General features: G+C 47.5%; 1 protein-coding gene across 4 annotated transcripts; it reads left to right on the top strand.

Annotated features, from left to right (window-relative positions):
- The first annotated feature begins 12699 nt into the window (after window positions 1–12699).
- Window positions 12700–44943, top strand: LOC120933617 (dnaJ homolog subfamily C member 3-like). 4 transcript variants are annotated; one of them, XM_040346921.1, is made up of 13 exons: window positions 12700–13015; window positions 17302–17424; window positions 21529–21642; window positions 24295–24419; window positions 24818–24892; window positions 26728–26871; window positions 31556–31737; window positions 33233–33352; window positions 37875–37980; window positions 38072–38192; window positions 40667–40799; window positions 40892–41040; window positions 44329–44943. In XM_040346921.1, exons 2-13 carry the CDS (start codon window positions 17343–17345, stop codon window positions 44466–44468), a joined length of 1491 nt encoding a protein of 496 aa, XP_040202855.1. In that variant the 5' UTR covers window positions 12700–13015; window positions 17302–17342; the 3' UTR covers window positions 44469–44943. The 4 variants fall into 4 exon arrangements, with proteins under 4 accessions (XP_040202855.1, XP_040202854.1, XP_040202853.1 ...); XM_040346920.1 differs by having other exon boundaries at window positions 17299–17424; XM_040346919.1 differs by lacking the exon at window positions 12700–13015 and adding an exon at window positions 13087–13141 and having other exon boundaries at window positions 21532–21642.
- The last annotated feature ends 27146 nt before the right edge of the window (window positions 44944–72089 follow it).

Raw genomic sequence — 72089 nt, 5'->3', positions numbered from 1 at the left:
CAACATAAATGTATTTTATTGGGATTTTATGTGATAGGCCAACACAAAGCGCCACATAATTGTGAAGTAGAAGGAAAATAACATGTTATTTTAATGTAAAAACTTTTAGGGTTTAGTAACACTTAAGGTTACTAAAAAAAATCTATTGACAAAAAAATTTATTACATTTTTTTTTTTTAAATAAAACAAAAATAGTTTATCTATGTGATGAATCTTTCTTGTGTTTTTCAAAAAGAAACAGGTTAGGTAGATAAGTATTCTAAATTGTAGCATGAAGGTTCCACAACTGACGACAGAGCTGACACGGAGGCACGGGTGAAGGCTGGGGTTGCATTTTGTGGAACTGTGGAGGTTCAAAAAAGTAAAAAAAAAAGTAAAAAAAAAATTAAAATCAGAGGGCAAAAAAAATGGTCACCAGTAGGCATGAAGGTTAGGATGCAACCTGCTGGAAACTGTCACATGGTAGCATGCACTGCGGCAAGATTATTTCAAGATGGCCGCCGCCTTCACGTGGAGACACAGTGCAGAACAAGACATGGTAACACAGTAATGGTATAGTGATCATCTGCAGGGAGACCACATGCAATACTAGTGACTAGCGACGAGCTAAGGCTTCGGACTGAACTCGTAGGAAACTGACACAAAGCAGTGCGCCAGCCCAGTCAGGGAATTCGCCACCCGAATCTGCAAGTAAGGTTCGTGGATGCTGGTGACATCATTGAGCTAATATAGCCACATCCATATTTGGACATATAAGGGGCGGGGATGCTGGTGACATCATTGAGCTATTACGGCCACATCCATATTTGGACATATAATGGGCGGGGATGCTGGTGACATCATTAACCACTTAAGGACCGGAACAATATGCTGCTAAATGACCCAAGGGGTTTTTACAATTCGGCACTGCGTCGCTTTAACAGACAATTGCGCGGTCGTGCGACGTGGCTCCCAAACAAAATTGGCGTCCTTTTTTTCCCACAAATACAGCTTTCTTTTGGTGGTATTTGATCACCTCTGCGGTTTTTATTTTTTGCGCTATAAACAAAAATAGAGCGACAATTTTGAAAAAAATGCAATATTTTTTACTTTTTGCTATAATAAATATCCCCCAAAAACATATATAAAAAAAAAAATTTCCTGAGTTTAGGCCGATACGTATTCTTCTACCTATTTTTGGTAAAAAAAATCGCAATACGCGTTTATCGATTGGTTTGCGCAAAATGTATAGCGTTTACAAAATAGGGGATAGTTTTATTTATTTTTTTTTTTTTTTTACTACTATTGGTGGCGATCAGTGATTTTTTTCGTGACTGCGGCATTATGGCGGACACTTTGGACAATTTTGACACATTTTTGGGATCATTGTCATTTTCACAGCAAAAAATGCATTTATTTTTTTTTTTTTTTTAACAATAGATTTTTATTGAAAGTATTAACTTAACAGTACAGATTAAAATTGTCACATTAATCCTAAGTAACCAACCGAGTTACCTTGGTTCATAAGATTGTTCTTATAACAATACATTATTTGGTAGCCTGTACCAGCCTACCCCTATTGGGTTCAATCTGTAGGCATGGCTAGGCTCCCAATTGTGTTAACTATTTGTATATAGAAAATCATAAAGAAACAGCTAATGTATGCACATACATACACACACACACATATACATACATACACACATACATACACACACATATATATATATATATATATATATATATACATACACATACACATATATATATATATACATACGTACATACATACACATATACATACATACAAACACATACATACATACACACATACAGAAATTAAATGAACTTAACAAAACTTGCTACACAGATCAATAAAGTAGGTCCAGGATAATACATTACAGCTGGGGCAAGCATATATCTGACTTTGACGTAATTCAAACTTGACAATAGATTAAATATTACACTCTTTTAAGTATTTGGATGCTCTAGGATGGGTGATCCAAGCTAACCATTTCTTTCTGAACGTAGTAATGGAATAGTTTTTATAAGCCAGCATTAATTCGTATTGGGCCTGTATATTGATTCTAGCTATAACTGTCGATAGGTTGGGCGCGTCTTTGGATTTCCACAGGCTGGTTATAGTGAGTCTTGCTGCTACTAGTGTGTGGAATACAATTGTTCTATATTCTTTAGGATAGATATCCAGATTGATACCTAGTAAAGCTGTGGCAGGGTCTAGTTTATTTAGGATGCCTGTGAGATCTGCTATAAAGGAAGTAATTGAATTCCAGAAGCTATGTAGATTTTTACAGCTCCATAATATGTGTAAAAGGTTTCCTATCTGATCGTTGCATCTCCAGCACTCATTAGACGTTGAGGGATATATTTTCGCTAACTTATATGGGGTCAGGTACCATCTATTTATTATCTTTTGTGCATTGTCCCAGTGTTCAATACATGCTGATGACTTGCTAGCTATATAGAATGCTTTTTTCCATTGGTCCCAGGTAAATTCTTGCTTTAAATCTTTCTCCCATTTAATCATGTGTGCGTTTTTGTTGTCAAATGGGTGGGTAGATAGTAGATCGTAAAAGAGAGAGATTCCTTTTATCATTTGTTGATTTTGTCGGGTAAAAAATTGCCATATAATTAAGGGGATTTCTACAGGGTCAGTCGGATTGAACTCTTTTAGTCTGATGTGTTTCCTCAGTTTGGTTAGTGTGATCTCTTTATATTGTAAGGGTAGATTTGCGTAAAGATGAAAACCTTCCTTAACCCATTCATCTACAATTAGACGTATTCTACAATAGTTGAGTGCACCTGTCGGTATCATCAATTTTATTTTATTTTGGATATTTTTAGTTTTTGAAAGTATATGTTTCCAAGCTATTAATGTGGATCTGATACTAAGTAAGTTGGGAATGTTAATCTTTGGAAGTATAGCGTAAGCTATTGCTAGGGCATACAGGTCATGTCTTTTTGTGACTTGTTTTTCTATGTTTAACCATAGTTTATCTTCCCTATTGATGAACCAATATCTCATCTGGTCTAATAGGGTTGCATAGTAGTAGTTTTTGATGTCAGGTAGGTTCATTCCTCCTAAAGATTTTCTGGTGGTTAAAATGGAGAATGCCACTCTGGGTTTTTTCCCATTCCATATGCATTTTTTAAGTTTTGTATTTAGTTGCATGAAAAATTTGGCAGGGATTGGGATGGGTAAGCATCTAAAATAGTATAATATTTTAGGGAGAGTTTGCATTTTAAATGCGGCTATTTTCCCTACCCATGAAAGTTGTGTTTTTTGAATATTTTGTAGGTCTTTGTTGACTACTTCTAAAAGGTTGGGAAAATTAACTTCGTAAATTTTGGTTGGTGGGTAGGAGAGTTGTATTCCCAGATAGCTTATTGTGGAGTTGTCCCAGTTGAAATTATTTTCTTTGCGTAAAGTATTAATTAGCGTCATAGGGATGTTCATAGGAAGAGCGTAACATTTGTTTTGATTTATTTTGTAATATGACACCTCACCAAATCTTTCTAATAATTTGTGAGCTTCTGGCAGGGAAGAAGTAGGATTAGATAATGTAAGTATAATATCATCTGCGAATAGTCCTACTTTATGTTCATATCGTCCTATAGTTATACCTTTGATGTCGGGAGTTGATCTTATATATTCCGCAAGTGGTTCTATGGCTAGTGAGAAAATTAATGGGGATAATGGGCAGCCTTGTCTGGTTCCGTTAGTAAGGGAGAAGGTTTTAGAGATTATACCCGATGTGAATACCTTGGCCGTAGGTTGAGAGTATAGTGCCATAATTGCCGAATGGATAAATCCACGAAATCCGAATTTGGCTAGAGTTTTGGAGATGTAGGTCCAATGCATTCTGTCGAATGCTTTTTCAGCATCTAATGCTAAAAGTACGGAGGGAGTTCGGTCAGTGTGAATTTGGTCAATTAAGTTAAGGATTCTTCTAGTGCTGTCTGGTGCTTGCCTCCCCTTAGTAAATCCTACTTGGTCTGGTCCTATTAGGTAGGGGGTAATGTTTATTAATCTATTGGCCAGGATTTTTGCATAAATTTTTAGGTCAGAATTTAATAATGAAATTGGTCTATAATTGAGAGGGGATGAGGGGTCTTTGCCCTGTTTCGGAATTGTTATTATTATTGCTTCCAATAGTTCTTTGGGAAAAGATTTAGAGATAGCTAGATGGTTAAACATGTTAGTTAGATATGGAACTAGAGTTTCTTTAAAGGCTATGTAATATTCCGCTGATAGGCCGTCAGCTCCTGGTGTTTTGTTTTTAGGCAATTCTTTGATTACTTTAAGGGTTTCTTCAGGTGATATTGGTTTATTCAATTGTTCTAAGTCTATAGGGTCAATATTGGGTAGTTTTATATTATCTAGGAATTTTGCTATATTTACTAGGTTAGGTTGAGGAGTATTGCTTTCCTCTTTTAGATTGTATAGTGACTCATAATATTGTGCAAATGTATCTGCTATTTCTTGAGGGTTGATTACTACTTTACCGGAGGTGTGGTGTGCTAGTTTATGGATTTTATTCTTTATTTGGCGTTGGCGGAGTTGGGAGGCTAGTAGTTTCCCTGCTTTATTGTTCTGGGAGTAGTAATTCATTTTCATTCTTTTTAAAATTTTGTCTTGATCTGATATCAGAATGGCTCTCAAATCAGATCTTAGTTGAGTAAGTCGGCGATCTAGATTAATATCTTGGGGTTGTTTTTTTATGCAATTCTTCTAATTTGGTTATTTCTTTTAAGATATTATTTATCGTATTGGTTTTCTTTTTTTTTTCCCTTGTTGCTGCTTGTATAAGGAGGCCTCTAACATAGGCTTTATGTGTACACCATAGGGTAGTGCTGTTTATCGGTTCTTTATCATTAATTGCAAAAAATTCTTCCAAGTTTTTTTTCAGAGCCAACAAGTGATTCTCCTGCGAAAGAATATAGGTGTTATTCCTCCATATGTAGCTATTAGAGCAAGATAGCCCTTGGTTGATTTCAAGTGTGATTGGTGCGTGATCGGACCAGGTTATATTGTGGATGTCAGCTTTGACAATCTTTGGCAGGAGAAGCTTGTCGACAATGAAGTGGTCTAATCTAGAATAGGATTTGTGAACCTGTGAAAAAAAAGTGAAGTCCCTTTCTGTCGTGTGCAGGCATCTCCAGGTGTCATACATGTCTTCTGAGGAAAAGATGGGAGATAAACCTTTCCTGGAGATAGTTCCTTCCTTGGAGGTGTCCATAACGGGATCCATGGGTGCATTGAAATCACCGCAGAGTATAAGAGTTCCTTCTTGTATTTTCCTTGTTTTCTTGAGAATTTTCCGGATGAATTGGTGAGGATTTCTATTGGGAGCATAGATGTTAACAATTGTGTAGATTACATTGTCTATTGAGGCCACCAAAATTATGTATCTGCCTTGATTGTCGGTTATTAGGTTGATCTGCTTGAAAGAGATAGTGTCCTTGATTGCTGTTATCACTCCTTTTTTCTTCTTTTTGCAGCTGGATATGAAGATATGAGGAAATTTATGATGGTTGAACTTGGGAGTTTTGTTTAATGCGAAATGGGTCTCCTGGATGCACATGATGTCACAGTCATATTTTAGGGCATCCGTCCACAGAGCTCTTCTTTTGTAAGGACTGTTAAGTCCTTTCACATTCAGCGAAAAGAGTTTAAGATTCATTATAGTTACTTGTGTACTTGCTATAGGTAGTCAAATATTTTTTATACAGATAGTTTGTAAAGGTAATGGTTTTGATGTAGATATATTTTCCTGCCATTAGATGGCGGTGTTGGACCGAGTATTCAATATAAGTGATTTTAAAGAAACGAAAAAATAAAACATAGTCTTGTAACGCAAACATAACAATAGAAAAATAAAAGAGTTGCAGGGCAACTCTAGTGTACATTGAACGTGTACCAATTTCCAGGGGGTACAGGGAAATAATACTGGGTAAATCAGGTATATGGATCCCTGATCTTCAAGGAGAAAAGCCTTGGATATTTAACTTTTGAGTAGTTTTCAGCTCCAGAAACTGCAGCATGTGACTATATACAGGGCATATTATTATCTTACCATGTATAGAGGAGTCATTTGTGACTTTTTTGCCAGTCTTGAGACACTTTTCCAGGTGTGGATTTATCCGGTATGTTGTGTTCCTTTGGTAAAATGCCCCATGAGCGTAAGATTTTCAGACCTTGCTCCAAGTTGTTGATCGAGTATGAGGTACCTTTATGGTCAACGAGTATTTTCGTAGGGAATCCCCATTTGTAAATCATGTTGTGATTCCGTAGGATCTTGGTAATCGAGTTGAGATTTTTTCGTGCTAGTATTGTTGCTTGTGAGAGATCTGCATACAAGATGATACCTGTGTATGGGTCCGGTAGCGGGGAATTTCGTCTTGCGAATTGCATTAGTTGATCTTTCACTTCATAGAAGTGTATTCTGGCTATGACGTCTCTTGGTAATTTTTCTGAGATGTGAGACGGTTTGGGCAATCTGTGAGCTCTGTCTATTTCAAGTTGCTGTTGTGGGATTGTTGGAAGTAATTTTTTAATCATATCCTTTATGAAGCGTTTCAGTTCCGGTGGTTTAACATTTTCGGGGACGCCTCTGAATTTTACGTTGTTGCGTCTGGCGCGGTCTTCTAAATCTGCCATTTTCATTCTGAGATGTTTAACTTCATCTTCTAATTCAAAGTGAGAGTCGACCATTTCATTGTGTGCAGATGTGAATTCACACATTTTATTTTCTACATAGTCTACTCTTTCTCCTAGCGCGTCCATTTCCAATTTGGATTTCTGCATGAAGTTCATCATATCATATTGTAATGCGCCTCTCAGGGAAATGATCATGTCTTTTATGGTAGAATCCAATATGGGTTGTCCTGCTGTGGGAATAGCATTTAGCTTCTCATCATACGGATTTATATGTGGTATGTGATTATTTTCCAATGAGGGGTTATTGCCTTCCTCAGAAGAAATCCTTCTTTTTTGTCTGAGAGGGCTTGCCAGTTCATTTTGTGTATCAGGGGTGCTATACCATTTTTGTCCACTAGATGTCTCCTCTTCCCCATCTGAGTCAGCAATGTTATGCTCTGAGCTCTGCTCTGCTCTATGCTCTGAGCTGTGATGAGGGAGGGAGGAGTCAGCGCCATCTTTATTCCCCTGTGTCCTAAACGGACCAACAAACTCAGCCAATTTTCGGGGTCCCTCCTTGTTCTTACGTTTGGCCGACATGTTCCTCTTGTTCCCACTGCTGTCCGGATTCAGAGGTATGTTTCCAAGGCTTTCTAGTTGCGCTGTGAGTCGCTCAGGGATGTCAGTAATGACGGAGCTCCCTTATAATGCAGCCAGCTTGTTCCTCGGCTAGCCACGCCCCTGCAAAAAATGCATTTAAATTGCATTGTTTGTTGTGAAAATGACAGTTGCAGTTTGGGAGTTAAACACAGGGGGCGCTGTAGGAGTTAAGGATCACTGTGTGTGTGTTTACAACTGTAGGGGGGTGTGGCTGTAGGTCTGACGTCATCGATCGAGTCTCCCTATAAAAGGGATCACTCGATCGATGCAGCGCCACAGTGAAGCACGGGGAAGCCGTGTTTACATACGGCTCTCCCCGTTCTTCAGCTCCGGGGAGCGATCGCGACGGAGCGGCTATTAACGAATAGCCGCGCCCTCATCCCGGATCGCTCCTCGCGGGAATCCGACCGCCGCATGTAGCGGGGGGGGTCCCGATCGGGCCCCCGACCCACATCTAAGCAGGGACGTACAGGTACGCGCATGTGCCTGTACGTGCCATTCTGCCGACGTATATCTACATGCGGCGGTCGGGAAGTGGTTAAGCTAATATAGCCACATCCATATTTGGACATATAATGGGCGGGGATACTGGTGACGTCATTGAGCTAATAGGGCCACATCCATATTTGGACATATAATGGGCGGGGATGCTGGTGACATCATTGAGCTAATAGGGCCACATCCATATTTGGACATATAATGGGCGGGGATGCTGGTGACATCATTGAGCTAATAGGGCCACATCCATATTTGGACATATAATGGGCGGGGCTGCTGGTGACATCATTGAACTAATAGGGCCACATCCATATTTGGACATATAATGGGCGGGGCTGCTGGTGACATCATTGAGCTAATAGGGTCACATCAATATTTGGACATATAATGGGCGGGGCTGCTGGTGACATCATTGAGCTAATAGGGTCACATCAATATTTGGACATATAAGGGGCGGGGATACTGGTGACATCATTGAGCTAATAGGACCACATCCATATTTGGACATATAAGGGGCGGGAATACTGGTGACATCATTGAGCTAATAGGACCACATTCATATTTGGCCATATAATGGGCGGGGATACTGGTGATATCATTGAGCTAATAGGGCCACATCCATATTTGGACATATAATGGGCGGGGATACTGGTGATATCATTGAACTAATAGGGCCACATCCATATTTGGACATATAATGGGCGGGGATACTGGTGATATCATTGAGCTAATAGGGCCACATCCATATTTGGACATATAATGGGCGGGGATACTGGTGATATCATTGAGCTACAAGGACCACATCCATATTTGGACATATAATGGGCGGGGATACTGGTGATATCATTGAGCTAATAGGGCCACATCCATATTTGGACATATAATGGGCGGGGATGCTGGTGACATCATTGAGCTAATAGGGCCACATCCATATTTGGACATATAATGGGCGGGGCTGCTGGTGACATCATTGAGCTACAAGGACCACATCCATATTTGGACATATAATGGGCGGGGATACTGGTGACATCATTGAGCTAATAGGACCACATTCATATTTGGACATATAAGGGGCGGGGATACTGGTGACATCATTGAGCTAATAGGACCACATTCATATTTTGACATATAATGGCCAAAAATACTGGTGACATCATCGAGCTAATAGGGCCACATCCATATTTGGACATATAATGGTGACATCATTGAGCTAATAGAGCCACATCCATATCCATTCAAACCGTCTATGGTCGGCCTTAGCGTCATCTGTAAGTGAAGTGTTTTCTTTGGTCTTGTGAAGTTTCCTCTGGCGTAAATCTTCCTTGTTGTTATCCCATTATGGAGCCCTACTGTCAGCTTATGTTGCTGACCTTTTGCTTGGGAAGTTTGGGTAGACAATCCCACATGGATGTATCCTTTCTCACCATTTAGTTTGTAAAGGCCAACATTTCCCAACTCAACCTCCAGATGGCACTGGTGTATCATATGTAGCGTAAATCGACCGGCGTAAGCCCGCCTAATTCAAATTTGGATCAGGGGGCGTGTTTTATGTAAATCTACTGTGACCCGACGTGATTGACGTTTTCCCGAACGGCGCATGCGCCGTCCGTGGAATTTCTCAGTGTGCATTGCTCCAAAGTACCCCGCAAGGACGTCATTGGTTTCGACATGAACGACATCCAGCCCCATTCACGGACGACTTACGCAAACGACGTAACTTTTTCAAATTTCGACGCGGGAACGACGGGCATACTTAACATTGTTACGCCGCACTTATGCCTCATATAGCAGGGGCAACTATACGCCGGGAAAAGCCTAACGTAAACGTAACTTTACTGCGTCGGCCGCGCGTACGTTCGTGGAATTTGCGTATCTAGCTAATTTGCATACTCAACGCGGAATTCGACGGAAGCGCCACCTAGCGGTCAACTAAAAAAAATGCAGTTAAGATCCGACGGCGTAAGAGACTTACGCCTGTCGGATCTAATGGATATCTATGCGTAACTGATTCTAAGAATCAGGCGCATAGATACGACGGGTCGGATTAGGACTTACGACGGCGTACATGGCGTTGCGCCGTCGTAAGTCCTTTCAGAATCTGGCCCCATGTGCGTGTAAAGGCAGGCGTCCCAGTACTTTTGGCAATATAGTGTGTGTGGAATTACACCCGAAAACACATTCTGCTGCTTTCCCTGAGTATGGGGATACCACATGTGTGAGACTTTATGGAGGCTAATCTGCATATGGAGGCCCAAAATCCAATGACCACCTTCAGGCTTCCAAAGGGTGTAACTTCCTTGTTACACTTCCTGACCACCTATCACAGCTTTGGAGGCTCTAAAATGCCAGCACAGCACAAACACCCCACAAATGACCCAATTTTTTGGAAAGTAGACAGTCCAAGTATTTTGAAGATCTCATTTTTTTGTCATATGGTTTTGAAAAAATAAATACCCAATGGTGTCCATACACACTTCACTACAGGATCGACTTCTTTTCTGATCGATCTCTTCTGATAATCTGGTATCATTGATTAATGGCCGACAAATCTTGTTCTGTCGACAACCAGGGATCCCCTTTACATTGCCAATGGGGACACCTGATTTTATGAAGATTTATTTTTACTTCCTGTTGTGTCACCAGGAGAGGAAACAAAGGGACATCTTCAAATGGGAACAGGTGTTTCCGGTGACAACTGGGGAAGGATTACCCATCACTTTGTAGAGATTTCCTGTTCTGTCACCAGCGCAGGAAATGAAGGGAAATCTGCCAATGAGGACACCGGGTCTGTCTTACCTGATTTTATGAAGATTTATTTTTTACTTCCCGTTGTGCCACCAGGACAGGAAATGAGGGGAAATCTGGCAATAGAGACACCGGTTCTGGCTACTCTAATGCCCGAAGATTTATTTTTACTTCCTGTTGTGTCACCAGGACAGGAAATGAGGGGAAATCTGGCAATAGAGACACCGGTTCTGGCTACCCTAATGCCCGAAGATTTATTTTTACTTCCTGTTGTGTCACCAGCGCAGGAAATGAGGGGAAATCTGCCAATGAGGACACCGGGTCTGTCTTACCTGATTTTATGAAGATTTATTTTTTACTTCCCGTTGTGCCACCAGGACAGGAAATGAGGGTAAATCTGGCAATGGAGACACCGGTTCTGGCTACCCTATTGCCCGAAGATTTATTTTTACTTCCTGTTGTGTCACCAGCGCAGGAAATGAGGGGGAAAATTCCAATGGGGACACCGAGTCTGTCTTACCTGATTTTCTGAAGATTTATTTTTACTTCCTGTTGTGTCACCAGGATAGGAAACAAAGGGACATCTTCAAATGGCAACAGGTGTTTCCGGTGACAACTGGGGAAGGATTACCCATCACTTTGTAGAGATTTCCTCTCACTTCTGCCAATGGGGACACCGGTCCTGCCTACCCTAAATTGCTGAAGATTTCTTTTTACTTCCTATTTGTGTCACCAGGACAGGAAACAGGGTGAAATCTGCCAATGGGGACACCGGGTCTGTATAACCTGATTTCCTTTTACTTCCTGTTCTGTCACCAGCGCAGGAAATGAGGGGAAATCTGCCAATGGGGACACTGGGTCTGTCTTACCTGATTTTATGAAGATTTATTTTTTACTTCCCGTTGTGTCACCGGGACAGGAAATGAGGGGAAATCTGGCAATGGAGACACCAGTTCTGGCTACCCTATTGCCCGAAGATATATTTTTACTTTCTGTTGTGTCACCAGTGCAGGAAATGAGGGGGGGAAATTCCAATGGGGACACCGAGTCTGTCTTACCTGATTTTATGAAGATTTATTTTTACTTCCTGTTGTGTCACCAGGACAGGAAACAAAGGGACATCTTCAAATGGGAACAGGTGTTTCCGGTGACAACTGGGGAAGGATTACCCATCACTTTGTAGAGATTTCCTCTCACTTCTGCCAATGGGGACACCGGTCCTGCCTACCCTAAATTGCTGAAGATTTCCTTTTTACTTCCTGTTGTGTCATTAGGACAGGAAACAAAGGAAAATTTGCCAATGGGGACACCGGGTCTGTCTAACCTGATTTGCTGAAGATTTATTTTTACTTCCTATTGTGTCACCAGGACAGGAAACACAGGAAAATCTGCCAATGGGGACACTGAGTCTGTCTAACCTGATTAGCTGAACATTTCCTTTTTACTTCCTAATGTTCCGGTGACCACTGGGGAAGGATTACACTTCACTTTGTACAGATTTCCTCTCACTTCTGCCACTGGGGACACCGGTTCTGTCTCCCCTGATTTTCTGAATATCTATTTTACTTCCTGTTGTGTCACTGGGACAGGAAATGAGTGAAAATCTGGCAATAGCGACACTGGGGATGAGGTGGCAACCCTACTAATGGTTGAAGATTTATTTTTACTTCCTGCTGTGTCACCAGTGCAGGAAATGAAGGGGAATATACCAATGGAGACACTGGGTCTGTCTACCCTCGTTTTCTGAAGATTTATTTTACTTCCTGTTGTGTCACCGGGACAGGAAATTAGTGGAAATCTGTAGTACTTCAGTCTGTGCTCTAGGGGGCGCCCTCATCCCTTCCCACACAGGAGTGCAGGAATGTATGCCACTCCCTGTCCAGCCAATCACAGCCACAAACAGAAAGACTTCTACGCGCAGCAGCCAATAAGCGCGAGGGGAAGGCGGGACTTTCTCTAATGCTAGAGGTGGGCGCGCCGTAGCTAATGAGAAAGAGTCTCGATGAACCGTGGAAAGGCTGGACGTGGCCCAGCTTAGTGATTGGCAGCCGGAGGACTCGCAGCCAATGAGAGACCACGAGGTGACGAGAATCTGCTGTGTGAGTGACAGCAACACATTGCGAGCCGCTCAACAGCCAATAAGAACCGGGCAGGTGTCGCGCCTGCCAACCAATGAAAAGTGAAGAAGAAGGGTTGGTTTGGCCAATAAGAAGCCTCCCACAGCGTCGCTAGGATACCTGGATGAAGATATTGAGAAGTGAAAGGAGGGTGTGACTCCATGTTTACATGGGTTTTCTGACACCTGGCCAATCAGGACAGCCCACGATGTGGTAGCCTGACTTCTGATTGGCCAGGGGGTCCGGAAGCCTGGAGCTGGTTGGCGGGGTGTGTAAAATTGACATCCGGAAGCGGAAGTGGTGCGGGAACTGTAGGTACAGAGGATGTACAGTGCAGAGTGACAGAGGAGAGAAGGTAATGTGTGTCCCCTCCCCTAATACCCCTCTGTCTGTGGTCATGTGACTGTATGGCTGTCTAGGTGTACCTGAGTACAGGTCACCATGGGGATAGAATGGAGAATAGTCCTCAGTATGGAAGGAGGTGTATTGGGTGCTACTTCATTAGGTGCTCCACACAGGGGGAGGTCTGTGGTCAGTGACTCTATGAACCCCGTCATTCAGTTTTGTTGACCAGTGCCCCCCGTCATTCAGTTTGGTTGGCCCTGTACGCGCCGTCGTTTAGTTTTGGTGGCCCCGTGCCCTCGTCATTTAGTTTTGGTGGCCCCGTGCCCCTGTCATTTAGTTTTGGTGGCCCCGTGCCCCTGTCATTTAGTTTTGGTGGCCCCCTGCCCCCGTCATTTAGTATTGGTGGCCCCGTTCCCCCCCCCCCCCCCGTCATTTAGTTTTGGTGGCCCCGTGCCCCGTCATTTAGTTTTGGTGGCATCGTGCCCTCCATCATTCAGTTTTGGTGGTCCCTTGTGCCTCCGTCATTCAGTTTTGGTGGCCCCGTGCCCTCCATCATTCAGTTTTGGTGGCCCCCTGTGCCTCCGTCATTCAGTTTTGGTGGCCCCGTGCCCTCCATCATTCAGTTTTGGTGGCCCCGTGCCCTCCATCATTCAGTTTTGGTGGCCCCGTGCCCTCCATCATTCAGTTTTGGTGGCCCCGTGCCCTCCATCATTCAGTTTTAGTGGTCCCCTGTGCCCTTGTCATTTAGTTTTGGTGGCCCCTTACCCTTGTCCACTTTTGGTGGCCTTGAGCCCCTTGTCAATTAAGTTTTGGTGGACCCGTGTCCCCGTCATTCAGTTTTGTTGGTCCCCTGTCATTTAGCTTTGGTGGCCCCTTTCCCTTCTCCACTTTTGGTGGCCCTTTGCCCTCCGTCACTCCGTTTTGGTGACACTCTGCCCCTAATCTTCCAGTCTTGGTGATCCCGTGTGCTCGGTCTCCTAGTTTTTGGGACCCTGTGATCCTCTGTCCTGGTCAAAGACATCCATGATAATGCCCAGTTGTGGTGCCCCCCCCCCCATGCCCCCAGTTGTCTAGGTTTAGTTACTGTGTGGTTTCAGTTTCTAGTTTTTGTGACCCCCCCCCCCCCCAATATAGACCAGAGGTATGGAAATAAAATTCACAGAGGTCGAGTCTCATTTTTGTGCAATGACCCACATCTGCCATATCAAAGCCCCTCCCCACCCCATACATTACACTTTCCCCTTTACATCAGTGTCCTCAGTCCTCCCACCTTTATATCACAGCCCTCCCCCCTTTATATCACAGCCCTCCCCCCTTTATATCACAGCCCTCCCCACCCCATACATTACACTTTCCCCTTTACATCAGTGTCCTCAGTCCTCCCACCTTTATATCACAGCCCTCCCCCCTTTATATCCCAGCCCCCCCCCCCCTTTATATCACAGCCCTCCCCACCCCATACATTACACTTTCCCCTTTACATCAGTGTCCTCAGTCCTCCCACCTTTATATCACAGCCCTCCCCCCTTTATATCACAGCCCCCCCCCCTTTATATCACAGCCCTCCCCACCCCATACATTACACTTTCCCCTTTACATCAGTGTCCTCAGTCCTCCCACCTTTATATCACAGCCCTCCCCCCTTTATATCACAGCCCCCCCCCCTTTATATCACAGCCCTCCCCACCCCATACATTACACTTTCCCCTTTACATCAGTGTCCTCAGTCCTCCCACCTTTATATCACAGCCCTCCCCCCTTTATATCACAGCCCCCCCCCCTTTATATCACAGCCCTCCCCACCCCATACATTACACTTTCCCCTTTACATCAGTGTCCTCAGTCCTCCCACCTTTATATCACAGCCCTCCCCCCTTTATATCACAGCCCTCCCCCCTTTATATCACAGCCCTCCCCACCCCATACATTACACTTTCCCCTTTACATCAGTGTCCTCAGTCCTCCCCCTTTTTATATCACAGCCCTCCCCCTTTATATCACAGCCCTCCCCCCTTTATATCACAGCCTTCTTCATATCACAGTCTCCCCTTCACACCACAATGCTGCCTTTTAAATAGCAGAACCCCCATTTATATTACAGCACCCTCTTCACATCACATCACAGCCCATTTCACACACATTACATTTCAGTGACCAGTTTACATCTAAGTCCCGCGTTTACGTCACAGGCCTCCTTTACAATACAGCGTCTCCTTTACTCCTCAGTACCCCCCTAACATCACAGCCCCCCCCATTTACATCCCAGTTCCCACCTTACATCCCAGTCCCTTTGACAACCACCCTTTTCTTATTTCGCAGTACCCTTTAAAACCCTGCATTCCTTGCATCCCAGTCCCCTTCACAGCCCCCCCATCCTTACATTCCAGTCCTCTTCACAGCCCCCCTCTTCCTTGCATCCTAGTCCCTTTAAAAGCCCCCCTCCTTGCATTCCAGTCCTCTTCACATCCCTCCTATCATGTATCCCAGTCCCCTTCAAACCCCCCTCCCCTGCTTGCATCCCAGTACCCCCTCCCCTTTCTTGCTTTCCAGTACCCTTCACACCCATCCTTGCATGTATCCCTGTCCCCTTCAAAGCCCCCCCTTCCTGGCTTTCTATTCCCTTTCACAGCCCCCCCCTTCCTTGTATCCTAGTCAGCTTCATTGCATTGCTGTCCCCTTCACAGCTCCTCCCCTTTCTTCCACCCCAGTCCCCTTCAAAGCCCGCCCTCCTTGCACTCCAGTCCCCTTCAAAGCCCACCCTCCTTGCACTCCAGTCCCCTTCAAAGCCCACCCTCCTTGCACTCCAGTCCCCTTCAAAGCCCCCCCCCTTGCACTCCAGTCCCCTTCAAAGCCCACCCCCCCTGCACTCCAGTCCACTTCAAAGCCCACCTTCCTTGCACTCCAGTCCCCTTCAAAGCCCACCCTCCTTGCACTCCAGTCCCCTTCAAAGCCCACCCTCCTTGCACTCCAGTCCCCTTCAAAGCCCACCATCCTTGCACTCCAGTCCCCTTCAAAGCCCACCCTCCTTGCACTCCAGTCCCCTTCAAAGCCCCCCTCCTTTCACTCCAGTCCACTTCAAAGCCCACCTTCCCTGCACTCCAGTCCCCTTCAAAGCCCACCCTCCTTGCACTCCAGTCCCCTTCAAAGCCCACCCTCCTTGCACTCCAGTCCCCTTCAAAGCCCACCCTCCTTTCACGCCAGTCCCCTTCAAAGCCCCCCCTCCTTTCACGCCAGTCCCCTTCAAAGCCCCCCCTCCTTTCACGCCAGTCCCCTTCAAAGCCCCCCCCTCCTTTCACGCCAGTCCCCTTCAAAGCCCCCCTCTCCTTTCACTCCAGTCCCCTTCAAAGCCCCCCCCCTCCTTTCACTCCAGCCCCCTTCAAAGCCCACCCTCCTTGCACTCCAGTCCCCTTCAAAGCCCCCCTCCTTTCCTTGCTTTTCGGTCCCCTTCACAGCCCCCCTTCCTTGTATCCTAGTCCCCTTCAAACCTCCCCTTCCTTGCATTGCAGTCCCCATTCACAGCCACCCCACCTTCCTTGTATTCCCCCAGTCCCCCGATGTCCTTGCATCACATTTTCATTTCCAATCGTAGCCCTTCTGCAGCCTATCCTATCCAATCTTACTAACAGTTGGTAGGAAGAATGCGTGGCATGTCTGGACAGAGGGCAGAACCGCCCCAACTTTTCATGTTAACAGGCAGGTGATGGGTTGCTAGGACCGCTCCGTGGTCCTAGCAACAAATCGCAAGCTTATCAACTTGAATATCCTCTGTCCAGATATGCCACGCCTTCTTCCTACCAACTGTTGTAAGGATAAAAGCTGTGGTGGGGGAAGGAGGACATCAAGCAGGAGAGGACACTCAGGCTCCTAAATGGCGGAGCCGCAGTCCGGATAGGACCATCTTTTCGTCCATTAATGATGCCTGCCATAGACCCTGTTCATTCGGTTTTGGGTACACCTAGCTCCCCCCGTCATCCACTTTTAGACACTCTGTTCCCCCCAATAGTTAAGTTATGGGGACCCTGTTCCCCCAGGTATCCAGTCTTGGTGATCCCATGTGCTTGGTATCCTAGTTTTGGTGATCCCGTGAAGCTCTGTGGGCCCCATCAGGCTCTTTCTTTCTTCCCCTCTCCCACTCCACCCTTCCTCTTTCTCTATCTCCCCCCCTCCCTCTCTCTCCACCTTAGCATCTGTCCTTCTCTCTCCTTCTCCGTTTTCTCTCTCTCCCTCCCTCTCCATCCTAGTTCCCCCCCCCCCTCCCCATTTATTAATAATTTTTTTCTCCCCCTCTATTAGCAGGAAGAGGACTGTGTCATCCCGGACCAAACTGCCCAGCCGGCATGGAGAGAGAGCGGCGCGGTGTGAGCGGAGTCCTGTCCTCTCTCTCCCTCCTCTGTGTCATCCTGGACCTACAGCTGGATGGTGAGACTGTCGTTATTAAGGACACTAGTGACCAGAAGTAAAAATGTGTGAAATGAGGCAGCAGGGTTTTCATGGTACCGTCTGACGATATTGACAAATTGGTATTAAAAACAAAAGGTTTTATTACAAACATTATACATTTTAAAACAATCCCATAGATTTAGGATTACCGTATATACTCGAGTATAAGCCGAGTTTTTCAGCACATTTATTTTTTTGTGCTGAAAATGCCCCCCTCGGCTTATACTCGAGTCACCTTTTTGCGCCTGGACTTTGGGGAGCCGGTACCGGCCACTTTTCCGCTGCAGGTGTGCAACGTTTTTTTGTCCGGGAGACCTACGGCCGGGGAGCAACGATTTTCCAAACCCGGGCACCCCTTCCGTAGACTCCCATGTTAAACTGTAATTTCTCCGGTAAATTTGGGGACCCGGTACTGGCCGGTCATAGGTCCCCTGGACCCGGAACTTGGCACACATGTAGCCCTATTTCTCCTCTACAAGTGTGCAAAGTTTGTTCTCTGGGGGACCTATGGCTGGGGAGCACCGATTTTTCAAACCCGGGCACCCCTTCCATAGACTCCCATGTTAAACGTCAGCCTAGTCATGGGCACATGGACACAGTGAGGCATGGGCACATGGACACAGTGAGGCATGGGCACATGGACACAGTGAGGCATGGGCACATATTTTTTTCCATTTTTTTGTGGTAAAATTAGGTGCCTCGGATTATATTTGGGTCGGCTTATACTCGAGTATATAAGGTATATAAAAATACAATACACGGGAATAGAAAGTTTGAATCCCTCTCGATGGTTCCTACACCCCCACTAGGAAAAACTTCTGATTGAGAAGCAGCTCGAGAAGTAGTGTAGGTGTGGGCCCCACCAGGCTCTCAACGCGTTTTGCGGTTGGCCGCTTCTTCAGGAGATTAAAGGAGGAAAATACACTAAAATGCAAATGAAGACACATGAATATTCATATATATGGTTACATAGCAGATGCATAAAGTATACTTTGTACTAGGGTTGTCCCGATACCGATACTAGTATTGGGACCGATACTGAGCATTTGCGCGAGTACTTGTACTCGCGCAAATGCTCCCGATGCTTCACCCGATACTTTTTTTTTTTTAGAGAGCGAGGGGGCGGAGAGCGGCGCAGAACAGTCCTCAAAGAGAAAGCCAAGACCTCATCCCCCGCCGCCACCGCCGTCTAGTTGATAAGCGCGGGGAACAATACAGCTTTCATTTGAATAGCTGTGTGCTCCCGCGCCTCGTCATATATAGCCCCTCCCCTTTGTCCGGGCACTTTGATAGACAGATCACCCATCCCAGGATTGGCGGGGAACACACAGCTATTCAAATGAAAGCTGTAATGTTCCCCGCGCTGATCAACTCGGGGCGACAGGGGATCGAGGGCTTGGCTTTCTCTTTGGGGACATGGCTGCATTTGTGGGGGACATGGCTGCATTTGTGGGGGACATGGCTGCATTTGTGGGGGACATGGCTGCATTTGGGGACACATTTAAAAAAAAGTATTGGTATCGGCGAGTACATGAAAAAAAGTATCGGTACTTGTACTCGGTCCTAAAAAAGTGGTATCGGGACAACCCTACTTTGTACATATATTTGTATATATTGCTTAAACAGGATGATATGAGAAAAGCAGCCACAAAGGGCGTCCTATCTATCTATCTATCTATCTATCTATCTATCTATCTATCTATCTATCTATCTATCTATCTATCTATTATATATGTGTATGATATTCAGTGTGATCCCTCTAAAGCAGGGATCCTCAAACTATGGCCCTCCAGCTGTTGCAGAACTACAAATCCCATGAGGCATTGCAAAACTCTGACATTCGCAGACATGACTAGGCATGATGGGAATTGTAGTTCCTGAACACCTGGAGGGCCGTAGTTTGAAGACCCATGGTCTAAAGGAAGATTGTAGTGTTGGCCGACAATCTACTTTTAGATGGATCACATTGAAATGAACATTAGTCTAGTTCTGGTTGCAGGTAAAAATATAGACCACATATCAATAAAATATATATATAAGATATGTGGTTATATTTTTACCTGCCAGTACAGTAGACTAATGTTCAATTCAATGTGATCCATCTAAAAGTAGATTGTTGGCCAACACTACAATTGTTTTATTTTAGAGGGATCACACTGAATATTATATATATATATATATTTCAAACTTTCTATTCTCATGTATTTTTATGTAATCCTATATCTATGGATTGTTTTTTTAATATGTATAATGTCTGTAATAAAACTTTCTGTTTATAATACCATCTAATTTGTCAATGATGTCATAAGATGTTACCATGAAAATCGCGTTGCTCCATTTCACTCCAATTTTCTTCCATGTTTTGGGATGAGGGTACCTGTATATTATACTAATTATAATCTTTATCCACTAAGCAGTCTTTTTCAATGTATGACCATCAGAAAAAAATGTCCCCTTTACATATGTGTAAATCAGTCATGAAGTGGACCTGTGCTTGGTTACCCTTTAAGTCAGGGGTAGGCAACCTCAGCCCTTCAGCTGTGGTGAAGATACAAATCCCATCATACCTCTAGGAGTCATGCCTGTGATTCTCAGGGTCTTGCAATGTCTCATGGGACTTGTAGTTTCAAAACAGCTGGAGGGCCGAGGTTGCCTACCCCTGCTTTAAAGGGGTTGTAAACCCTTCTGTTTTTTCACCTTAATGCTTCCTATGCATTAAGGTGAAAAAACTTCTGGCATGACCACCCCCCACTGTTTTACTTACCTGAGCCCCGTATTTCCCTCGGCGGACAAGCGTTCTCCCTCTCTCCACGGGGTCCTGGCTCTTGATTGGATAGATTGATAGCAGTGCAGCCATTGGCCCCCACTGCTGTCAATCAAATCCAATGATGTGGGGGGGCGGTGCCAAGTCCAGCATTCGTGTCTATGAACGCAAATGCTGGACTCGGGAATGTGCCCACAAGGTAACCCCCCCCCCCCCCCCTGGAGAGATCTTGTCTTAGGGGGTTATCTGATGCAAGGAGGAGCTGTGAGGGACCCTAGAAGTCGAGGATTGGGGGGCCATTCTCTGCAAAACAAGCTGCACAGTGGAGGTTAGTATCACATGTATGTTATTTAAAAAAAAAAATAAAGGTTTACAATCACTTTAACTAGGGTTGTCCAGATACCGATACTAGTATCAGTATCGGGACCGATACCGAGTATTTGCGGGAGTACTCGTACTCGCGCAAATGCTCCCGATACCTAAATAGAATACTTTTTTTGTATTTATCAACATGTTCTATGAAAATTCTTTGAGTTTTTTACTACTGCGTGACAAGCAAATAAAACATTTTTATTCATTTTTACTCATTTTTATTCTTTTATAATGTCTTGAGTTAGAGTTCTTCATAATTCTAAAGAAAATATCCTTAGTCTGTATTGTGGTTTGAAAACTGTCACATGACATTTAAAAAAAGTATCGGTATTCGGTATCGGCGACTACATGAAAAAAAGTATCGGTACTTGTACTCGGTCCTAAAAAAGTGGTATCGGGACAACCCTAACTTTAACCACTTCACCCCCCTGGACCATTAGGCAGCTAAAGGACCTTGCCACTTTTTGCGATTCGGCACTGCGTCGCTTTAACTGACAATTGCGCGGTTGTGCAACGTGGCTCCCAAACAAAATTGGCTTTTTTTTCCACAAATAGAGCTTTCTTTTGGTGGTATTTGATCACCTCTGCGGTTTTTATTTTTTGCGCCACGTCGCACGACCGCGCAATTGTCAGTTAAAGCGACGCAGTGCCGATTTGCAAAAAAGGGGCCTGGTCCTTTAGCTGCATTTTGGTCCGGGGTCTTAAGTGGTTAATAGGAGATGCTGCATCCAAAGAAACGCAGCGCAATGCAAAGTAGGACAAACGCAGCCTCTGAACCGCCACGTGTAGTTCCCAGTTAGAGCCACTCCCTTTCTTTTCTTTTTCTCTCTGATCTACATCTGACGTGTGTTCCAAAGGAGTTGTGTTTGCGTTGAATTCACTCCAATTGTAAACTTTCTGGGAGTTGTCTTGTAACCTCGGGTCTCTGACGCATCTTATTTACCCAGCAGGAGCGCTGGCGACCAGCCAGGCTGAAATCGAGAGCCACCTGGAGATGGGCCGCAAGCTCCTGGCTGCTGGACAACTGGCCGAAGCGCTGTCTCATTATCACTCCGCTGTGGGTGAGTATATCATCGTGTTCACAGAGTTAGAGATTCTGATAGCAGCTAAATCCATCCTTCGCATAAGTACTTACATCACAGTTCTGTTCTGATTCCCTTTAATAAACAGACATAAAACCCTTAACAGGTGTAGGGTGTTCTTCATGTTCAGCACTACCTTCTCCAATAGCCACAGAGGATATAAATCTACTTTGTGAGCACCAGATGCTTTTACAAACACAGATATCACCTTGTAAAAGCAGCCGTGGCATCTTCACTGTGCTGTACATAGCCTGTGCAGAAAGCAGGGGGAGGGGCCCAGCAGCTCCAACTACTACAGGAGGGGGGCGGAGACAAGACCAGTCACCCTGCACAAGGAGAGGGACCTGTCTTTATTACAGGAGGGGGTGGAGACGAGACCAGTCACCCTGCACAAGGAGAAGGATCGGTTTTTATTACAGGAGGGGGCGGAGACGAGACCTGTCACCCTACACAAGGAGAGGGACCAGTCTTTATTACAGGAGGGGGCGGAGACAAAGCCAGTCACCCTGCACAAGGAGAAGGATCGGTTTTTATTACAGGAGGGAGTGGAGACAAGACCTTTCACCCTGCACAAGGAGAGGGACCGGTCTTTATTACAGGAGGGGGCGGAGACAAGACCTTTCACCCTGCACAAGGAGAGGGACCAGCCTTTATTACAGGAGGGGACGGAGACAGGACCAGTCCCCCTGCACAAGGAGAGGCACTGGTCTTTTTTACAGGAGGGGGTGGAGACAGGACCAGTCACCCTGCACAAGGAGAGGCACTGTTCTTTTTTACAGGAGGGGGTGGAGATGAGACCAGTCACCCTGCACAAGGAGAGGGACCGGTCTTTATTACAGGAGGGGGCGGAGACAGGACCAGTCACCCTGCACAAGGAGAGGGACCGGTCTTTATTACAGGAGGGGGCGGAGACAGGACCAGTCACCCTGCACAAGGAGAGGGACCGGTCTTTATTACAGGAGGGGGCGGAGACAAGACCAGTCACCCTGCACAAGGAGAGGGACCGGTCTTTATTACAGGAGGGGGCGGAGACAAGACCAGTCACCCTGCACAAGGAGAGGGACCGGTCTTTATTACAGGAGAGGACGGAGACAAGACCTGTCGCCCTGCACAAAGAGAGGGACCGGTCTTTATTACAGGAGGGGGCGGAGACGAGACCAGTCACCCTGCACAAGGAGAGGGACCGGTCTTTATTACAGGAGGGGGCGGAGACGAGACCAGTCACCCTGCACAAGGAGAGGGACCGGTCTTTATTACAGGAGGGGGCGGAGACAAGACCAGTCACCCTGCACAAGGAGAGGGACCAGTCTTTATTACAGGAGGGGCGGAGACGAGACCAGTCACCCTGCACAAGGAGAGGGACCAGCCTTTATTACAGGAGGGGGCGGAGACGAGACCAATCACCCTGCACAAAGAGAGGACCGGTCTTTATTTCAGGAGGGGGCGGAGACAAAACCAGTCACCCTGCACAAGGTGAGGGACAGGTCTTTATTACAGGAGGGGGCGGAGACGAGACCAGTCACACTGCACAAGGAGAGGCACCGGTCTTTTTTACAGGAGAGGACGGAGACAAGACCTGTCACCCTGCACAAAGAGAGGGACCGGTCTTTATTACAGGAGGGGGCAGAAACAAGACCAGTCACCCTGCACAAGGAGAGGGACCGGTCTTTATTACAGGAGGGGGCGGAGACAGGACCAGTCACCCTGCACAAGGAGAGGGACCAGTCTTTATTACAGGCGGGGGCGGAGACAAGACCAGTCACCCTGCACAAGGAGAGGGACCAGTCTTTATTACAGGAGGGGGCAGAGACAAGACCAGTCACCCTGCACAAGGAGAGGGACCGGTCTTTATTACAGGAGGGGGCGGAGACAGGACCAGTCACCCTGCACAAGGAGAGGGACCGGTCTTTATTACAGGAGGGGGCGGAGACAAGACCAGTCACCCTGCACAAGGAGAGGGACCGTTCTTTTTTACAGGAGCCAATTCATCCAGATCTCCAATCATGTCACTTCTGGTTACTGCACGCCACCATTGGAGATTTTCGTTGAGTTGCTTTTTTGACACAACACCGACATACGTCTACACTTCGGTACACGAAGACTTTGCTGTTTAGACACAGCAGCGGCTAACGAGGAAAAATAATTGTCGCCGCCTTGGAGGCGGCCATTTTGTTGGTTAGTGTCAGAGCGGACTAACAATGTCCATAATCTCGTGTACCGGAGTGTATACGGTTGCCGGTGTGTTGTATCAAAACAGAAAGTTGACGTAATCCCCAATTACTGACCGTAACAGGAAGTGACCTAATCCCCAATTACTGACAGTAACAGGAAGTGACGTAATTGGAGATCTCGATGAATTTACTATTTTGACAGAACAGATGTCCCTCGAACCACACTCCAAATAGGGGGGATATAGGGAGGTGTGTCGCTGACGCGTTTCGAGGCTACAAAGACCTCTTCATCAGAGCCCAGCAGAAGGTTCAGAAGGGCTGGTGTAGGGTATTGGTTCACCTTTTCCTCTTTGTGAAAAGGAGAACTTACACATTAAATGCAAGATTACAGATGTGATTACTCTGTAGAAAATAGTAGTCAGACCCCGCTCACCGCTCACTGTAATGCCTTATTTTGTAGATGGAGACCCCAAAAATTACCTGACGTATTATAAACGGGCCACCGTCTACCTGGCGATGGGAAAATTCAAATCTGCTCTTCCAGATCTCAGCAAAGCCATCGAGCTGAAGCCGGACTTCCTGGCCGTAAGTTACTGAATCTAGTCACTGCCATGGGATGGATACAATGGGTACATGTATTGTGTTTGCTCCTGACGTACCTAGTCTGCCCGGTGCTACCTGTGGGTCACCTTACATAGGCCATTAAACTGGGGCTCCATCCAGAACCTTTTTTGGAAGGAAAGTTATTGATGTCAGCGGGGAGACCTCTTCGGTTCCCAGTATGTCTCTCCGTGACGGCCTGGTCTCCACTGGGATGTCCTCCTTCTTTTTGGAGCGTGTTTTTCAGGTCTGCCAATGAAGTGTTTGGTTGGAGTCCTACCTGGAAAGATAAATTATATGTAAAGGAAACTGTGAGCGGCATAAACAAGGAGTTCCAGCAAAGTTTGTAGTGTTTCTTATATCTTCATGTTTATTATCTCCAGGCCAGACTCCAGAGAGGAAACATCCTTCTGAAGCAAGGGGACACGCAGGACGCCGAGGAGGATTTCCGGGCTGTGGTGAGTCTGCTCTGGTATTGTAGTATGGAGAAGATTGCTCTCTGTGTTCTCATGTCGGTGATGTCACTGCTCTCTAGTAGGGTTGTCCCGATGCCACTTTTTCAAGACAGAGTACAAGTACCGATACTTTTTTTTACAAGTACTCGCTGATACCGATTACCGATACTTTTTTTTATCTCATGTGACAGTGGCACATGTGTTAGTATTTTTATTTTATTTGTAAATGTATTATTTTTTTAAGCTTCCCTTTTTTTTTTCTTTTTTTTTTCTTTTTTTTTAAAGAGGAGGGACGGACAGTGTCAGTGTGTGGGGTGTGTTTTTTTTTTTTATTATTATTTTTTACAATTATTTTTTTTATTATTATTTATTGCAATTCTTTTTATTTTATTTTTATCAGCCCTGTTGGGGGGCTTTGGTGAGATATCAGGGGTCTGAGCATCTCCCCTTTGAGACAGGAAAAGGGGTCTAGGGACACATATTCCCCAATCCCTTTCTCAGCAGCCTCAGCTGCACTGAAAATCAATGGAGAGAAGACAGCGTCTCTTCTCAATTCATTAACTGAAAGATTGTAAACGCAGGTTACGATGTTTCTGTTATGTGAATGGACAGAGTCAGTGATCACTGACACTGTACATTTGGAAAAGGTAGGAGCTGCATTTACCTCTGCTTTCCATCCTGACAGATCGAGGGGGACTTCAGCATGGAGGAGAAGAGAGGGGGACACGGAGGAGAAGAGAGGGGGACAGCAGCATAGAGGAGAAGAGAGGGGGACAGCAGCACAGAAAAGAAAAGAGGGGGACACGGAGGATAAGAGAGGGGGACACGGAGCAGCACGGAGGAGGAGAGAGGGGGACAGCAGCACAGAGGAGAAGAGAGGGGGACACGGAGCAGCACAGAGGGGGACACGGAGCAGCACGGAGGAGATGAGAGGGGGACACAGAGGAGACGAGAGGGGGACACGGAGGAGAAGAGAGGGGGGACAGCAGCACAGAGGAGAAGAGAGGGGGACACGGAGCAGCACGGAGGAGAAGAGAGGGGGACACGGAGCAGCACGGAGGAGAAGAGAGGGGGACACGGAGCAGCACGGAGGAGAAGAGAGGGGGACACGGAGCAGCACGGAGGAGAAGAGAGGGGGACACGGAGCAGCACGGAGGAGAAGAGAGGGGGACACAGAGCAGCATAGAGGGGGACAGCAGCAGAACGGAGGGGGACTGGAGGAGGATACGGGGACAGTCAGCGGTGATCGTGTGTGTGGGAGAGTTACAAGCACCGATCCCCGCTGCTTTCACTAAGACTTTGAAACCTATACAGGGTGATCGGTGCTTGTAACTCTCCCACCACACTAATCACCCTGACTGCCCAGGTATCGGATGAAGCATCAGAGCATTTGTCCAAATACAAGTACTCGGGCAAATGCTCGGTATCAGTACTAGTATTACTAGTATCGGTATCAGGACAACCCTAGTCTCCAGTGATTGGACGGGCTGTGTTCTCGTGAATATGAAGTGTCTGTGATGTCACTGGTCTCCAGTGATTGGACGGGCTGTGTTCTCGTGAATATGAAGTGTCTGTGATGTCACTGGTCTCCAGTGATTGGACGGGCTGTGTTCTCGTGAATATGAAGTGTCTGTGATGTCACTGGTCTCTAGTGATTGGACGGGCTGTGTTCTCGTGTATATGAAGTGTCTGTGATGTCACTGGTCTCTAGTGATTGGACGGGCTGTGTTCTCGTGTATATGAAGTGTCTGTGATGTCACTGGTCTCTAGTGATTGGACGGGCTGTGTTCTCAACAATGTTTTTTCTTACACTTAAGTTGTTTTTCTTTCCCAAACAGTTGCTCAGCAGCCCAACCAATGAGGAGGCCAAGAAACAGCTGGATCGAGTGAGAGAAGTGGAGGAGAGGCACGAGGAGGCGTGGGCAGCGTACGACAGAGAGGATTATGGGGAAGCGATCAGCTTGCTAGAGAAAGTGATTGAGGTAATGAGTGGACGGCATCTGTTACTCGCACTCCTTCTGCCGTCTCCTAATTTACCTGTCAGAGGATTGGTCGTTCTGGCGGCCATTATTGTGCTACACACCTCTGCTGTTTGGTAGATCTCTCTGCCACTTCCTGATTATCTTGCACAGGTTCTTTATCCACTTCCATACTGCACGCCGTTATATGACATCATGGGCTTTCAGTGGTGATATCTGAATGATGGGTGCAGCTACAGTCATCATCCAGATTTAGTTTTTTATGCCAGCAATTCCCTACGCCATAAGAACGATCATAGCTGCTGTTCAGCCACTTGATCGTTCTTACCAGTGACGGGAGGGGACGTCCCCCCCCCTCCTGCCGCCCTCTGGTGCTTCTCTGGGCTCTCCCGTGCGATCGGGTACCCGGAAAAGGAATCTTCCGGCGCCGGAAGGAAGCCATAGAGAAATCTGAGGGACAGATGGTGCCTGGCAATCCTCTGACTCTCGAGGGCCGGGCGCGACATTATGATGTCACATCTGGCCCGCCCGAAGTAAACAAAGCCTGGGACTCGGCTGGAACGCATCAGATCGTTCATTTTTATTAATTTTTTTGATCTCATGCTTTCCAGCCTGGAGGAGAGATGTGGTCTTATTTTCCCCACATCTCTCCATAAAGAGGACCTGTCACACACTATTCCTAGTACAAGGGATATTTACATTCCTTGTAATAGGAATAAAAGTGATCAAAATTCGTATTTATTTATTTTTAAAGGGAAAGTGTAAAAAATAAAATAAACGTTAACGCCCGCGAGCTCGCACGCAGGCAGAAACAAACGCAAACGTAGGATGTGCCCGTATATGTAAACAACGTTCAAACTACACATGTCAGGTATCACTGCGAACGTTACAGCCAGAGCAATCATTCTAGCCCTAGACCTCCTCTGTACCTCAAAACATGTAACCTGTAAACAATTTTAAAGCGCCGCCTATGGAGATTTTTAAGTACCAAAGTTTGGCGCCATTCCATGAGTGTGCGCAATTTTAACTACTTGCCGACCAACCGCTGCAGTTATACGGCGGCAGGTTGGCTCGGCTGCGCGAGATCACGTAGCTATACGTCATCCTGCTATGCAGCCAATAGGGGCACATGCGCCCCCCCCCCCCCGCTCGCTCCCTGGTCCCAACGCGTGCGATCACCGCCAGGCACCCGCGATCGCTCGTTACAGAGCGAGAACCGGGAGCTGTGTGTGTAAACACACAGCTCCCGGTCCTGTCAGTGGGAGAAATACAATGTTTTAAAAGCGATATGTAATTTCCCCCAGTCAGTCCCACCCCCCCCCCCCTTCAGTTAGAACACACCCAGGGAACATACTTAACCCCTTCTTCACCCCCTAGTGTTAACCCCTTCCCTGCCAGTGGCATTTTTATAGTAATCAATGCATTTTTATAGCACCGATCGCTATAAAAATGCCAATGGTCCCAAAAATTTGTCAAAAGTGTCCGATCGGTCGCAGTACCGAAAAAAAATCGCTGATCGCCGCCATTACTAGTAAAAAAAAAAAATATTAATAAAAATGCCAGAAAACGATGCCCTATTTTGTAGACGCTATAACTTTTGCGCAAACCAATCAATAAACACTTATTGCACTTTTTTTTTAATGAAAAATATGTATATGTAAGAATACGTATCGGCCTAAACTGAGGAAAACATTTTTTTTTTATATATTTTTTGGGGATATTTATTATAGCAAAAAATGAAAAAATATTTATTTTATTTCAATATTGTCGCTCTATTTTTGTTTATAGCGCAAAAAATAAAAACCGCAGAGGTGATCAAATACCACCAAAAGAAAGCTCTATTTGTGGGAAAAAAAGGACGCCAATTTTGTTTGGGAGCCACGTCACATGACTGCGCAATTGTCAGTTAAAGCGACGCAGTCCCAAATCGCAAAAAGTGGCCCGGTCATCGACCAGCAATATGGTCCGGGGCTGAAGTGGTTAAAGTGTGACACGTGAGGTATCCGTTTACTCGGCGTAAAATCTTCTGTCACATTATACAAAAAAATTGGGCTAACTTTACTGTTTTTGTTTTTATTCATGATTTTTTTTTTTTTAAATGCATTTGAAAAAGTACTGCGCAAATACCGAAACACCATAAAAAGTTACAATGACCACCATTTTATTCCCTAGGGCAGTGATGGTGAACCTTGGCACCCCAGATGTTTTGGAACTACATTTCCCATGATGCTCCATTACACTGCAGAGTGCATGAGCATCATGGGAAATGTAGTTCCAAAACATCTGGGGTGCCAAGGTTCACCATCACTGGCCTAGGGTGTCTGCTAATTTTTTATATATATATATATATATATATATATATATATATATATATATATATATATATATATATATATATATATATATATATATACATATATACATACATACATACATACATACATACATACATACATACATACATACATACATACATACATACATACATACATACATATATACATACATATACATATACATATACATATACATATATATACACACACGGCTCAAAATTTCAAATCCAGTTGCCGCGCCCAACCCCTACCATGTTCTGCCCCTAAACACACCCTCTAATGAAATTACACTTAAATGGTTAATGCAGAATTAAGTTATAAAAATAAATATTAACTGCAGCCTGCCTGTGTCCCCAATTGCAGCCTTGTGTCCCCAAATGCAGCCCATGTGTAGCCTTGTGCCCCCAAATGCAGCCTTGTGTCCTCAAATGCAGCCTTGTGTCCCCAAATGCAGCCTTGTGTAGCCTTGTGTTCCCAAATGCAGCCTTGTGCCCCCAAATGCAGCCTTGTGTAGCCTTGTGTTCCCAAATGCAGCCTTGTGTCCCCAAATGCAGCCATGTGTAGCCTTGTGTCCTTAAATGCAGCCTTGTGTCCTCAAATGCAGCCTTGTGTCCTCAAATGCAGCCTTGTGTCCCCAAATGCAGCCTTGTGTAGCCTTTTGTTCCCAAATGCAGCCTTGTGTTCCCAAATGCAGCCTTGTGTTCCCAAATGTAGCCTTGTGTTCCCAAATGTAGCAGCCTTGTGTTCCCAAATGTAGCAGCCTTGTGTTCCCAAATGCAGCCTTGTGTCCCCAAACGCAGCCTTGTGTAGCCTTGTGTTCCCAAATGCAGCCTTGTGTTCCCAAATGCAGCCTTGTGTTCCCAAATGTAGCCTTGTGTTCCCAAATGTAGCAGCCTTGTGTTCCCAAATGTAGCAGCCTTGTGTTCCCAAATGCAGCCTTGTGTCCCCAAACGCAGCCTTGTGTAGCCTTGTGTTCCCAAATGCAGCCTTGTGTAGCCTTGTGTTCCCAAATGTAGCCTTGTGTTCCCAAATGCAGACTTGTGTAGCCTTGTGTCCTCAAATGCAGCCTTGTGTCCTCAAATGCAGCCTTGTGTTCCCAAATGCAGCCTTGTGTTCCCAAATGCAGCCTTGTGTAGCCTTGTGTTCCCAAATGTAGCCTTGTGTTCCCAAATGCAGACTTGTGTAGCCTTGTGTTCCCAAATGCAGCCTTGTGTCCTCAAATGCAGCCTTGTGTTCCCAAATGCAGCCTTGTTTTCCCAAATGCAGCCTTGTGTAGCCTTGTGTTCCCAAATGCAGCCTTGTGTCCTCAAATGCAGTCTTGTGTCCCCAAATGCAGCCTTGTGTACCCAAATGCAGCCTTGTGTTCCCAAATGCAGCCTTGTGTCCCCAAATGCAGCCTTGTGTAGCCTTGTGTTCCCAAATGCAGCCTTGTGTCCTCAAATGCAGTCTTGTGTCCTCAAATGCAGCCTTGTGTTCCTCAAATGCAGCCTTGTGTTCCCAAATGCAGCCTCGTGTCCCCAAATGCAGCCTTGTGTAGCCTTGTGTTCCCAAATGCAGCCTTGTGTTCCCAAATGCAGCTTTGTGTTCCCAAATGCAGCCTTGTGTTCCCAAATGCAGCCTTGTGTTCCCAAATGCAGCCTCGTGTCCCCAAATGCAGCCTTGTGTAGCCTTGTGTTCCCAAATGCAGCCTTGTGTTCCCAAATGCAGCCTTGTGTTCCCAAATGCAGCCTTGTGTTCCCAAATGCAGCCTTGTGTTCCCAATGCAGCCTTGTGTCCCCAAATGCAGCCATGCGTAGGTCCCCAGTGGCCTACCTGTGTAGGCAAAGAGAAAGGCCGCTGCCGCCTGGTTGATCACCGTTCCAATCCTGGGACGGTGATCTGTCTATTAAAGTGCCCGGACAAGGGGGAGGGGCTATATACGACGACGCGCGGCGGGGAACACACAGCTATTGTAATGAAAGCTGTTATGTTCCCTGCGCGCTGATCAACCAGGCGGCAGCAGCTCTCCTCTCTCTTCCCCCACGATCGCCCACACTCGCCCAGCCCTTAAAATGCGAGCAGACGAGTGGAATTTTTGAGGGATATATATATATATATATATATTTTGGGGGTTCCGAGTCATTTTCTAGCAAAAAAAAAGGGGAATTTTTACATGTAGGAGAGAAGTGCTGGAATTGGCGCGGTATGGAAGTGGTTAAATTGGAGTCAATGGATTGCTATTTTTGGACAGATATTTTATCTAAGAAATATTCCCTAAAACCATGGCCTGTTGGGGGTACTTGAGGACAGGGGTGAGAACTGCTGCTCTAATCTACTACCTCCCTGAGTTTTTATTTCTCTTGAATTTTTAGTTCTGCCCTTGGGACCCGAGTGTCCGGGAGCTGAGGTCCGAGTGTTACCTCCGAATCGGAGAGCTAAGTAAGGCCATCCAGGACCTCAAACCAACAACCAAACTCCGAAACGACAACAGAGCCGCCTTCTTGAAACTGAGCCGCCTCTACTACACAATGGGAGAGCATGAGGAGAGCCTGAGGTAAGGAGTATGTACTACACAATGGGAGAGCATGAGGAGAGCCTGAGGTGAGGAGGATGTACTACACAATGGGAGAGCATGAGGAGAGCCTGAGGTGAGGAGGATGTACTACACAATGGGAGAGCACGAGGAGAGCCTGAGGTGAGGAGTATGTACTACACAATGGGAGAGCATGAGGAGAGCCTGAGGTGAGGAGTATGTACTACACAATGGGAGAGCCTGAGGTGAGGAGTATGTACTACACAATGGGAGAGCGTGAGGAGAGCCTGAGGTGAGGAGTATGTACTACACAATGGGAGAGCATGAGGAGAGCCTGAGGTGAGGAGTGTGTACTACACAATGGGAGAGCGTGAGGAGAGCCTGAGGTGAGGAGGATGTACTACACAATGGGAGAGCATGAGGAGAGCCTGAGGTGAGGAGTATGTACTACACAATGGGAGAGCATGAGGAGAGCCTGAGGTGAGGAGTATGTACTACACAATGGGAGAGCCTGAGGTGAGGAGTATGTACTACACAATGGGAGAGCATGAGGAGAGCCTGAGGTGAGGAGTATGTACTACACAATGGGAGAGCGTGAGGAGAGCCTGAGGTGAGGAGGATGTACTACACAATGGGAGAGCATGAGGAGAGCCTGAGGTGAGGAGTATGTACTACACAATGGGAGAGCATGAGGAGAGCCTGAGGTGAGGAGTATGTACTACACAATGGGAGAGCATGAGGAGAGCCTGAGGTGAGGAGTATGTACTACACAATGGGAGAGCATGAGGAGAGCCTGAGGTGAGCAGTATGTACTACACAATGGGAGAGCATGAGGAGAGCCTGAAACTGAGCCGTCTCTACTACACAATGGGAGAGCATGAGGAGAGCCTGAGGTGAGGAGTATGTACTACACAATGGGAGAGCATGAGGAGAGCCTGAGGTGAGGAGAATGTACTACACAATGGGGGGGGCAAATAGAGAGTCTTAAAGGGGTTGTAAAGGTACAATATTTTCTTTCCTAAATATCTTCCTTTACCTTAGTGCAGTCCTCCTTCACTTACCTCATCCTTCCATTTTGCTTTTAAATGTCCTTATTTCTTCTGAGAAATCCTCACTTCCTGTTCTTCTGTCTGTAACTCCACACAGTAATGCAAGGCTTTCTCCCTGGTGTGGAGTGTCGTGCTCGCCCCCTCCCTTGGACTACAGGAGAGTCAGGACGCCCACTAACACACAGCTCCTTTATCTGCAACATAGAGAGCTTCCTGACTCTCCTGTACGGTGTGTAAGAACCCGGAGTGAGGTTGTAAGGACCTACTACACCACAAGAAAGAGTGAGAGGTGAGAGAGATCTCCTCTATCACAGGAGACTGAAAGATCTGAGCTGTGAGAGATCCATTCCATTGCTGTTCTTGTGTTATATAGAGATGTTGGCGGCGATGAAGGCAGATCATCTACAAAGTGTTAGTTGCTTGGTGTGTTTACTATAACATTGTGATGTTTGTGTTGCTCTATTTAGCCAAGTACGAGAGTGTCTGAAGCTGGATCAGGACGACAAAGATTGCTTCTCACATTATAAACAAGTCAAGAAGCTCTCCAGACAGCTGGAATCAGCCGAAGAACTAATCCGAGACCACAGGTGAGTTCCTGAGCACTTCCTTCCTTCCTAGAAACTAGAGGTACCCACCAATGAACGGTGACCATCGGTCAAGCCAGACGGTTATCATTTGCACCAAAGCCAACCATCAAGCCTTTGTCGTAATAAAATCCCATAGTAAAAGCAGCACACACAGTACACCAAAACACTGGCTAGGCACACATTCAACCCTTTGATTGCCCTAGATGTTTAACCCCTTCCCAGCCAGTGTCATTGGTACAGTGACCATGTAGAGCAGGCATGTCCAAAGTCCGGCCCGCGGGCCAAAAGCGGCCAGCGTTTCGGTTTTGAATGGCCCGCCTGGTTATTTGGACATGTATATTTTTTGTGCACCCCGACAATCTCCCAGTGCCGGAGCCACAAAAGATGTAAATGCCTTGGAGGGGACAGGGAGGAGGCGGGACGAGTGCCGTACACACAAAGGAGAATTTCCTGTTTACAGACGGCCTCTGTAATAGGAAGTCCCGTCTCCGGCGCTGCCATTGGACAACTGTTCTGTCCATCAAAAGAGGCAGGACTTTCTATTAAAGAGGCCGCCATGTAAACAGGAGATTCTCCTGTAGGTAATCTTTGGCGCTCGCGAGTGCATTCCTGGCAATGGTGGGTGCTGCATTCCTGGCAATGGTGGGTGCTGCATTCCTGGCAATGGTGGGTGCTGCATTCCTGGAAATGGTTGGTGCTGCATTCATGGCAATATTGGGTCTGCAGATGGACACTTGTGAGGCTGCAGAAGGGCACTGACCTTTATTAAAGTGAAGGTGCGTGTTATACGCCAATAAATACGATATATCCAAATAATACACCTGAGTTAATCTCTTTACTCGCCCACAGCCACAAGGGAAAGAGAATTCTTGTTGGGCAGTGTATTAGTTGCTCGAATGAACACACTTAGGCCGGGTACACACGGACAAACATGTATGGTGAAAGCGGTCCGTCGGACCGTTTCCACCATACATGTCTGCCAGAGGGCTTCTGTACGATGGTTGTACACACCATCGTACAGAAGTCCGCGCGTAAACAATACGCGGGGCGTGTCCGCGGTGTCGCCGCGTCGATGACGCGGTGTCGCCGCGACAATGACGCGGCGACGTGGGCGGCCCGCCTTTAAAATGCTTCCACGCATGCGTCGAAGTCATTCGACGCATGCGAGGGACGGCGGGCGCCTGGACATGTACGGTAGGTCTGTACTGACGACCGTACATGTCCGAGCGGGCTGAATTCCAGCGGACTGTTTTAAAACAAGTCCAGGAATATTTGTCTGCTGGGAAAAGGCCCGGCGGGCAAATGTTTGCTGGAATTCGGCCCGCTCGCGCCCACACACGACCAAACATGTCTGCTGAAACTGGCCTGCGGGCCAGTTTCAGCAGACATGTTTGCTCGTGAGTATGGGGCCTTAGACTGAATTTTAATGGTTCGAAGAATGTCAGGCAAAATGGTCGGCCCTCGCGCATGTTCACTTCATCAAATTTGGCCCCCTTTGAAAAAAGTTTGGACACCCCTGATGTAGAGCTTTATCACTGATCACTGTATTGGTGGCACTGGTTTTCTCAAGTGTCAGTTAGTGTCTGATTTGTTTGCTGCAATATCGCAGTCCCGCTATAAATTGCTTATCACCGCCATTACTAGTAAAAAAAAAAAAAAAATTCCAATACAGTGAAACCTCGAATTGCGAATAACGCGGTTAATGCGCGTTTCGCAATACGAGCAATGTATTTAAAAAAAATCCTGACTTAGTTTGCGAGTGTCTCGCAAAACGCGCAGGATTCAAGCCACAGCGGTGTGCAGTACTGCGTTTGGCCTGAGGTGGGGGAGGGGGGGGGAAGCTGGAGCCGTTCGGAAATGCATAGAAAGCATGTCCTCAGGCCTTTCCGTGTGTTTTTCTGAGGCTCTCCGGTGCCCCCCACCTCTGGACGCATGCGGTATTGCATGCCATTGAAGTCGATGAAGAACAAATTATTTTAGTTTTCTTTGACTTCTGTGGGGAAACTCGATTTGATATGCGAGTACTTGGATTACGAGTGTTCTCCTGGAACGGATTATGCTCGTAATCCGAGGTTCCACTGTATGTGTGTGTGTGTGTATATATGTATATATGTATATGTGTATATATATATATATATATATATATATATATATATATATATATATATATATATATACCATAGTTTTGTAGACGCTATAACATTTGCGCAAACCAATTCGTATACGCTTATTGGGAATTTTGGCCCAGATTCACTAAAGAGATACGACGGCGTATCTCCTGATATGCCGTCGTATCTCTGTTTTAGGGTCTTCCTAACTATGCGACTGATTCATAGAATCAGTTACGCATAGTTAGCCCTAAGATCCGACAGGTGTAATTGAATTACACTGTCGGATCTTAGGATGCAGTACCGCGGCCGCCGCTGGGGGGAGTTTGCGTCGTAAACCAGCGTCGGGTATGCAAATTAGGAGTTGTGGCGATCCACGATGGTTTTTCGCGTTCGCTACGTCGCTGATAGTCTAGTTTCCTGTCGCAAAGTTAGTCGTCGTTTTAGGTGCCCTAACTTTACACAGCACACGTATGTGCTGTATAAAGTATGGCCGTCGTTCCCGCGTCGAAATTTAAAATTTTTCCTTCTTGCGTAAGACGTCCGGGAATACGGAAGTACGCTACGCACGTCGCCGTTCGAAAAAATTACGTCACTTCGCGCAAAGCACGGCGGGAAATTCAAAGGGGAGCATGCGCAGTAGGTCCGGCGCGGGAGCGCGCCTAATTTAAATGGCACACGCCCCTTTGAATTACGCGGGCTTACGCCGGAGGCCGCCGGCGGAAGTTTTCTCGCTTTGCTTTGTGAATCGGGCACTTGCGATGAAAACTTGCACATAAGTTTTCATACGATACGTTACGCCGCCGCGATTCTACGTGAATCTGGGCCTTTGTAGCAAAAATATGTGGCGGAATACATATTACCCATATTACCTAAATTGATGAAGAGGTTTTATTTTTTATTTTAAATGTTTTATTAGATATGTTTTATAGCAGAAAGTAAAAAAAAAAAAAATATATATATATATATATATATATATATATAACATTTTAATTTCTTTATTTTTTTTAATTCTCTGCATTTTTTTTTTTTTTTTTTTTAATAATGCAAAAAATAAAAACCGCAGAGGTGATCAAATGCCACCCAAAGAAAGCTCTATTTGTGGGGAAAAAGGACAAACATTTATGTACAGTGTTGCACGACAGCACAACTGTCCGTTTAAAGTAACGCAGTGCCATATCGCAAAAAAAACGCCTGGTCACGAAGGGGGGGGGGGGGGGGGGGGGGAGGGAATCTTCCAGAGTTTAAGTGGTTAAAGTGGAAGTAAACCCGCCTATCATTTTCAGCCAAGGAAGCTGCCATCTTGGCCTCTGTTTAATCTTCAACTGCCATGATGCTGCACATGTGATCAGTTATGACACCAGCCATTGGATGGTGTGACAGTTTGGTTGAGAGCACAGCCAATGAGACAGTTAGCATTTCAGGCATGCCGGGAATGTAACTGTCTTTGGAAACTATTAAAATCATTGGCCCAGATTCAGGTAGATCGGAGCAATATTTGCGTGGGCAAAGAGCAAAGATTTTTCTCTGCGCCCACGCAAATATTTTGATATGCCCGCGATTCACGGAGCAGTAGCTCCGTAAATTGCGCGGGCGCTATGCTAATTAGCCCTGCGTAAGGGCGCCTAATGTAAATGATCCCGCCGGGGGCGGGAATCATTTAAATTAGGCGCGCTCCCGCGCCGAGCGAACAGCGCATGCTCCGTCGGGAAACTTTCCCGACGTGCATTGCGGCAAATGATGTCGCAAGGACGTCATTTGCTTCTAAGTGAACGTGAATGGCGTCCAGCGCCATTCATGAATCACTTACGTAAACGACGTGAAATTTAAATTTCACGAGCGGGAAGCGCAGCTATACTTTAGCATTGGTTGCGCCTGCTATTAGCAGGAGCAACCTTGCGCTAAAGTTGGCGTACGGAAACTCCGTACCTTGCGTGCGCAGGGCCCGCGCAACTTTTGTGAATCGGTGGTAGTATGCAATTTGCATACTATACGCCGATCACAATGGCCGCGCCCCCTAGCGGCCAACGCAAGAATGCAGCCTAGGATATGAAGGCATAAGGAGGCTTATGTTTGTCACATCCTAGGCTGCATTCGGTGTAACGAGGTTCCTGAATCAGGAGCACTCGTTACACCGGAGCAAGTAAGCACTTGCGCCGCGCAACCTATGGTTGCGCGGGCGCAAGTGCTTCTTGAATCTGGGCCATTGGGTTTACTTCCGCTTTAACTAAAAAGAAAAGTGCCTCTCTTGGGCTATGGAGAGATTTTTTGTGTGTCTTTTTTTTTTTTTTTGGCTGATCCAAAGGCAATGAAAAAGACAAATATGGGTGTGATCTGCCATGATATGGTGAAGTGCGTCTGATGTAGTCCCAACTCTCCCAGTAAATAACGCGCTGTGTGTTTTTTTTCTGCAGGTACGAATCTGCTATAGAAAAATTTGAAGCGGCCATAAAAACAGAACCCAATGTGGAAATTTACAGGAAAGAGGCAAAGGAGCGGATCTGTCACTGCTTGTCAAAGGTGTGTCTTCTAGTCGTGTTCAGGGTCCTACTAATGGGGGCTGAGATCTGTACCATAATAATGTGTCACCTTTGTATCCTGTGACCTGTAGAGTCAGCACACAGAGGCAGCCATTAAGACATGTACAGAATCCCATCAGAGAGACCCCCACAATCCTCAGGTGCTGAAGGACAGAGCCGAAGCCTATATCCTGAATGAGGAGTATGAGAAAGGTGTGTGTGCGGCTCTTCATACTGCTTCCTTCATCTATCATTTCATTCTCCATTATTATTTGTCTGTTCCTTTCCCTTTTCTGTATCCTCCCTTCTCTTGTGTCCTGTCCTCCCCTATCCTCCCTTTTCTTGTGTCCTGTCCTCCCCTATCCTCCCTTCTCTTGTGTCCTGTCCTCCCCTATCCTCCCTTCTCTTGTGTCCTGTCCTCCCCTATCCTCCCTTCTCTTGTGTCCTTTCCTCCCCTATCCTCCCTTCTCTTGTGTCCTTTCCTCCCCTATCCTCCCTTCTCTTGTGTCCTGTCCTCCCCTATCCTCCCTTCTCTTGTGTCCTGTCCTCCCCTATCCTCCCTTCTCTTGTGTCCTTTCCTCCCCTATCCTCCCTTCTCTTGTGTCCTGTCCTCCCCTATCCTCCCTTCTCTTGTGTCCTGTCCTCCCCTATCCTCCCTTCTCTTGTGTCCTTTCCTCCCCTATCCTCCCTTCTCTTGTGTCCTGTCCTCCCCTATCCTCCCTTCTCTTGTGTCCTTTCCTCCCCTATCCTCCCGTCTCTTGTGTCCTGTCCTCCCCTATCCTCCCTTCTCCTGTGTCCTGTCCTCCCCTATCCTCCCTTCTCTTGTGTCATGTCCTCCCCTATCCTCCCTTCTCTTGTGTCCTGTCCTCCCCTATCCTCCCTTCTCCTGTGTCCTGTCCTCCCCTATCCTCCCTTCTCCTGTGTCCTGTCCTCCCTTCTCTTGTGTCCTGTCCTCCCTTCTCTTGTGTCCTGTCCTCCCCTTTCCTCCCTTCTCTTGTGTCCTGTCCTCCCCTATCCTCCCTTCTCTTGTGTCCTGTCCTCCCCTATCCTCCCTTCTATTGTGTCCTGTCCTCTCCTATCCTCCCTTCTCTTGTGTCCTGTCCTCCCCTATCCTCCCTTCTCCTGTGTCCTGTCCTCCCCTATCCTCCCTTCTCCTGTGTCCTGTCCTCCCTTCTCTTGTGTCCTGTCCTCCCCTATCCTCCCTTCTCTTGTGTCCTGTCCTCCCCTTTCCTCCCTTCTCTTGTGTCCTGTCCTCCCCTATCCTCCCTTCTCTTGTGTCCTGTCCTCCCTTCTCTTGTGTCCTGTCCTCCCCTATCCTCCCTTCTCTTGTGTCCTGTCCTCCCCTTTCCTCCCTTCTCTTGTGTCCTGTCCTCCCCTATCCTCCCTTCTCTTGTGTCCTGTCCTCCCCTATCCTCCCTTCTCTTGTGTCCTGTCCTCCCCTATCCTCCCTTCTCTTGTGTCCTGTCCTCCCCTATCCTCCCTTCTCTTGTGTCCTATCCTCCCTTCTCTTGTGTCCTATCCTCCCCTAGCCTCCCTTTCTTGTCCTTCCTCTCCCGTTTCTTGTCCTTTTTTGTTCCTCTTTTATTTTGTGGTTTGTTCTCTTCTGTCTCCAGTCCAGCCATGCCCTCTCTTCTCCCTTCCTATGTCTCTCCACTACTCTGCTTTGCTCTGCTATCTCCAGTCCAGTCCTGCTGCCTCTTTTCCATTCCTGTGTCGTCTCCACTCCTCATATTTCCTACCTTCTCCCCTGTGTCCTCTCCACTCCTCGTATTTCCTGTCCTCTCCACTCCTTGTATTTCCTGTCCTCTCCACTCCTTGTATTTCCTGTCCTCTCCACTCCTCGTATTTCCTGTCCTCTCCACTCCTCGTATTTCCTGTCCTCTCCACTCCTCGTATTTCCTGTCCTCTCCACTCCTCGTATTTCCTGTCCTCTCCACTCCTCGTATTTCCTGTCCTCTCCACTCCTCTCCGTACCGACCTAGTGCATTACATGTTTTATTGAATAAATAAAAGCAAAAAAGTCCTACTCACAAGGAGAGCTTTGACAGCAGCTTATCAGACAGGTCTCTTGGTTCCTGCCAACAAGACCTGATGATGCCGAGGATCCAGTGATACCCCAATGGCGGAATGGCTAACTTTTCTGGGGTGCACCCCTTTCTTCAGAGCCTGGAAGGTCTGTCATAGCTCTCTCCCAAATGCCCTCAATATATATATATATATATGTGTGTGTGTGTATTTGCACATGTGCAAAGGAATCCAGAAATCTGGTGACCTTCAATTTGCCAGTCCCACCCCTTAATCATGGCTATTGCCACTCAAAGGAACGGAACTCTCAGGTGACCACCAAGCAACTGTTCAGCAGACTGCACAGTTAAAGTCTAGAACACCCATATTTGTCAGCAGGGAAGCACATGCACGTCTAAAGGGATTCCGGGAAAGTGTTCTTTTATATGAAGGAGATCTGAGGCAGGGAGCTGCCAGCCTCTCCCATTAGGTTGGAGGCAAACATCAGCAGACAGACCCAGAAATGACATCGCTTGATCTCAAAATGTAGTATTTCTTGAAAACAAAATCATTTGAAACATTTTTTTTTTTTCAGAAATGGCACTTCAGCTTTCAGTACTTCTTCCACTATCTGAAATGTAATCTTTTTTCACATTGTTGTGTTTTTTTTTTTTCTCTGTCAGCGGTGGAGGATTTCCAGCAAGCCAAAGAACTGGACGGAGAGAACGAGGAAATAAAGGAAGGTCTGGAGAGGTCTCAGAAACTTCTCAAACAGTCCCGGAAGCGGGATTACTACAAGATCCTGGGTGTGAAAAGGTAACCTCCCATAGCGACTGTTATTGATGTGCGTGCATAGTGCATGTGTCGTGAGGACAGACCGTGGTGACCCCAGCATTACATTTTCATAGAAACGCCAACAAGCAGGAAGTGATCAAAGCATACAGGAAGTTGGCACAGCAGTGGCATCCGGACAACTTTCAGTCAGAGGAGGAAAAAAGAGAAGCTGAGAAGAAATTCATCGATATTGCAGCTGCCAAAGAAGTGTTAACGGACCCAGGTAAAGACCGCTGTCCCCCAAAGTATGGAAAGCCCCTACACTGACCACCGCTGTCCCCCAAAGTATGAAGGCCCCTACACTGACCACCGCTGTCCCCCAAAGTATGGAAGGCCCTACACTGACCACCGCTGTCCCCCAAAGTATGGAAGGCCCTACACTGACCACCGCTGTCCCCCAAAGTATGGAAGGCCCCTACACTGACCACCGCTGTCCCCCAAAGTATGGAAGGCCCCTACACTGACCACCGCTGCCCCCCAAAGTATGGAAGGCCCCTACACTGACCACCGCTGTCCCCCAAAGTATGAAGGCCCCTACACTGACCACCGCTGTCCCCCAAAGTATGGAAGGCCCTACACTGACCACCGCTGTCCCCCAAAGTATGGAAGGCCCCTACACTGACCACCGTTGTCCCCCAAAGTATGGAAGGCCCCTACACTGACCACCGTTGTCCCCCAAAGTATGGAAGGCCCCTACACTGACCACCGTTGTCCCCCAAAGTATGGAAGGCCCTACACTGACCACCGCTGTCCCCCAAAGTATGGAAGGCCCTACACTGACCACCGCTGTCCCCCAAAGTATGGAAGGCCCCTACACTGACCACCGCTGTCCCCCAAAGTATGGAAGGCCCTACACTGACCACCACTGTCCCCCAAAGTATGGAAGGCCCTACACTGACCACCGTTGTCCCCCAAAGTATGGAAGGCCCTACACTGACCACCGTTGTCCCCCAAAGTATGGAAGGCCCTACACTGACCACCGTTGTCCCCCAAAGTATGGAAGGCCCCTACACTGACCACCGTTGTCCCCCAAAGTATGGAAGGCCCCTACACTGACCACCGCTGTCCCCCAAAGTATGGAAGGCCCTACACTGACCACCACTGTCCCCCAAAGTATGGAAGGCCCCTACACTGACCACCGCTGCCCCCCAAAGTATGGAAGGCCCCTACACTGACCACCGTTGTCCCCCAAAGTATGGAAGGCCCTACACTGACCACCGTTGTCCCCCAAAGTATGGAAGGCCCTACACTGACCACCGTTGTCCCCCAAAGTATGGAAGGCCCTACAATGACCACCGTTGTCCCCCAAAGTATGGAAGGCCCTACACTGACCACCGTTGTCCCCCAAAGTATGGAAGGCCCTACACTGACCACCGTTGTCCCCCAAAGTATGGAAGGCCCCTACACTGACCACCGTTGTCCCCCAAAGTATGGAAGGCCCCTACACTGACCACCGCTGTCCCCCAAAGTATGGAAGGCCCTACACTGACCACCACTGTCCCCCAAAGTATGGAAGGCCCCTACACTGACCACCGCTGCCCCCCAAAGTATGGAAGGCCCCTACACTGACCACCGTTGTCCCCCAAAGTATGGAAGGCCCTACACTGACCACCGTTGTCCCCCAAAGTATGGAAGGCCCTACACTGACCACCGCTGTCCCCCAAAGTATGGAAGGCCCTACACTGACCACCGCTGTCCCTCCCCCCCCGCTTTCCTGTAGTGTAAAATCTCATATTTACTGGACAAAAAAAAGTATTTTCAAGCTCTGTGTGGAAGCAGCAGACCTATTGCTCTGCCTTTTGCAAAGCTCATGCTCCCTGGTGATTGTAAAGCTCTACAGTAAATGTTTAAGGGTACGGATTCAAAAACTGTCTGTGTAGGGAAAGGACGAATGTAGAGAAAAACAAACTGTACAGCTTTGACCACCGTTACGTAATTCCCTTGCTATAGGTGTATAGGCCATTTATGTACCTCCCAAAACTCCCAAAGATGGCGTAATCTCATCCAGCCTTGTTGCTCTGACACATCCAGCCATAATTGCTCACCCCCACCATCACAGGAGCAAGCTAAACCCTGCACATGTGTGGTCCACCATCTCCTCCATTGCAGCATTTCTTACCTCAGAGCTACTGTAACAAGGGAGAGTGAGTGCATGTGAGGGTGCTAGGTCTATGCCCTCCACTGACCACCACTGTCCCCCAAAGTATGGGGCCCTACACTGTCCACCATTGTCCCCCCACACCTACACTGTCCACCATTGTCCCCCCACACCTACACTGTCCACCATTGTCCCCCCACACCTACACTGTCCACCATTGTCCCCCCACACCTACACTGTCCACCATTGTCCCCCCACACCTACCCTGTCCACCATTGTCCCCCCACACCTACACTGTCCACCATTGTCCCCCCACACCTACACTGTCCACCATTGTCCCCCCACACCTACACTGTCCACCATTGTCCCCCAAAGTATGAAGGCCCTACACTGACCAATATTGACCCGCAAAGTATAAAGGCCCTCCACTGACCACCGTTGTCCCCCAAAGTATGAAGGCCCTATACTGACCAATATTAACCCCCAAAGTATGAAGTGCTTTACACTGTCCACCAATGTCCCCCAAAGCATGGGGGCCCTACACTGACCACTATTGACCCCCAAACTATAAAGGCCCTCCACTGTCCACCATTGTCACCCAAAGCATGGGAACCCTACACTGACCACTATTGACCCCAAAAGTATGGGGCCCTACACTGTCTACCATTGTCCCCCAAAGCATGGGAATCCTACACTGACCACTATTGACCCCAAAATTATGGGGCCCTACACTGTCTACCATTGTCCCCCAAAGCATGGGAATCCTACACTGGCCACTATTGACCCCAAAAGTATGGGGCCCTACACTGTCCACCATTGTCCCCCCACACCTACACTGTCCACCATTGTCCTCCCCACACCTACACTGTCCACCATTGTCCCCCCACACCTACACTGACCACTATTGACCCCAAAAGTATGAAGGGCCCTACACTGTCCACCATTGTCCCCCAAAGCATGAGGGCCCTACACTGACCACTATTGACCCCCAAAGCATGGGAATCCTACACTGGCCACTATTGACCCCAAAAGTATGGGGCCCTACACTGTCTACCATTGTCCCCCAAAGCATGGGAACCCTACACTGACCACTATTGACCCCAAAAGTATGGGGCCCTACACTGTCCACCATTGTCCCCCAAAGTATGAAGGGCCCTGCATTGTCCACCATTGTCCCCCAAACTATGAAGGCCAAACACTGACCAATATTGACCCCAAAAGTATGAAGGGCTCTGCATTGTCCACCATTGTACCCCAAAGTATGGGGGCCCTACACTGACCACTATAGTACCACAATTCATAGACCTAATTGACACCCTAACTATTTGAAGGGACCCTCCACAGTAAAACGTCTGAGAACAGCTGATCTAGCTTGTATACAACTGCCTCTGATCCTTTCTTTGCCTCTTCCAGAAATGCGTCAGAAGGTGGACGCTGGAGAAGACCCTCTGGACCCCGAGAACCAGCAAGGCTCCGGACACCACCAGCAGTGGCCTTTTGAGTTTAACCCTTTCAGCTCAGGCAATTTCCACTTTAAATTTAACTATAACTGATCCCCCTTGGTCCTTCACCTGGTCCTGGTGGCTGACCGGTAGACAGGAATGCACTCCATGCTGGCCCACTCTCCAGGTCGCCTTCAGAAGAACTCTTTTAAAAAAACATATCCGTTTACAGTGGGGGTGAACCCCAAAAAAAGACTGCTGCATGCCCAGTGTGTGACCAGCTCCTGAAGATGTCTCCTCCTGGTTGTTTTCCAGCAGGAATCTACTTGTGACCATTGAGGACAAAGGGCATGGACTCCTCGCCTCTCCTGGACTTCTGTGGAACTGGTTCCAAGAGAGCCGTGAAATGCCGTACTGTAAAGGGTGCCTGGATCGCCCTTTTCACACAATAAAAACCTTTTCCAGCGCTGAAAAGAGTTTGGTCAAATAGAACACAAAAGTTGGGAAAGAAAAAAATAAAATAAACTTTGGAAGTTGTAGGGGGTGGGAGAAGATATATTATTAAATAATAAATCCTTTTAAATGAGAAGCTTGTATTCATTTTTATCATAATCAGTCTTTAACCACTTAAGCCCCGGACCAAAATGCTGCCTAAAGACCCAAGGGGTTTTTACAGTTCGGGACTGCGCCGCTTTAACAGACAATTGCGCGGTCGTGCGACGTGGCTCCCAAACAAAATTGGCGTATTTTTTTCCCCACAAATAGAGCTTTCTTTTGGTGGTATTTGATCACCTCTGCGGTTTTTATTTTTTGCGCTATAAACAAAAATAGAGCGACAATTTTGAAAAAAATGCTATATTTTTTTACTTTTTGCTATAATAAATATCCCCCAAAAACATATATAACATTTTTTTTTTCCTCAGTTTAGGCCGATACGTATTCTTCTACCTATTTTTGGTAAAAAAAAATCGCAATAATCGTTTATCGCAGGGGTCGACAAATCCCGGGCGCCAGGTCGCCATGGCGACTAGAAATAGGGTCCTGGCGACTTGGCTTGGAAGGGGGGGCAAAAAAATAAAAAAAAAATTTTTTTTTTTTTTTTTTTTTTTTTTGTGAGCTGGCACCATCTGGTGGTGAGCCGTTGGTATTACAAGTTATTACCACCAGATGTTCAAGCTGGCGCCATCTGGTGGTGGCAGTTGGTATTACAAGTTAAGCATTACACGTTAAACAACAATTCTACTGTAATTTTTCACTATTTTCACTGCCATCTTCTTCCCTCTAATTAGAACCCCCAAACATTATATATATTTTTTATCCTAAAACCCTAGAGAATAAAATGGCGATCGTTGCAATACTTTCTGTCATGCCGTATTTGCGCAGCGGTCTTGCAAGCGCACTTTTTTGGGGAAAAAAATTACACTTTTTTTTAATTAAAAAATAAGACAACAGTAAAATTATCCCCATTTTTTTTTAATATTATGAAAGATAATGTTACGCCGAGTAAATTGATACCCAACATGTCACGCTTCAAAATTACGTCCGCTCGTGGAATGGCGTCAAACTTTTACCCTTTAAAATCTTCATAGGCGACGTTTAAAAAATTCTACAGGTTGCATGTTTTGAGTTACACAGGAGGTCTAGGGCTAGAATTATTGCTCTCGCTCTACCAATCGCGGCGATACCTCACATGTGTGGTTTGAACACCGTTTACATGTGCGGTCGCTGCTCACGAATGTGTTCGCTTCTGCGCGCAAGCTCGTCGCGACGGGGCGCGTTTTCTGGCTCCTAACTTTTTTAGCTGGCTCCTAGATTCCAAGCAAATTTGTCAACCCCTGGTTTATCGGTTGGTTTGCGCAAAATTTATAGTGTTTACAAAATAGGGGATAGTTTTTTTTTATTTTTTTTTACTACTAATGGCGGCGATCAGCGATTTTTTTCGTGACTGCGACATTATGGCGGACACTTCGGACAATTTTGACACATTTTTGGGACCATTGTCATTTTCACAGCAAAAAATGCATTTAAATTGCATTCTTTATTGTGAAAATGACAGTTGCAGTTTGGGAGTTAACCACAGGGGGCGCTGTAGGAGTTAGGGTTCACCTAGTGTGTGTTTACAACTGTAGGGGGGTGTGGCTGTAGGAATGACGTCATCGATCGTGTCTTCCCTATAAAGGGAATGATGCGATCGATGCGCCGCCACAGTGAAGCACGGGGAAGCCGTGTTTACATACGGCTCTCCCCGTTCTTCAGCTCCGGGGAGCGATCGCGACGGAGCGGCTATAAACGAATAGCCGCGCCGTCGTCCCGGATCGCTCCTGAAGCCACGGGGACCGCCGCATGTACGGGGGGGGGGTCCCGATCGGACCCCCAACCCACGTCGAGCAGGGCACGTATATATACGTACATGTGCCTGCCTGTGCCATTCTGCTGACGTATATGTACATGAGGCGGTCCTTAAGTGGTTATTCTCCAAGAGGGCTCCATGTTTATGGTCAATGAACAAATGTAGCGCTACCCCTGTAGAGGGCGCTGATTTAAGTTGCAGAAGCCACTGGTCATACAAGCGACAATCCATCCACTTTGGCTCGAATAAACCAAGGGTTGTCTTTTGTAGTTTATTGCTTGTAGGACTTGGCATAGGAGAGGGGTGAGGGTGGTATGAGATGTTCAAGGCACGATGAACAGCAACAGGAGGACACTCTTGACTAGGCTTCTCCGAACAGGCTTTATGCCAAGGGTTACAAGAAATGGGCAGCACCGAGACCCTGGTAGAGCTTCTGCTGGCACTTATCCTTAACCCCTTCAATACAGGGCTTTTATACCCACCTAAATACCGGGCCTATTCTGGCACTTCTCTCCTACATGTACAAATCATCATTCTTTTGGTAGAAAATTACTCAGAACCCCCAAACATTATAAATGTTTTTTTTAGCAGACACCCTAGGGAATAAAATGGCGGTCATTGCAACTTTTTATCTCGCACGGTATTTGCGCAATTATTTTTCAAACTCCTTTTTTTTTTTTTTTTTGAAAGAAAAATGGTTTCATGAATAAAAAAAAATAACAAAACAGTAAAGTTTGCCCATTTTTAATTTTTTTTTGTAAAATATGAAAGATAATGTTACGCCGAGTAAATAGAATACATGTCACACTTTAAAATTGCGCACACTCATGGAATGGCACCAAACTTAAAAGTATCCATAGGCGACGCTTTGAAATTTTTTACAGGTTATCAGTTTAGAGTTACTGAGGAGATCTAGTGCTAGAATTGTTGCTCTCGCTCTAACGCACGTGGCGATACCTCACATATGTGGTTTGAACAGTGTTTACATACGTGGGCAGGACTTACTAGTGCGTTCGCTTCTAAACGCAAGCTACCAGGGACAGGGGCGTTTTAAAAAAATATATATATATATATTTTTTTTTTTTTCTTGATCACTTTTATTCCTATTATAAGGATTGTAAACATCCCTTATAATAGGAATAGTGTATGACAGGTCCTCTTTATGGAGAGGTGCGGGGTCAATAAGACCCCACATCTCTCCTCCAGGCTGGAAAGCATGAGAAAAAAAATGTCACTGATCTGATGCCTTACTAGCCGCAATCGCGTCTTTGTTTACTTCCGGGTACTTGGGCGTGACGTCATCACATCGCGCCCGGGCCTCCGATGGTCATAGAGATGACTGGTGACCATCTGGTCACCAGTCATCTCTATGCTTCCCATCTGGCGCCGGACGATTGCATGGGAGAGCCCGGAGAAGCACAGGATGGTGGCGGGAGGGGGGCGATGTCCCCTCCCGCCGCCTATAAGAACGATCAATCGGCGGAACCGCCGCTATGATCGTTCTTATGGTGCACAGAATCGCCGCCGGCAAACAATGATATCTGAGAGATGCCTCTAGCTGCACCCATCATTTAGTTATCCCCTCACAAAGCCCAGGACGTCATATATTGTCCACCCGGGATGGGAGATCCCCTCTGTGGACGTCATATGACTATGGGCCGGTAAGGAAGTGGTTAAAAGCCACACAGTCACTTGGATCCTGATCTGATCTCAGGTCTATTCTCACAATGTCTCTCCAGGACAGCGGAACTCCCTCCGTTCCCTTCAGGCGTGTTTATGCTTTCGGGGGAACTGCTCAGTTCCTAACTTCCACCAGACGCTCCTCAGTGTGGAAAAGATTAATACAATACCACAGGACAGCTTCCACCAGGCCTTCTCCAGTGAGCCCTCAAACCATATCCCTCAGTGAGACTGCTTGGTTAGCTTCACAGTCTCTCTTATATAGGGAAGAATTCTCAGAAGCTGAAAGATCATATAGACCGGTGATGATGAACCTCGGCTCCCCAGATGTATTGGAACTACAGAGCATCATGGGAGATGTAGTTCCAAAACATCTGGGGTGCCGAGGTTCACCATCACTGCTCTAGACTGACAATATAGGAGAAGTTGGTAGTAATGCCATTAGTCGTACATTGTAGAGGAGACCCTGAATGTCTCTTCTACAAAGCGTATCGATGTACATATTGATTATGTAACTAGACCAAGGAGGGGATTTTTTTTGGAAGGTTAGGTGGATCCACGATCTTAATACATTACACCCAATGGGTTTAAATGTAGATTTGGAACCACACTTGTTTTTATAGTATTTGCAAGGTGTTAATTATGTATATTTGGACTCTGATACTGCCCACCCTCCACACTTCTCCCCTGTACATAATAGTGCCCACTGTCATACCCCCCACACTCCTCTCCTGTCCATACTGCCCACTGTCATACCCTTCGCACTGCTCTCCTATCCATACTGCCCACTGTCATACCCTCCACACTCCTCTCCTGTACATACTGCCCACTGTCATACCCTCTGCATTCTTTTCCTGTACATACTGCCAACTGTCATACCCTCCGCACTCCTCTCCATACTGCCAAATGTCATACTCTTCATACTCCTCTCCTGTACATACTGCCCACTCTCATACCCTCCACACTCCTCTCCTGTACATACTGCCCACTGTCATACCCTCCACACTCTTCTCCTTTACGCACTGCCCGCTGTCATACCCTCCACACTTCTCTCCTGTACATACTGCTCACTGTCACCCTCCACACTTTTCTCCTTTACACACTGCCCACTGTTATACCCTCCACACTCCTTTTCTGTACATACTGCCCACTGTCATACCCTCCACACTCCTCTCCTGTACATACTGCCCACTGTCATATCCTTCACACTCCTCTCCTGTACATACTGTCATACTCCCCACACTCCTCTCCTGTACATACTGCTCACTGTCATACCCTCCACACTTCTCTCCTATACATACTGCCCACTGTCATACCCTCCACACTTCTCTCCTATACATACTGCCCACTGTCATACCCTCCACACTTCTCTCCTATACATACTGCCCACTGTCATACCCTCCACACTTCTCTCCTATACATACTGCCCACTGTCATACCCTCCACACTTCTCTCCTATACATACTGCCCACTGTCATACCCTCCACACTTCTCTCCTATACATACTGCCCATTGTCATACCCTCCACACTTCTCTCCTATACATACTGCCCACTGTCATACCCTCCACACTTCTCTTCTGTACATATTGCTCACTGTCACCCTCCACTCTTTTCTCCTTTACACACTGCCCACTGTCATACCCTCCACACTCCTTTTCTGTGCATACTGCCCACTGTCATACTATTCTCCTGTACTGACTGCCCATTGCCCACAATCCTCTCCTGTAAATACTGCCCACTGTAATACCTTAAACACTCCTCTGCTCTACATACTGCTCACTGTCATACCCCCCACACTTCTCTCCTATACATACTACTCACTGTCATACCCCCCACACGCCTCTTCTGTACATACTACTCACTGTCATACTCCCCACACGCCTCTCCTGTATATACTGCCCACTCTCATACCCTCCACACTCCTCTCCTGTACATACTGCTCACTGTTATACCCTCCAAGCTCCTCTCCTGTACATACTGCCCACTGTCATACCCTCCACACTCCTCTCCTATACATACTGCCCACTGTCATCCCCTCCACACTCCTCTCCTGTACATACTGCCCACTGTCATACCCTCCACACTCCTCTCCTGTACATACTGCCCACTGTCATACCCTCCACACTCCTCTCCTGTACATACTGCCCACTGTCATACCCTCCACACTCCTCTCCTGTACATACTGCTCACTGTTATACCCTCCAAGCTCCTCTCCTGTACATACTGCCCACTGTCATCCCCTCCACACTCCTCTCCTGTACATACTACCCACTGTCACCCCCTCCACATTCCTCTCCTGTACATACTGCCCACTGTCATACCCTCCACACTCCTCTCCTGTACATACTGCCCACTGTCATACCCTCCACACTCCTCTCCTGTACATACTGCCCACTGTCATACCCTCCACACTCCTCTCCTGTACATACTGCCCACTGTCATACCCTCCACACTCCTCTCCTGTACATACTGCCCACTGTCATACCCTCCACACGCCTCTCCTGTACATACTGCCCACTGTCATACCCTCCACACTCCTCTCCTGTACATACTGCCCACTGTCATACCCTCCACACTCCTCTCCTGTACATACTGCCCACTGTCATACCCTCCACACTCCTCTCCTGTACATACTGCCCACTGTCATACCCTCCACACGCCTCTCCTGTACATACTGCCCACTGTCATACCCTCCACACTCCTCTCCTGTACATACTGCCCACTGTCATACCCTCCAAGCTCCTCTCCTGTACATACTGCCCACTGTCATACCCTCCACGCTCCTCTCCTGTACATACTGCCCACTGTCATACCCTCCACACTCCTCTCCTGTACATACTGCCCACTGTCATACCCTCCACACTTTTCTCCTTTTTCACACTACCCACTGTCATACCCTCCACACTCCTCTCCTGTACATACTGCCCACTGTCATACTTTTCTCCTGTACTGACTGCCCACTGTCGTACCCTCTGCATTCCATTCCTGTACTGAACACCGTATACGCTCCCGATCTCCTAATTCTATTCCATCAGTTTATTATGTAGGATTCAGTGTCAGAGGGAGCAGCCAAGTGAGGGAAACACACAGGTGGAATGTAGGAGGAGAGAGAAGGCGGCACAACAAAACTATTTCAATGGAGCGTAGAACAATTGTACATCTAGAGCCGAGATGGTCAACTTAAAAATTATAAAGGGCCTCCAGTGCAACACCAGATATGCCCACAGGGTGGCACAATGACATGTTTTCATATGCTGTGTGCAATGCTTTGAGTTAGGCAGGCCATTAACAATAAATTGCCTGTAACACTGAAATATCAGTCCTGCTGCATTTCTATCCATGTGCTGTCACACACCGAGGAGAAAGACCCCCATATTGGTGTCCTTGGGGTAGATTCAGGTAGCTACGCTATAAGTTACGGAGGCGCTGCATAGTGTATTTACGCTACGCCTCCGCAACTTACAGGAGCAAGTGCTGTATTCACAAAGCACTTGCTCCGTAAGTCGCGGCGGCGTAGCGTAAATGGGGCGGCGTAAGCACGCGTAATTCAAATGGGGAGGGGGGGGCGTGTTTTATGGTAATATGTGATGACCTGATGTGATTGACGTGATTTACGAACGGCGCATGCGCCGTCCGTGTACATATCCCAGTGTGCATTGCTTCCAAGTACGGCGTAACAACGTATTGGTTTCGACATGAACGTAAATTACGTCCAGCCCTGTTCGCGAACGACATACGCAAACAACATAAATAATTCAAATTTCGAAGCGGGAACGACGTCCATACTTAACATTGGCTGCGGCCTCCTAATAGCAGGAGCAGCCTTACGCCGAAAAAGCCTTGACGTGAAAAACGAGCGCCGGGCGCACGTACATTTGTGAATCGGCGTATCTAGGAAATTAGCATATTCTACGCCGACAACAACGGAAGCGCTCCTAGCGGCCAAAGTTATATTGCACACAATTCTACGCCGCCGCAATCAAGTTACGTTGGTGGAGGAAGCCTATTTTTTCAGCGTAACTGCCTTTGTGAATCGGCGTAACGCTACGCGGGCGCGGAATTCAAATTACAAAAGGTATGTGAATCTACCCCCTTGTTTATAGAGTAACACTAATCTACTTACTGATCAGTTCTGCCTGCAGAGCATCACTCCACTCCGTACTATTTACTTCTCTCTGCAGAGCATCACTCCCCTCTGTTCTAATCACTCCCCTTCTGTATTAATTACTTCTCCCTGTAGAGTATCACTCTTCTCCTTACCGATCAGCTCCCTCTACAGAGTATCACTCTTCTTACCGATCAGTTCCCTCTGCAGAGTATTACTCTTCTCTGTACTGATCACTTCCCCCCTGCAGAGTATTACTCTTCTCCTTACTGATCACTTCCCTCTGCAGAGTATCACTCTTCTCCATACTGATCACTTCCCCCCTGTAGAGTATTACTCTTGTCCGTACCAATCACTGCCCTCTGCAGAGTATCACTCTTCTTACCGATCAGTTCCCTCTGCAGAGTATTACTCTTCTCCATACTGATCACTTCCCTCTGCAGAGTATCACTCTTCTCCGTACCGATCACTTCCCTCTGCAGAATATCACTCTTCTTACTGATCACTTCCCTCTACAGAGTATCACTCTTCTCCATACTGATCACCCACGCACACAGACAAGCAAGCATCACCTGTCTCCGCTCCTTTGGGGGAGGGGAGGGTGATTGCATTTTGTCACGCTCACCTTGGGTGCCGCAGGACCATGTTCCGGCACAGCGCACCAAGTCGGCATAAGATCCAGGAAGCAGCAGAAGGGGCGCATGTTATGGGTGGGCATTAAAGGACTCATGGGCATGTTCTTAGATCCTGTGCCAGGCAGTACCAGTGACGCCCAATGTGGGCTCTATAGCCCGGCCCGTGTATTACATTATTATATTACACACCTACATGGTTTACAGCCGTCCTGATCCTGATTAGATATTCCGGGACATTCATACATGGGTGGGATGGACGGGGTTATTAGTCCAAACTCTACCGAGATAACGGCTCTATTTTCAGACTGTGATAAGAAGGTGATCTATAATAGTGGGAGTCACCCCCCCTTATCTATAGGAAAGCTGCCCCCCTTATCTATAGGAAAGCTGCTGTCACCACCCCCCCCCCCCCCCACATCATTGCATGTACTAAGGAAGAACAAAGGAGGAAATATTCATTATTGTGGTTTCCCCGACTGATAGGGACAGACAGAAGGTTTCCTTATTACGTAGGTGTCACGCAAGAAAATACGTAGGCTGCCATTGCTCACCCCCCTCCTTCAACCGCTTCAGTACCGGGCACTTTTACCCCCTTCCTGCCCAGGACAATTTTCAGCACATGTAGGCAGTATAGCAGTGGTGTATTTAAGTTTTGTGCTGCCCTAGGCCTGACTAAACTTGTGCAAACCCCTAATTTAAATATGATCCACCCCTTCCTGTCAAGGTCACACCCCTTCCTGTTTAAGACCTGCCCTGATATTTTCTAGTGGGGACACTAGTGCTGAGGGCCTTGCAGATTCCCTTCATCTGCAGAGATTTCCTCTTACTTCCTGTTTGGCTATGGGGCAGGAAGTTAAGGGAAATTAACGGATGTCCAAAAAAATAAATAACAGGGGCTAAAACCATCCCTTACTCTATGGGGGCACCAGACCGATTTGTCTTGTAGCCCAGTCCACCTCATAAGACTCGCGCTGCACTAAAAGTGTAGCGCAAGCCGGCGGGGACTCTTTTCGTGCTGCCCCCCCTGCAAATTGCTGGCCTAGGCCTGGGCCTTGTTGGCCTAGGCCAAGATACAGCGTTGCAGTATAGATGGGCAGCACTAATAGGTGGCACTGGTGGGCACTGATAGGTGACACATATTGGCGGCACTGATCAACACTGACTGGAAGCACTGATGGGCACTGATAGGTTCCACTGGTGTGCACTGATAGGTGGCACTGATAGGCAGTGCATATAGGCAGTATTGATGGACAGCACTGATTAGCACTGACTGGCAGCACTGATGGGCGGGACTGATGGGCACTGATAGGTGGCACTTATGGGCAATGATAGGCAGCACATATGGGTTGCACTGATTAGCAGGCACTGATAGACAGCACTAATTAGCAGGCACTGATAGACAGCACTGATTAGGTGGAACTGATGAGGAGGCAATAATATGCTACACTGATCAGCACTGACTGGCAGCACTGATGGGCACTGATAGGTGGCACTGATTAGGTGGCAGTGATGAGGAGGCGCTTATGGGCAATGATAGACAGCACATATAGGTGTCACTGATGGGCGGCACTGATTAGCAGGCATGGATGAGCACAGATAGACAACACTGATGGGCATTGATTGGTGTCACTGATGGGCACTGATTAGTGGCACTGCTGGGGCTAGATTGATGATCAGTGCCCTGATTACCTGTACTCTGTTACCTGCCGCTGATCGTCTCTCCTCCCCTTGCACTAACAGAGTGTGAGGAGAGCTGAAAAGTGGCACTTCCGTGTTTACATGTGATTGGACACAGCCGATCACATGGTTAAAGAGCCACGTCATTGGCTCTTTACGCAGATCGGGGTCGCGCCGTGTCCTAGAAACATGGCGTGACTGCGATCCCCACGCTGTGAGCCCCCAAACAAGAGGGGATCCCGCCCACCATCATTTTACTGTATAGTGGTCGGGGAGGTAGTTGAATGCTGGTTGCCTGGCCTGTCATGTTCATCCCCTGGCTTCAGGGCCCCTGCCTCGGTTCACACAGGTAGCCATGGAAATCGGGACTGATGACCTGTCAAAAATATAGCTCCCGATCCTTGCTAACGATTGGTAGTCAGCAAGACTGGCTCCTGATCATGTGACCACTGTGCTAGCCAATCACAGCGGTCACTGATGCTTCCAGGAAGGGTTTAAACATGCCATACCTTTTGTTATATCTTTTAATCCTGCCAGAAATCCAGGGCTGTCCTGTGCCCGCTGCCTGCCGCTACCTTACCCAGTACACCTCTGTCAAACTACTGACTTCACACTTTACTTTCCGGAAACTCTCAAGTTACTTGCAGAGGCTTTTCTCCTCGCCCACCATAGCTATATCTGGTATAATTAGCCACTGTGCCATGCCAATCCCAGCCACTGTGCCATGCCATCAAATGCAGCCACTGTGCCATGCCATCAAACGCAGCCACTGTGCCATCAATTTTTACCACTGTGCCATCAATTGTCGCCACTGTGCCATCAATTGCCACCACTGTGCCCATCGTCACCACTGTGCCCTGTAAGATGCTGCCAGATTGCCCCCAATGCCAAACGCACCCACTGTGCCATCAATTGTCGCTGTGATGCAATTGCCTATATATGCTTCAGTTTAATTCTCCCTGCTAATTTAATGCTGTGGGTTACAGGTAACAGGTGTTTTCATGTGTGACATCTATCTCTGTAAAGACTGTTCATATGTTAAATAAGGCTGGCTTTTGAAAGGCCTTTAATTGTGTGACAACGCTGTCTACAGCCTAGTGATGCTCAGAGGTGTTAATAGGTGTCAAACTGGATGCAGACGAAACGTCTGCCTAAGAAACTCAAGGGTGTGAAGGTGGTTTGTTGTTATGCTGTTTAAGGAATGTGCAGTGATTAGACATGATAATTGTCGGTCGGTGCCGACCTGTCTAGAATGTTTTAGTAATTAGCCTTAGTGTGTGATTAGGGGGGTGGAGATTTCATTGTTGCTTGAATGTCTTGGACTGTATAAAAAGCTGAGAAGAAAACCATTAAAGTGTGTGTTGTTCCAGCAGTAAGCTTGGCATGTGTGGCTTATTGGGTGATCCCAGGAATATCCCTCCTCGTGGAATATTGGGGGGATTACCTTTATGGGAAGAAGGGAAGACTTTGACGGGGATATCATTCTAATACCGTCACAATTGATTGGCAGCAGCGGGATTTTCCCTTCTATTCCCCTTTACACCCGGATTCCAAGCAGACACTGGAAGAACTACTGGAAGTTCGTGGAAGGATTGCTAGCAACAAAACCAAGCGGGTCATCATAGCAGAATTAATGGAGCTAGACCAGGAGGACGGGATTGCAGCAACGCCAGCAGTACAAGAGATGGAGACACCAGTGATTCAGGAAGAGGAATCACCAGCCAACAAGCTAATGAGAGAGAAGCTAGCATGGTTCGGTCCAAACCCAACGGCGGATGTGGTGCTGAAAGTGATGGACCTGTTAGCGGAGGAGGCTAAACAAATAAGAGACGCAGAACTACAGGAGGCTAAACAAATAAGAGACGCAGAACTACAGAAGGATAAACAAATAAGAGACGCAGAACTACAGTTAAAACTGGCAGCAGTCCAACAAGCAGCCGCACATTCTCCGAACAGTGAGTACAGCACAGCAGACACAAGGAAGATTCCGTTTAGCGCTTTTAAAGCTTTTGATGAAAAAGACTGTGAAATTGATAACTACCTGGCAGACTTTGAGCGACAATGTAACCTGCACCGAATAGCTAGAGGAGAGTGGGTTGCAATATTGTCAGGCAAACTGTCAGGCAAAGCTTCTGATGCTTTCCGGACCGTGCCAGATCAAGATATCCATAGCTACGCCCGGGTTAAAGAAGTGCTCCTGGCTCGTTATGCAGTAACCCCAGAGTCCCACCGACAGAAGTTCAGGGACTCACGCAAAACCACGAAAGACTCTTACGTGGAATGGGCATGCCAGTTATCCCTGTCGGCCTCTAACTGGGTTAACAGCAGCCAGGCCACCACCGCAGAGGACATTTTGCAACTAATGCTCCTGGAGCAATTTTACAATCACATCCAGACGGACGTCAAAGACTGGGTGAGAGATCGCAGGCCCATGACTCTACCAGAGGCCGCGAAGTAGGCGGATGAATATGCGGATACTCGCAAGACGAACCAGGTCACACCACAGGTACAACCTTCACGACCAACGGTGCCCTCACACCCACCAGCCGCTAGATACCAACCTCCTAACAGACCGGTGACATCTAGCCCTCGCTATCCACGCCAGGAGGACAACGAACAACGCTGCTTCCGGTGCAAACAGCTGGGTCACTTCAAGCAGAATTGCCCCATGAATGACAACACCAGGTCAAATTGGTCTCAACCTGGGTACCGCCCACCAGCAGCAGCCCATTGTGTAGACTCGGCTTGGGATCTCCAGGAGCTGGGTCAGGAGGAACCATTGGACACCCTTTACGAAGTCCTCACGGTACAATCTGTTATTACGGACAACAGGGAACACCATTGTCAGCCGGTCATGGGCGACAGCCATGAGCCGGAGGGGCCTTGGAGGGAGCTGGGCAGAAAGAGGCACCGCTGGCTACCCCCCAAGAAGAAGAGGTCCTGGAAGCCGTATAACAAGCTGACCTGGGAGGAGAAGAAGAGACTGGAGGAGAGGGAGTCGCAGCGGGCGTCCCAGATGCGGGCCAAGATGTTCGCCAAGGGCCCACCGGTGGCCCCTTACACCACCACCCAGTTCCTGATGATGAAGGACCACGTGGAGAGCCTGCAGGACATGAGCAAGCAGGATCTGATCCGTGAGTACATAGAGCTGGAGGAGTGCATAAGCCGCATGGAGGAGGAGAACAACCACCTGAGGTCACAGCGGGCTGACCCCCCAGGCTCCATGAACTGGAGATGGAGCTGGAGAAGCTCAAAGAGGAGAACCGGCGGCTGCAGAGAGGAGCAGGGGGTGGCTGACCCTATGGGGCACTGATTCCCCCCCCCCCTCTGAGCACCAGTGCTACAGCATTTCAACAAATATAACTTTTTCTTTTTATGAATCTCCTGTGATTGTCACTTCAGAGCCATAACCTGCCCCTCCCATAGCGGGACACCTAGACGGCGGCGCACAGACCCATTCGCCGTCTTCACACTGACTTCTGGTGACTCTGCAGATCGCACAAAGACTTGGGGACTGACCGGCGTGTGATCTGACGACCCGGTGGCATACCTGAGTCGGGAGCAGTTGCCAAGGGAGGTCAGTTATGCCAAACGGAGTTAACCTCGGACTAAAAGCTCTGAACCTGTCAACCCTACTGGACCAGGGAAGGTCCAACCGGGTTTGCCGGAGCAGGGAGAAAAAGGGGGGCCATTGTGATGCAATTGATTATATATGCTTCAGTTTAATTCTCCCTGCTAATTTAATGCTGTGGGTTACAGGTAACAGGTGTTTTCATGTGTGACATCTATCTCTGTAAAGACTGTTCATATGTTAAATAAGGCTGGCTTTTGAAAGGCCTTTAATTGTGTGACAACGCTGTCTACAGCCTAGTGATGCTCAGAGGTGTTAATAGGTGTCAAACTGGATGCAGACGAAACGTCTGCCTAAGAAACTCAAGGGTGTGAAGGTGGTTTGTTGTTATGCTGTTTAAGGAATGTGCAGTGATTAGACATGATAATTGTCGGTCGGTGCCGACCTGTCTAGAATGTTTTAGTAATTAGCCTTAGTGTGTGATTAGGGGGGGGGTGGAGATTTCATTGTTGCTTGAATGTCTTGGACTGTATAAAAAGCTGAGAAGAAAACCATTAAAGTGTGTGTTGTTCCAGCAGTAAGCTTGGCATGTGTGGCTTATTGGGTGATCCCAGGAATATCCCTCCTTGTGGAATATTGGGGTGATTATCTTTATGGGGAGAAGGGAAGACTTTGACGGGGATATCATTCTAATACCGTCACAGTCGCCACTATGCCCTGTAAGATGCTGCCAGATTGCCCCCAATGCCAAACGCACCCACTGTGCCATCAATTGTCGCCACTGTGCCCTGTAACATGCTGCCAGATTGCCGCAAATGCCAAACGCACCCACTGTGCCATCAATTGTCGCCACTGTGCCCTGTAACATGCTGCCAGATTGCCTCCAATGCCAAACGCATCCACTGTGCCATCAATTGTCACCACTGTGCCCATCGTCACCACTGTGCCCTGTAAGATGCTCCCAATGCCAAACGCATCCACTGTGCCATCAATTGTCACCACTGTGCCCATCGTCACCACTGTGCCCTGTAACATGCTGCCAGATTGCTCCCAATGCCAAACGCACCCACTGTGCCATCAATTGTCGCCACTGTGCCCTGTAACATGCTGCCAGATTGCCCCCAATGCCAAACACACCCACTGTGCCATCAATTGTCGCCACTGTTCCCTGTAACATGCTGCCAGATGCCATCAATTGTCGCCACTGTGCCCTGTAACATGCTGCCAGATTGCCCCCGCCCGGCACTTACCTTTCTGGGGGGTCAGCCATCCTCCTTCCACCGTCCCTCGATGTCTTCTCCCGCCCTTGATGACGCTTCAGCCAATCAGGTTACCGGTAACCAGAACCGGTGAACCTGATTGGCTGAGAGGCTTGTCAGTGTTAAGATTTCAGAGCCGCTGGCTCTGATAGGCACTTCCAAAGCCAACCAGCTGCCGTTATTCAGATGGCCAGCGCTCACCAGGGGGCCGGCCATCTGAATAGTGGGTGGCAGCGACAATACATGGATTCATGCAATGCATGAATCCATGTATTGTATTTAGTGGGGGTGCAAGAGAGAGAGGGGGCGGCGCTCCTGCGCCCTCTATGGACGCACCGCCAATGAATCTTGGTGTGCTATGTGTATTTCTTCCAGATCTGTGCAGTAATCCAGTGTGAGACTTCCTCTAATAAAGACCGCTCACTGCTGCTCTCTCTTTTTGTAGAGAGGCCGGTCTTGTCTCCGCCCCCTCCTGTCGTTTTTTTGCAGGCAGCCTGTAGTGGGCAGAGCAGGGGTATGCAATTAGCGGTCCTCCAGCTGTTGCAAAACTACAAGTCTGCCCATGCCTCTGCCTCTGGGTGTGGCTGTCAGAGTCTCACTGTGCCTCATGGGACTTGTAGGGCTGGAGGTCCACTAATTGCATATCCCTGGGGTAGAGTATGCTGGGCCCCTCCCACAGCTCTGCTCTGTGTCTCGGCTATCTCCCTGAACAGTCTCTATGCAGGAGTAAGCACTGATGACAGGACTGAGTCCTTTTTAGTAGCTATCCCACTCAGGAATACTACTGGCTCCTGCGCCCAAAGGGCATAGCGTCACTAGGCCCCTAAGCTCAGGTCAGTACTCACAATGTCACAGGATCACTGGAGGCCTCCTTCCAGTATGCACCGGACACTCTTCAGTGAGGGAGAGGCTGATGCTCACAATGCCACAGGACAGCCAGACCCTTTTCAACTTCCACTGGGCACTCTTCAGTGAGCTCCCCAAACCAGGTCCTTAGGTGAGGGTTCCTTTAATTAGCTTAAAAATTGGATCTTTAGGAGTAGATGCCCCAGCTATGCCACAGCTGGGACCTTAATGAATATTAGCTGACATCAGGAGAACTGCTGCAGATGAGGGTAGCCCCCACCCAGACGGAACTCTGCTGTTCCGAATCTCAGACTATTTATATGCCTCTCCAGCCACCTGCTGGGCACACCTTCCCAGGTATTGGCTGAAGCACACAAAATATTGTATAAAAGAAATGCACAGTCCCCAAAAGTGCAACTAGTAAAAAAAGGAGGTCTCCCCGGATCTCCCAGAAAGAGAGATGTGGGGAAATAGGGGATTTTAATGTGCCAAAAAAAAGAGGTACTGTCTGTAACGGAATGGCCCGTGATACCCAGAGACTTTTGAAGGATGCGGGGTACTCCTGTGTCAGCTTCACTAATGACTCTTGGGTCTAGGGTCATCCTATATCCAATAGGTGCATAGGATGACTGAGAAATGATATCATGAATTACATGAGATGGGACAATAATGATAATTCATGTATTGCAGGATATCTTGAAATATTACAAGTGTTTTATTCTGACCCCAACAGGTCAATAGGACAGTATTCATTCATGTGGGGACACAAAGATTGTTGAGGTGCTAATTAAGTCTACCTGGCTGTAATTATAAAAGCTTGCTGTGATTGCATTCTATTGTCTATTGTGCTAATTAAGTCTGCCTCTCAAGAACCTTTGATTGTGTATGCTAATGACACTGTATTGTGTGAAAGTTCTATTGATGATAGATATGTGTTGGCAGTCTGAAAGGTCAGATGTCTGACCTTTTAGGTGTAGTGGATTAGCATGTCAATTATGTTTACTAAAGGAATGTGTTTTATGTAGCAGGTGGGAATAGCTTATCGCAGAGTCAGAAAGTCTGTCTAAGATGTGGATTGAGGGGGACTCGTTAGCACCCCTTTGTGTAATGTTGTGGGTGGAGTGAGGCATTGTCCAGATTTCTTTTCTAACTGTACATAACCAGCTGAGTTTACCATTAAAGTGTTCATTCGTTTGGAACCAGAGAACAGAGCTTGTGTCTCGTTATTCTGGGGGGGAAATCCAATGGGTCGTATCTGCTGGATTGTGGAGTGTCGGATAAGCTGTCTTGGGTTGGTGGAATGGAATATCGTAAATGGTGTTAACCCCTGACCGTTACACTGTCATATACAAAAGCAATATAGAGTAAAACCAACAATGGTTATTATACACCATTAAAATCTAGAAATAAATTAAAAAAACACGTAGTAAACGCTACCAGGCTTGTTATACAACCAACAAAGCACTTGGAGGAAACAAGAGGTGATGGTATTGACGCGTTTCGCCCGAGATGGGCTTTCTTAGGATCCAATTCATATTCACAGCTTTTTTCACTGGTAAGTAATACAAACAATACTAACACAGAATTACTACAGATTTATACATGCCAATCCAAAATAAAGAGGAAAGTGCCACTGTGCCATGCCAAACGCAGCCACTGTGCCATGCCATTGTCGCCACTGTGCCCATCAATTGCCGCCAGTTTGCGCCTAAAATCCCGCCTGCCACTTACCTTTCTCGGTCAGCCATCCTCGGATCGATACCTCGAAGTAGTCCCGCCCTTGATGTCGCTTCAGCCAATCAGGTTACCGGCAGGGGCGGACTGACAACTCATGGGGCCCCCGGGCAATAGAAGATTATGGGGCCCCTGGGCTTACAGATGGCCACCATGCCAGGAGGCAGTGCAGAGGCAGGGCAGCTAAAATCGCGGGATTTTCACATCAAAAGCATGTTGGTTTCGGACATATCAGGGACAGATGTAAAAAAAACATAGATTTGTACATACTATCCCTGGTTTTACTGAGCCTGGCAACCCTGATGGAGCCCCCTAGTGGCATGGGGCCCTCGGGCAGTGACTCAATGGTCAGTCCGCCCCTGGTTACCGGTAACCAGATCCGGTGAACCTGATTGGCTGAGATGCGTGTCAGTGTTAACCAGGGAACGCACACCCCGTGTGTCCCCTGGTTAGCTATTTGGAAGCCGATTACAGCCCTCAGGCTGTAATCAGAAAGCCTATCAGAGCCGTTGGCTCTGATAGACACTTCCAAAGCCAACCAGCTGACGTTATTCAGATGGCCGGCACTCACTAGGGGGCGGGCATTATGAATAGTGGGCAGCGGCGACAATACATAGATTCATGCAATGCATAAATCTATGTATTGTATTTCAGTGGCGGTGCAGGAGAGAGAGGGGGCGGCGCTCCTGCACCCTCTATGGACGCACTGCCACTGGCTATGAAACCGTATTGGTCCATTTGTGTACCAGCATTGGCCTACAGTGCATCCGGAAAGTATTTACAGCGCTTTTTCCAAATTTTTTATGTTAAAAATCGATTAAATTCATTATTTTCCTCAAAATTCTACAAACAATTCCCCTTAATGGCAACGTGAAAGAAGTTTGTTTGCAACTGTTTACAGCCTCAAGTCTTTTTGAGTATGATGCTACAATGCTCGGCACACCTATTTTTGGGCAGTTTCTCCTTCTTCTTTGCAGGACCTCTCAAGCTCCATCAGGTTGGATGCGGCGCGTCGGTGCACAGCCATTTTCAGATCTCTCCAGAGATGTTCAATCGGGTTCTAGTCTGGGCTCTGGCTGGGCAACTCAAGGACATTCACAGAGTTGTCCTGTAGCCCCTCTTTTGGAATCTTGCCTGTGTGCTTAGGGTCGTTATCCTGTTGATGAACCCACCCCCCAGCGCTCTGGAACAGGTTTTCATCAAGGACATCTATGTACATTGCTGCATTCATCTTTCCCTCGATCCTGACTAGTCTCCCAGTTTCTGCTGCTGAAATACATCCCCACAGCATAATGCTGGCACCACCATGCTTCACTGTAGGTCTGGTATTGGCCAGGTGATGAGCGGTGCCTGGTTTCCTCCAGACATGGCGCTTGCCATTCAGGCCAAAGAGTTCAATCTTTGTTTCATCAGACCTGAGAATTTTGTTTCTCATGATCTGAGAGTCCTTCAGGTGCCTCCTGGCAAACTCCAGGCGGGCTCATTTGTGCCTTTTACGGAGGAGTCGTTTCCGTCTATACACAGCGGGAGCTGATCGGCGGATGCCGCAGACTTGATGTCCGCCAGCACCTGTCGACAGGGCTGTCTTAATGAGAGGGCACACCTGGGCACTGTCCAGGGGCCCCAGCTGCATGGGGGGCCCCTGCACTTTCCCCAAAGCAGCTGGTCCTTGAGCCCACGCTGCCCCGAAATTGGGGGCCCCATGATGGCACTGAGAGTGATAGATACACAGGGGAGGCAGTCTACCTCCTACCTACGTGATGTCTGTTTACCTGCACTGTCATCATTGTAGGGGCCCCAGAGCATTTCTTTGCCCAGGGGCCCGTGATGCTATTAAGACGGCCCTGCCTGTCGATCCTTTGTTACTGAAGGAGAATGGCAGTCTGCAGTTCTGTCAGGAGGGAAGACATGGATCCTGTGTTCCTGCGAAGCAGTAACAAGGATCCATGTCTCCCCTAGTAAAAGCACCTCCTCCACAGTACACAGAAAACACAGGCTAGGCACACAGTTAACCCTTTGATTGCCCCTGATGTTAACCCCTTCCCAGTGAGTGTCATTAGTACAGTGACAGTGCATATTTTTTAGCACTGATCACTGTATTAGTGGCACTGGTCCCCAAAAAGTGTCAGTTAGGTGTCTGACTGTCCGCCGCAATATCACAGTCCTGCCAGTCACTGCATTACTAGTAACAAAAAAATCTAGAATTTGTAGACGCTATAACTTTTGCGCAAACCAATCTTTATACGCTTATTGGGATTTTTGAAATACATATTGGCCTAAATTTATGAAGACATTTTTTTTTTACATTTTTTTTATTGGGTATGTTTTATAGCAGAAAGTAAAAAAAATATATATTTTTTGTCAAAATTGTCAGTCTTTTTTGTTTTTAGCACAAAAAATAAAAACTGCAGAGGCGCTCAAATACCACCAAATGTAAGCTCTATTTGTGGGAAAAAAGGACATAAATTTGGCCTGGTCATGAAGGTGGGGGTAAATCTTCTGGAGGGCAAGTGGTTGAATAAGGGCCACCTCTGTGACACAGACTGAATGACCTCACTAATTGAATTCCACACTGCTATTATTTTGAACACGCCCCTCAATTATTGATTTATGCATGACATGACTGCTGGGTCTGTTGGTTTTCTATTACTCTACTACACCTACTAGTAAATTATTTGCCATGTAGAAACATTATTTATACCAAGAACAGTAATTGATCTGGTGCGTGGTGCTGGACGGCTATTATTTTGAACACAACTGTATTCTTGGAGTGTCTGGTGCCAATGTCACATCCGGTGTGCCGCGTGGAGCAGCAGGAAGATGAGCGGGGTCCAGACTGGAGCAGAGCAACCAGCAGATGGCACTAGGGTGACCATGTGTCCCGGATTGCCCGGGTCAGTCCCGCATTCTGCAGGTCTGTCCCGGGCACCTTCACTCTGGGACAATACAGTGTCCCGAAATGAAACTGACACAGGTCCCAGCGTGAACCCCTCAGAGCTTAAGATGTGACACCTCCCCCCCAACTAGTGAAGAACTACAGGTCCCAGCATGAACCTGTGAAATCTATGGGGTCACACCCTTAGATCTCAGGGGTTCATGCTGGGACTGGCAGTCCTTTACTTTGGGGGGGTGTGACCTCCCCAAAGTGAAGGACAACAGGTCCCAGTATGAACCCCTCAGAGCTGAAGATGTGACCCCCCCCCCCGCCCCCCAAATAGTGACTGTAACGGAACCCCAAATGGACAGGGGTTTAATCCGTTCACGATATTCCATTCCACCCAAGACAGGCTTATCGACACTCCACAATCAGGCCAAACGAACACGACCCATAAGAATTCCCCCAGAAACGATACACACAGCTCTGTTCTAGTTTCAAATGAAAAGACTCTTTAATGGTTAGCTCTCAAGTTTTATATACAGTTCAAGCATGAGAGGAACAATCAAACTCTCCACCCACACCTCACACCCTGGGGGGGCATCAATACACCTTCAGATGGCTAATTGCTAAACATTCCAGACATTTTGGCGCCGGTCTATAATTAGATGACCTAATCACTGCACCTGAGAAGTCACATTCCTTCATTAACAGAATTCAAACAAAACACATCACACAATGATTTCCCTCAATCCACATCTTTAGACAGACGGTCTGTCTGCTGGGACTTGTAGTCCTTCACTTTTAGGGGCGATGATGACCCCCAAAAGTGAAGGACTACAGGTCCCACCATGAACCCCTCATAGCTGAACATGTAACCCCCCTCCAACCAATGAAGAACTACAGGTACCAGGATGAACCAGTGGAAATCTTGATGGGGTCACAAAAAAGGTATAAAAAATAATATTTTTTAGGAAGGGGGAGGGAGGGGGTGTGTGTCCCTGAATGGCAGTTTTGGAAATGTGGTCACCCTAGATGGCACACATGGTGTGCAACAAGTGACCGCTGTAAAGGAGGGTGGAGTAGGAGACTGGAGAGAGAGGGAGAGAGGACTGAGTTGGCAGAGGATCAGCAGAGCTGGGGAGCAGAGCAGGAGAAACTAGAAGATGTCACATGTGTTGAGCAGTGTGGGAGCGCTATAGCGGGGAGTCCGAGCATGGACCGGAGAGGGAGGAGGAACAGCAAGCCAGAGGATCAGCAGAGTTGGGCTTACTACTGAGTGGTAGATCAGCAGAGCAAGGGGTTGCTACTGGGTTGGGCATTAGCAGAGCTGGGGGTACTACTGAGCAGGAGATCTGCTGAACGAAGGTACTAATGAGCTGGGGATCTGCTGAGTGGGGGTACTTCAGAGCCTGGCTTCTCCAGGGCCCCTTTAAAACAAATAAACAATCAACACGCACAGGGCATTTGCCGAGCTTCATTAACTACAGTACTGGGGACCCGAGCCATAGACGAATGGACGTCCACAAGGTGGCTCTACAGGTCCGGGAGGCCGTCATACACGTCCTCGGGCCTCCGGCCACTGGGGGGCGCGTGCGGCGGCTTTTCTTGCGCGTACCTGCTGTGTCACTGAGGTGCCGATGCGCGTGCCTGGCGGCCACAATGTCCGCCAGGTACCCGCGATCGGCAGTCCACAGAGCCAGGGACGTGGATCTCTGTATGTAAACACACAGAGATCCACGTCCTGTTCAGGGAGAGGAAACCGATGCTGTGTCCCATTGTACATAGGGACACCCATTGGTCACCTCCCCCAGTCAGTTCCCCTTCCCCACAGTAAGAATCACCTAGCAGAGAACACATTAACCCCTTGATCGCCCCCTAGTGTTAACCCCTTCCCTGCCAGTCACATTTATACAGTAAACAGTGCAGTTTTATAGCACTGTTCGCTGTAAAATGTGAATGGTCCCAAAAAATTTGTCAAATGCGTCGATATGTCCGCCTGCAATATCAAAGTCCTGACAAAAATCGCAGATAACCGCCATTAACTAGTAAAGAATTATTAATAAAAAAAAAAAATCATGATTCTATCCCCTATTTTATAGGTGCTATAACTTTTGCGCAAACCAATCACTATACGCTTATTGCAATTTTTTTTTACACCAAAAATATGTAGAAGAATACGTATCGGCCTAAACTGAGAAAAAACAATCGTTTTTTTTTTTTTAATTGGGATATTTATTATAGCAAAAAGTTAAAAAAATATTGTTTTTTTCAAAATTGTTGCTCTTTTTTTGTTTATAGCGCAAAAAAATTAAAACCGCAGAGATGATCAAATACCACCAAAAGAAAGCTCTATTTGTGGGGAAAAAAGGACGTCAATTTTGTTTGGGAACTACGTCGCATGACCGCGCAATTGATAGTTAAAGTGACGCAGTGCCGAATCGCAAAAAGGGGCCTGGTCCTTTACCTGCATAATAGTCCGGGGCTTAAAAAGAGTTGTAAATAAAAAAAAAATCTTTGCTGAAATGACTGTTTACAGGGTATAGAGACATAATAGTTAACTGATTCCTTTTAAAAACGATTAAAAATAGATAAAAATCAATCATATAATGTACCTGTAGGTTTCTAGTTTTGTTTTTGCATGTTGTTTCCTGCCTCTCTGCTGTACAGAGCCACAGAGCCATACAGGGCAGTGATGGTTTGGAAAACGAAACTGATTGGTGCTGTGGGGTTTTAGCCCAGGTTCACACTGGTTACGATTTGGTACGATTTGAGAGCGATTTCACATGTCAAATCGCATCTCAAATCGGCGGCATTTGCCGCAAATTGTCGGCAATGGCACCGTCCTAATCGGTGCGACGCCGCATCTGCGGCGCTGCACCAATTTCAAAGAGTAGTTCCTGTACTACTTTTTGCGATTTCGGGCCGCAATTTACATTGAACCCTGCACAGATGTCTCCTAAATCGCGGCAAAATCGCGGCAAAACTGCAGCCGCGAAATCGATTTTGAGTTAGCAGCAGTGTGAACCTAGCCTTAGACACACAGTAATCACACCTCCTTGATTAGTGACCACAGAGAGAAAGCTCCCAGTACTGTGGTCATCAGGAAACAGACAACCAGGAAGTGTGGAGATCAGAGAAGAATTACAGCAACTTCAGAGCAAAAAACGAACAAGTGAAGACATGAAAACAGCACTGCATTAAGGTAAAGGAAGCTATTAATGTAAAAAAAAAAAAAAAATTGTTTACAAACCCTTTAGGTGGTTAATATACATAGTGAGAACTAGGGGTGTCAAATTTAATCGCTGCATCGGTGCATCGCGATTCGGGTGTCCCCGATTCGGCACCGATGCATGCGACCCCAATAATCGATGTTTAGCCCCGTCCCCCCGCCCACCATCCACCCGCCCCCTCCGCTTCCGTCTCAGATGTTACCTTGTGTGCAGGGATTTCAGGGGCTAGGCCTCGGAGTGGGTGAAGGGGCGGTGCCGAGGGTGAAAAAATTCAGTCATCCCGGCCTATTGTCTACCACACTCTTATGGGCAGAGTAAAAGGGGTGTGACGTATCTGGGAGTGGAAGCCATTCGTATTCATGCAATTTGCATTCCTGAACCCGCCCCTTTGAGTCATCAGCAAGATTTCATTGGCGGGCGGGGAGAGATCACAGCCAATAGGCCTCCAGCGCTGAGAGATAGAGAGAGAGGAGGGGGTTCGGGCGGCGGCAGTGCGTGCGGAGGCGGGGCAGTTTGAATACTGCTTTATGGAAGTTGTGATCAGAGTGAGCGATCTGTGTGTCCAGAGAGAGCGAAATATATATCACCCAGGGACCGACCTAGCGGGGAGAAGGAGAGGGGGGCATACTTGGGATGGGAAGGACAGTGCATGGAGGAGATAGTGCTGGAGGAGGAGGACGTGACATGGAGGAGAGGAGGAGGAGGAGATGGGACATGACTAATGTATAACAGATGGACTTATTCTATTAACCAAATAACATCCCCCATTAACCTTACTATAGTAACTGAGACCACACCAGTGTTGGAGTTAAAAACAAGGCCGTAGCAGCCTAATTTATTAAACATATATATATATATATATCAGCCCTCAAAATTTCCACTCGCCTACTAGCATTTGGCGAGTGGATTTAAGCCTGGGGGCGAATGATGACAGGGCTGCATGACCAATCTCCCTCCAATCTGTGCCTACACTTAGAGTCCCGATGAGATTGGCGGCCGAAGAGGAAAGGTGGCATGCTCGGGAAAAGTAGTCTGGTGAGCCGCGCACAGGCAGAGCAGTAACAAGGTGCTCTCCTTACAATTCTCATTAAGCCATGGTACCTAACAGTATGACCTATCTGAGCCTGCCCCCTCCCCCGGGTCCCCGACCAATGTAGCTGGAGAGCAGAAAGTAATGAGTGAGGTGGAGGATGCGAAAATTACCACTCCGGTGCAGCGCTCACTGAAAAGTTGCCCTGACATGAGAGCGGCAGCCTTCTAGTTTGTGCAGATTTCTTCTCCTTGTGCTCTATGTAAGTGTCCAGCAGTTCAGCCTGAGCACTGTGAGCAGACTGGTCTCAATGTGTGCTGTGCGCTGTCAGTGTGCGCTGTGCTATGGTGTCAATGGCTGTGCAGTTGTGTGGATCTCAGCGCTGGATTGTACTCCCTCCCGCTGTGCTGCAGCTCCTCTCCTCACTGCCAGCCTGAATAAAAGGGGGAAGTGGGGACATGCAAGCGTGGAGCCGCACACACAGGCTCCTGATGATGAGATGAATGGAGAGAGAGAGAGGAGGATGGATTGGAGTTGCAGAGGAGACAGCAAGAGAATGGGGAAGAGACCCAGTTCTAGTGCCCTGTCCCTCTGGTCTGCCCCCAGTGCCCTGTCCCTCTGGTCTGACCCCAGTGCCCTGTCCCTCTGGTCTGACCCCAGTGCCCTGTCCCTCTGGTCTGACCCCAGTGCCCTGTCCCTCTGGTCTGACCCCAGTGCCCTGTCCCTCTGGTCTGACCCCAGTGCCCTGTCCCTCTGGTCTGACCCCAGTGCCCTGTCCTTCTGGTCTGCCCCCAGTGCCCTGTCCTATTTTGTTAAAGTTGTTGTTGGTAATATTTAATTTTGTAACTTGATTCTGCATAAAACATTGTCATTCCATGAGATAATCTACGAGGGCGGGTTTACGGGTGCAATTAGGCGCAGGGCAGTGTATGAATTAGGTGGGGCAACTGGTGGCGAGTAACTCTTGAGGCCTGGCTAGTGGCTCAGGACTTGAAATTTTGAGCCTGATATATTATATATATTATATATATATATTTATATATATATATATATATAATATATATATATATATAAATAACATAATACTATAAAAATACCATAAATAATATAAACTCTGTTAACAAACCATAATTTAACTAGTGTTGGTCTCGGCAGGCCCTCAGTACCCCTATTAGGGGAAAACCATAATGCACTGCGGTACCAAAACAGTGTACAGATAGGCCTCCTGCCGACAAACTGGCCCGGAGACAGCCACTGACCGCAGTGCCCATTACCACTTTCCAGCTAACCTCCGTTAGCTGGAAACCATTATCGGGACCCATAGCAACGATGGGTCCCCAAGACTCCTCCTTCTACCATATCTTCTCTCTCCTGCAAGACCAACACCCGCCACTGCCCACGACATCAATGAACTCGATCTCTGTGAAAACAAAGCAAAACAAAAAACACAAAACAAAAACACCATTGGAAAAACAAAAAGAACCTCAAACCATAAAATTAGGGAGGGTGGGTGGGAACTTCCCCCCCGCGCTGTGCTTGCCTTGATGGATGGCCAACTTTTATATGCCTCTCACCCCCTCCCCTAGGCAACTCCCCCCCTGAAACTCCTAACAAGTTTACTTCCCCTGTTAACTCTGTCATGTCCGCCCTGCGCATATGCCATTACATTCTATTGCTCCGGGCTTCTCTTGACATGACATGACATGACATGGAGGAAAGGAGGAGGAGATGGGACATGACATGACATGACATGGAGGAGAGGGGAGGGAGATGGGACATGACAGGGAGGAGAGGAGATGACATGGAGGAGAGGAGGAGGAGATGGGGGACTGGGAGGAGGACATGACATGGAGGAGAGGAGGAGATGGGACATGACATGGAGGAGAGGAGGAGGAGATGACATGGAGGAGAGGAGGAGGAGATGGGACTGGAAGAGGACATGACATGGAGGAGAGGAGGAGGAGATGGGACTGGAGGAGGACATGACATGGAGGAGAGGAGGAGATGGGACATGACATGGAGGAGAGGAGGAGGAGATGACATGGAGGAGAGGAGGAGGAGATGGGACTGGAAGAGGACATGACATGGAGGAGAGGAGGAGATGGGACATGACATGGAGGAGAGGAGGAGGAGATTACATGGAGGAGAGGAGGAGGAGATGGGACTGGAGGAGGACATGACATGGAGGAGAGGAGGAGGAGATGGGACTGGAGGAGGATATGACATGGAGGAGAGGAGGAGGAGATGTGACTGGAGGGAGGAGGACATGACATGGAGGAGATGAGGAGATGGGACATGACATGACATGGAGGAAAGGAGGAGGAGATGGGACATGACATGACATGACATGGAGGAGAGGAGGAGGAGATGGGACATGACAGGGAGGAGAGGAGATGACATGGAGGAGAGGAGGAGGAGATGGGACTGGAGGAGGACATGACATGGAGGAGAGGAGGAGATGGGACATGACATGGAGGAGAGGAGGAGGAGATGACATGGAGGAGAGGAGGAGGAGATGGGACTGGAAGAGGACATGACATGGAGGAGAGGAGGAGGAGATGGGACTGGAGGAGGACATGACATGGAGGAGAGGAGGAGATGGGACATGACATGGAGGAGAGGAGGAGGAGATGACATGGAGGAGAGGAGGAGGAGATGGGACTGGAGGAGGACATGACATGGAGGAGAGGAGGAGATGGGACATGACATGGAGGAGAGGAGGAGGAGATTACATGG

The sequence above is a fragment of the Rana temporaria genome, chromosome 3 (assembly GCF_905171775.1).
Source record: "Rana temporaria chromosome 3, aRanTem1.1, whole genome shotgun sequence".
Classification (NCBI taxonomy): domain Eukaryota; kingdom Metazoa; phylum Chordata; class Amphibia; order Anura; family Ranidae; genus Rana; species Rana temporaria.
Note: the sequence above shows the minus strand (reverse complement) of the source record. Positions and strands in the feature narration are given on the sequence as shown.

What these genes read in the sequence shown, in the direction of transcription:
- LOC120933617 (XM_040346918.1), top strand. Translation starts at nt 13,102, where the DNA reads ATGGGGATAGAATGGAGAATAGTCCTCAGTATGGAAGGAG. An exon ending in TCATTATCACTCCGCTGTGG is followed by an intron (nt 21,643 to 24,294) that starts GTGAGTATATCA and finishes CTTATTTTGTAG; the next exon opens with ATGGAGACCCCAAAAATTAC. An exon ending in AGGAGGATTTCCGGGCTGTG is followed by an intron (nt 24,893 to 26,727) that starts GTGAGTCTGCTC and finishes TTTCCCAAACAG; the next exon opens with TTGCTCAGCAGCCCAACCAA.